We start from the raw sequence: 72,089 nt of genomic DNA, 5'->3' as shown, positions 1-72,089 counted from the left end.
ATTGAGTTTGTTTTAGTACTGGAGGAGTTTATGGGCTTCTTAGTCTTCTGGTTTCTATGTTTATTTCTTCAATATCAAGTCTGCGTTTTAAACCATGGATGTGCAAGATAAAACGAAACGATTCACTCCGTCCATCCATACATTCCTAATCAAGGTTGATTCATCAAGGTGGGACCAGGATTGGAATCACATCTTGGTCCAATGTATCACTGTCATAAATGAACGCGGAAATAATTGGACATCTTGTAATTTTATGGAGCATTTAAAGGAATCGCGGATCATTTCCTCCAGCAAATGGCAAAAAACAAGTACAAAACTATTTTTTAAAAACTAAAAACGTCACAGATTCCAGAAGAGGAAAAGGGTATGCCAAATAACATGATTCTTATTTTTTGTTACTACTCTCATTAAAGACACTTGTGACAAAATGCACTTCCTAATATATGACCATATTGTCTGCTCCTCTACTCCGTAAACCAGGCGCCCTGCGTCGACCTCCATCTCCTCATCATCCACACTTCCTTTTCGGTCGTTTTACTCATTCCGTCGAGTCTCGCACTTGGCCTCCTCCTCCTCCTCCTCCTCGTCCTCCTTCTCCCCGGGCCGTGCTTCCCGTCCTCCCTGGGGAGCGCTCCATTCATGACTTCCACTGTTGTGTCTGGAACGTTCCCTGCCCTCTTTGCACAAACATATCGATCACATCAACCTCTCTTCTTTTGTCACCTCTTCTGTCCCCGGGTCTAAAAATACGTTTTCGCAGCCAATCTGCGTCGCCGGCCTCCATCAAATCCTCCTGTCCTTGCGCCTTTGACCCTCCCTGCGCTTCGGCGTTAATGCTCTCCATACCCGCCCCCCAACCCCCTTGTGTTTGCTTCATTGAACAACGTCACCTTGTGTGACCTTCCTCTAGCGAGGTGGCTTTTGATCCGATCACTGGTGATCAGAGGTCAGATTATTTGTTGTGTGTTTAACACCCTGTTTCCTGACTTACGGCTGTTGTAAAAAGGATATATATATATATATATATATATATATAAATCCCCGGCACTCTGTCTCCAATAAATGCTGATTGCTGTATTATTAGGTCCCTTCACCTCATAAAAGCGTGATGGCTCCCAGATGTTGACTGAGCAGGACACTCCACAGAGGGGGTCAATAAAAGGGAAACGCTGGAAGAAGCTGTCGCCCGGGCGGCGGGTACGACCATCACTCGAATAATAACTCAAACCGTGACCTGCTTTAACCCAATTTCAACACAAACGTGGGACTTTACTGACAAGCTCCCATGGCATGACGGAAATGAGACGTGATGAAAGAAAGCCCGGCGTGGTGGAAGAGTCCAACATGGCGGTCAGGGTCATCCTTCTTCCACTCGAAAGGTACGCCTCAACTTTGCTCTCCCCACCGCCGCGAGTCTCAACCTGCCCCCCGCCCGTTGATAGAATCTCACCTGTGCTCCTCTTATCTCTTTGACAACATTGACAGCAACAGATAGCGGGAGAAACAAAAGTCGAAGGTCACCGGAAAGACATCGGTGACGGGTTGAAATAACACGTTTGGGCTTTCATATGGAAGTAAAAAAAAAAGGCAATAAAGTCCAGATGAGCCGCACGCCTGCCCCCCTTGGAAGAGCCGAAAAAGCACTGTCAGGAGGACGTGTTTAGGCATCTGCAGCAGGCGAGGCCTCTATTTAAGCGTCTCAATCAAGGAAAGAGCAGAACCAGGGTCAGCCAACAGTCGGCAACGTCTGCCTCTGAGGGCTTCTTAACCCTGGATGAGTGTGTAATAGAGGTAGTCTTCGAGAGCAGGCGCCTCTAACCCCCTGCAACAGACTTGCACTCATACACACAATGCAGAGTGTTTTGAGGACTACGCCGCCAAAGGTGTCAGTGCGCCGCGATTACTTCATTGTTTCAATGGATAAAAACACGCTGCTTCTTGTAAGCCATGGAATGGTGAAGAAACATTGCTGATTTCCAAAATTATTTCCGTCGAATATTCATACAATACTTGCCAATGCGTAAATACCCGAATCCATCTGTAACAGCCTCACGGATGACTGTGTTTTATAATGTTTAGGTTTGGAGCAACATTCGGCCTTGTTTGAGCACAGTGCATAAGATATCCAACCAAGAGAGAGAGGAGGAGGCCACCGTGGCTTTCCCCATCACAAGTGTGGACTTGAAACAAGTATTTCTTAAGTACTTCTTGCAGAGATAATGAAGGAATGCTCAGTGTTGCTCCTGCCGCTTCCAAAACTCCCAAAAGTGATTATTACCATCAGTTTGGTTGTATTTACTACATAGTTGTGACGCCAACGCTGCATGTCCATGAGCACTCATGCCGTTGGCCTATGTTAGAACGCATACACATGAGGCATTATAGTAAAGAAGGTCGCTGTATCAGATGCAGTCCATTTGCCAAATGCTATCGACAAGCGATCGGAGCCGGAGAACGGCCATTTCTCCATCCTTCTTCTTCTGGCACCAACGTGGTTATGGATTTATTAGACTAAGTAGACCAACACTTACTGGGCACCCACTTTACTAACAACTAGCAAGCGAAACGTCCCCCAACTTACATTCTTATAGCATCCCTGTAATTATTTTGTCGTACAGAAAAAGGTTTTTGAGGGTGTGATTTCCTCTCTCTCAAAAACCTGTTTACGTGGACAAGCGCTTTCGTTGTGAACGCCGGTCGAGCGTCGTCCTGTCTCGGGCCGTTCAGTACGACGGAGTCGGGGACGGCCCCTGCCGATCCAGAGCCGTAAGTTCCGACACAGTTCCGCTAGCGTCAGAAACGATCTCGGGCCATGATCTTGCAGTGCGGCGGCTGGTGCCACCACAACATCCAGAGTGACCAACAGAGGAGCGCAGTATGAAATGACAATGTGCCAACGTGCCGGTTGTGGCACGTCACTTGCCGCTCAAAAGAAGGCATGGCCATTGGAAGACACAGCTTAGTCTTTCAACTGACTCGCACAACAGCGGTGATCGAGACTTTACACATTTCCCATCGCTCAGTCTGGCACATAATGAACACAAAGGAGGGCCAAAATGACCCGGTGCGCGGAGGCCGTTGGTGAAGTAAATGATTCCCTTGAATGATGCCCACTCTACTTGGTGGCGAAGTGGTTTCCCAGCGCAGGCGATGCGACGGCCATGCTGCTGCATGCTGGAATAATGGAGCATGATTGCTTTCACTCGTGCACCGGGAAGAAACAAAAAGAGGAGTTTGAAAAATAAAGTAGGCGCCTGATCTTCAGTGTTTGCAGTATTTTTTACTTCACCGGCTTTAAAATGCGCTAGTTTAAAAACTGGCATTCGCACAATATTCTCGCATTAAACGACCGCTCAGTTGAAGGAGATGAAAAAAAACATGACAACATATTAAATCTGATCGCACTGTAACGAAAAGCCAGCTCTGATAATAACAAGCCTTGATGGGGTCCTCTTATGGTCCATCGATTTCCAATAGCTGAGATCATCTAAAACTAAGGCGGGGGGGGGTGCGTATGGGGGAGGGGTGGGCGGGCGGTGGGGGTAATTACACTGTGCACACAGAGGTCATTCTGAGCAAATATCATTATCATCAGATTAGAATGAAAGGCCGCTGTGGGTCGAACGTGGTTGCGGCGGCGATGGGGTGGGGTGGCGCTGAAGGGGACACAGAGGAGAAGCTCTGGGGCCGATGGCGAATGAAGGGAGTTCCAAGCGCGGTCTGTGCTTGCATCATACGCGGGCCCTCCATGGGTCAGCCATACATAAAACTGACACAAACAGGGAGGCGTAGGGCGGGTTGAGGGTGGGGGAGGCAGGTCACTGTGGTACAGCCATTCATCAGTGGGAGACAAGGCGTATGATGAGAGTGACACCTCGGAGTGGGGACCAGATCAGCGATCGACGACAACAACAAGGGCTGCCCCGGATTGAAAAAGAAAAAACAAAATGCACGCACGTCCGCACGTCCGCACGCACGCACGCACGCACGCACGCACGCACGCACGCACGCACGTGCGCGGCCGCCTTACCTCGCAAAGCCAAAGTAAAGAGTGATTCAGGGGCTGATGTATTGAATCATTTTATGAATGCATCTGCCCAGCGACGATCGATACTCAGAGTCGGTGGAGATACGATAAGTCTGTGGGGTGATATAGATAATATACAGTCGTGGAAATATTGGCGCCCTTGCACATTTAAAAAATAAATCACACCATTTTCGTCGAAAATAAGTCGAAGGTATTTGGACTCCACAATTCTTTATTTCACTGTTAATTGCACAGGAACTTTGTTTTTGGATTGAGAACTCAACATGTCGTCTTTAAAATCATAAAATAAACAAAAATTGCGTCGACAAAAATGATTGACACCCCTACATTTAGCGTTTGGTAGCACAGCCCTTGGAGAAAATAACCGTCGCGTAAGCAGCTTCCTACAGACTTCAGTGAGACTCCTCCACGTCTGCATTGGCGGTGTGGCCCACCCCTCTTTGGCAAACAGCTCCGGTTCTTCTTCCAACTGCTGTTTTCAGATCTCTCCACGGGTGTTCGATGGGATTTCGATCTGGACTCATTGCCGGCCACTTTAAAACAGTCCGGCATTATATTTCAAAGCGTTGCCGGGTACTTTTTGAGGTGTGCTCCGCGTCGTCGTCCCGCTGGAGGACCGGCGACCTTCGACGGAGACACAGCTTTTTTGGTGGAACACTGCAATCTCCCGATTTCATGAAGCCACGTGCAGATTCGGGGCACCCAGCTGCAGAGGCGGCAAAGCAACCCCAAAACATCGGTGAACCTTCTCATGTTTGGCTGTTGGGACGGTGTTATTAATATTTTTTTGGTTTTTCTGGAAACAAACAGTTTACGTGATTTACAAAAAAGCAAATTTAAGTTTAATCGTACTGAAATGAGATCATCGAAGTTCTCCCAGAAGGATTTTGGCTTGTTCAGTCATCACTTTATCACTTCCTGAGAGCAGTGCACACGGTGGCCACAGGAACCTCGAGGTCCCTGGAGATGAACTTGTAGACTTGAGATTGTCCACGGCCTTGGCTACGATCTTCCGTCTGACCTCCTCAGACAGCTCTCTGCTTTTATGGTCTCCGTGCTCAGCGTGGTACATGCCGTTACACCAAACAGCAGGATGGGAACTTTGCTCCATTTAAACTGGTCGAATGAGTGATTACTAGATTGCAGGAGCGCGTGACTCACCACCGTTGAGTTCAAGGTGAATCGCCTGCTTGAAATACAATTATTACCTGCAACTTCTCAAAGGTGCCAATAATATCCCAGGCCATTTTTTGGATTTCTGTGTGGAATAAGCCAGGATTCAGTATTTTTTTCAGCTTTTTTTCGTTTTATTTAAAAACATAAAAAATACATATGTGGATACCAAATGATGTTTTAATTTCACAATTTTCGGGAAGAAATGGTTTGAAAAGAAGTGAAAGGGTGCCAATATATTCAGTCACAATTGTACATATATATTCATAAATGGATTCATAGATTATATATTTTCTATATTTCCATTTCCAAAAAACTCCAACTTTGTGAGACTGATATTCTATTATGGGAACACATTGACAGTTTCATGTTATGTCCTTTATTTGTACTTTATAATCAGTAAATTTATCAATTTTGACCTTATAAATATTATCAGACGGTGGGGAGGTGAAGTTCCCTTTTTTTTTTTAAACCATACATATTTAGTTATTTACATTTTCACTTGACCTCAAGTTATTATTTAGGAGGGGAAAAAAAGGAAACTTTCCATATTTTGTCCCTTCATTGAATTAACTCTGAATAATAAAACTAGCACAGTAGCGACCTTGAGCTTGAGGAAGCCTTCCTGGCACTTCCATTCGGTGGCCATATGTGCAGGTCGCTTAAGTTGATTTGCACAAGCAGGATGAGCTCTGCGCGCGCACTAATTCCCAAAGAAAGCAGGTAACACTTAAAACCTCCAACCCGCAGAAAAAACATTGGACACTCATTTTCGTGAGACAGTTCTACCTTGTCGGTCCGACAATATAGTACAATTCAGAGAGAGTATTATATTATTATTTGATGCTCATTAGGTTTGGATATTTAGGATCAACCAGGTTTCCAGCACCAATTTAAAATCACTACTCTGGCAAATAGCACAAACTATAACCCAAAATCTATAGCACATCCTTGCTTCAAAATTCAGCATTGGTGTGCGGCTGCTTGCCTTGTCATTTAGATGCACGTTTCTTGTCGCACTGACTTACATGGAGAAGGGGAAGCTATTTCCATGGCTTCACTTTCTCCACATCTGGAGGTGGAGTTTCTTTTCTATGTAGCTAATTCAGATATGCTAAAGCGTCAGCGGCAAATAAGGCAAAATAAGCGGACGATGAAACTGGATGAGCAAATGTATCCCTTGGATCCTCATTATATCAGCAAAGTTTGAGCGATATTTGAGTGATGTAACAATAAAGTCAATAAAGTTGTTGTTATCGAACCAGTAATTGCATAATTATGCAAATGATGACCGTTTCACCTCCATTGTCATGTATTGGATTAATTTAGCGGGCGTGCGGATGATGAAATAGGCAACGAAACTAAGATAAATTAGCAGATAAAGCAGCGTTGATCCTGGAAAGAAAACGACAGCACTTCGCATTTCCAAACCGTGCCTCTGAGTCATCGAGAGCATTTACTTTACTCGGTTTGCTCGGATCGGTACAAAACACCACATGATAACCGCTGATTGACCGATGAGCATAGCCGTTTAAATCCCGCCAGGGCCGGCGTGTTTCCCGCCCAACACCCGGGCGCCCGCCCCTGCCCCTCCCGGCTGCGGGCGGACGCAAGGTTCCCAGGTTTCCCAGGGCGGCGGGGAGGACGTCCGGCGACTCTGACGAGCCCCCGACGTTCCTCCTCGGCGGCGCTCAGTGTGGGAGCTGGCCCGGATCGCCTACATTTACATAAACAAGCAGCGCTCGCTGCCCCCCTGTCAGGGGGCTGTCAGCGGGGAGGACAGAGGAGACACGCCTCCGCATTAACCTCACAGCTTATCTCACTTTCTGTGCCTCCCCGCAGAGAGAGAGAGAGAGAGAGAGAGAGAGAGAGAGAGAGCAAGCGAGCGAGTGAGAGAGAGAGAGGGAGAGGGAGAGAGAGAGGGAGAGAGAGAGAGAGAGGGAGAGGGGGGATTAGTGCTCAGTCAGGAATTGCTTTTAGGTGCTTGTCACATCGGGACATTTAATCACCCCCTCCCCTCCAGTCTTAGACTATTATTCTCCTCTCTTCTGCCACTTCTGCCACACCAAAAGCAAGGGAATCCCTGTCGTTTTTCCCAGTCATTCTCCTTTCATCCCTCCATCACCCCCCCCCCCCCCCCCCATTCCTCCCTCCCCACCCCGACGCTCACCTCCACCTCTGGCAAACTACTCATCCGGCAGGTTCTTGACACCTCCGCCTTAATAATTTCGACTGCTTTCCATTCCTCGGAAAGCGAGCACCTCGGTGCCACCGACGGGGATGTGTCATCAAGGAGAGGGAGCGAGAGAGCAAAGGAGGAGAGGAGGAGGAGGAGGAGGAGGAGGAGGAGGAGGCTCCCCACGCGGCGCCTCCTCCGTGCTGAGCGCGGGCGCTTGAAGGCTGCCTCCTTAACGAACGGATATTTAAAGCTGGATATCAGCGCCGCATCCCCTTCTTCATCCGTCCCATCTTCCCCCCTACGGCTGCCTGGCTCCCGGCCAGCACCCAGCCCCCCGTTCAGCTCCTGGGCCGAGGGAGACTAATCCATATCTCCAGACCTCAGCGCTAATCAAACAGACTGAACGCGGGGAAGAGAGTCAATAGCTGCTTAATTACTAACGAGAGTAATGACAATAACAATCACGTTCCTCCCCGGCTGACGTAATTAATGGAGGTGTGGAAGGCATACCGAGGGAGGGCCGTCTCCGGGAAAGGTAGCAATTAGAGCGCGAGCCCACGACAACGGCCGTTCATCAAGACCCGGGCCTCCCTGGGCCTTTGAACTCGCCCCGCGTCGTTTTCTCACAAGCCTTCTCCTGCCGCCTCGCCCGCGCTGAAAAGAAACCCGTCCTCCTAGAAGCCCTCGGTGTCGTCCCATCCGCCATGCGTGGCTGAAATCCGGCGTACCGGCGCAAGCAATCTGCCGCTCAAGCTGCCCGTACGGCGCGGCGCTCGTGGCCACTGCGGGTAATGGCCCGACGACTCCCCGGCCATTTCCGTCTCGCCCTCCTCCCGCCCCACTCGCCGGGCCCAGCGTGAGATGTGAGGAAACACTCAATTTCTGTAATAGATTGAAATGGAGTAAATATCACCCCCGCCCCCCTCCCCCCTGCATTTGTTACTCATTCAAGCCCTGTTATCTCTCGCTGCCTAATTTCCTGGTGCACTGACAAAGGCAGAGGGCGTTTCCATGGAGAGGAAACCCTCGCGTTTCCCCGTGCCGCTCTCGACTTGGCACCCTGTTCATTTCACAGCAATTATACTGAGTCATTCCACACATTCTGCCACGGAGCCTCGGGGGGGAGGGGGGGAGGGACCTCGCAGCTAATTGCTTTCAAATTGAAATAAAAAATAATAACACCGCTACTTTGTCAAAATGACTCCTGTAATGCGGGAGGGAGGGGGCCGATCGGTGCATCATCTCGCGATTTTCACACCCCCACCCGTCGCCTGAAATCACGTCGGGTGGAGACCCCGACTACCCCGGCTAGGCTTTCGGAATCGGGAGAGTTTCCAGAAAAATCTTCCAAAGGCCGGCGTCTGCAGCTACGTGCAAAGTGGAAACCTCTGCGCTCGGCCGTGGGGGCTATTTGGGTTCATTAACATTAGTCTCATACAAACTAGTCAAATATATCACAGAGCAATATCAATACATATATATTGCTACTTGCACACTAAATACCACCAAAGCGCTGAAAGCTAAATACCTTTACTTTCAGAGTTCAGTCACCTGGTCCAGGCACTGGACTGGAAGTGGACCGGACATTTCTCAGGAATTTTTTTGATTCGCAAAGCTTCAGTGTCGGCCCAGCGCCCCCTGTGACCCTTCTCACTCGGCAGGAACCATCCTACGGCAGCACATTTGAGGACATAAGGTTCACAGAGGCAAAAACTCCAGCATTCCCCACAAAGGCACGAGGGCGAGGGATGGAACGTTCTGAGCGGTGCGCGTTCCACGGGAGACGCCGAGGTCAGCCTCGACGTGCTTCTGGGGCAAAGCCGCGCACAGTCGATCACGTTCAGGTTGATCCTTTTCAGCGCGAGGCTGAGAAAGGAAGGACTCCCCGTTATTTCAGGATCCGACGGGCCTGGCATCTTAGAGCCACTGGCGTTTGCAGGTTCCCTCCTTCTTCTGTGCGCACGTTGTACAGAAGTGCCGTCTTTGAGGGGCGCAAATCTAAAAAGGACGGAGACCAGGCGGGCGCGGCTCGGCGGCGCTCCAGCGCTCGCTCCAGCGTATCTTTCCCCCCGAGAGGCAAAACATCTCGCGCGAAACGTGGACGCCATCCTACACTCGTCGGAGCTTCCCGAGTCTCGCACAAAACCCGCTATTTCAGGAGTCCACTGTGACGCGCACGCGCCAAAAGGATTTCGGAACGGCCAGCCCCGATGAAATGAGGCGCGTTGGACAGAATCGTGACCTGGCGGATTAGGATGGTACAGGAGACAGATTTGAGTCTTTCCCTCGGTCACGCGCACGTCTATGACAGCTACAGCGCCACAGCTACAGCGCCGCTGTCCCCGACTGCCGCGACTCAAATCGTCGCCAAACCGTCCTGGAAAATCACGTGATGTGGCCCGAGCTTAATTTGGGCCGGCCGCGCGTTCAGTCGTGTCATTTAGCGAGCTCTTTTAACAACCTTCCCCACGGGCGAGGGAGACGTGTATCCTTTTGTAGGCTTTGCATGTGGAGCGGCTTCATACTGTATATTGTGGAGTTTAAGGGCAGCGCTGGGAGGCTGATGTATGGTGGGAGGCTGGAAGAGGCAGCTGCTGGGCATCGCCATGCCAGAGAGAGAGAGAGAGAGAGAGAGAGAGAGAGAGAGAGAGAGAGAGAGAGAGAGAGAGAGGAGAAAGCCATTTTGAGAGGATGAGTGGAGAGGGGCATTTCACAAGATCTGACTCAGAGCGAGTGGAGGCATCAGGATATTATTAGGGAGGTGGTGCCTCCCGTCCTGCAGCTCTGGGCTGAAATAAATGATATAACCGGCGCTTCAGCCCTGTGTTCTCTTTTTAGTTTTTTTTTAGTTTTTTTTTTTCCAATGGATGTACGAGGCTTAAAAAGGGTGACGGTTATTTCAAACGAATCACGGATAAAATTGTCGGCCTGCCTCATGTCACCTCGAGTGTTTTTTTCATGACTGGATATTCAATCATTCTTTTTAAAAAAAAAAAAGGACGGTACAGGTTTCATACCCTGACCCTTTTCCTGGGGACAGCTCACATGTTTGTCTCTATTTTCTGGGTTTCAAAAAGCATACCCACAATGTGGCGGGAAACATCGATATCTTCGATTTGTTAATTCCGTTTGAAAATGTGGATTTCATCGCTTTAACATGGAGTTAACAAAAGTAAAATACGTGCTACTATAGCGGCACCAGGACATCATTTTAGGATTCAAATCAAGATCCTTGAAGTGCATTTCGGTGTGGGTGGCTTTCCAAGCGGTGGACACTCAAACCAGCGGGTGCTATTCGCTCACTAAGTTCTTGTTTGTTATTCTTTTGGTTTCTTTATAACAATTTCAAGGTGTGCACTGCAACAGCGTTTCGCTTCCGACTGGACGCCGGCTCTTTCATTGGCCCTGGACTCCCCGCCCGGCGGAACGCATTATCTGTGGTGAAACAGCCCCGGCGTATTAAATCTTAATGGTTTAAACGCACTTAAATGAACGATTGAATATACAGGGAGGGGGGCGGGGGGCGAAATGCCAAACGACAAGCTTCTTTTTGAAGCTTTGTGTAAAACATAAAAGGTGGTGGGGAGAGAAATGTTAATGAGTCGTCTGTGGAGCAGACAATCAGAGGAGCCAAAGGAATTTCATATCACACCTAAAGACCTGGCATTTAATTAAAGTGGCCTGAAAAATGGCTGCCTGCTACGCTGACAACAAATTAAAGAAATCAATTACGGCGTTACAGGGGTGCGGCATGGAGCAAGCCATGTGTGTTATACAGCATATATATATACATACATACATACATACTGTGTATATATATACATATATATACTGTGTGTATATATATATATAAATACATATACACACTGTAGGAAAAGAAACCTTAGCTGACTGTTGCTTTGCCAATTCTACTCAAAAATAAAAAGAAGTAAAAAATAAAAAGGTAAAGCCAAATTAAAGAAAAATATTGACATAACACTAGTTCGGATGTGAATAAATAGTAAACAATATTTAGACTGTGTGCAAAGAGCAAGCAGCCAATACAAGGAGGTAGAATGTGCAAACGGCAATTTCAGATAAATAAATATTGAGTTATTATAGAGTGGGTGAATTCATTAATGTACAGGTACATTAAGGTACATAGTCCGACATGCCAAAGAGTAAGTGGAGCACTCGTCAGATTCTCCTAAAAATGTCCCTACAGCAGATGACGTGCACTCTGACGTTTACTCTGGCGCGCAGGCGTGGCCAGGTGCCCCCTGCTGTGTATGTTAATGTGGTTGTTATCAAATCATCGTCAGCAGACATCCACAGCGTGCGCTGTGCACCGCGACCTCATGCAAGGGCGCAGCCCAGACACTGAAGGTCAATGTTGTCTTTTGCTATGAGTGTGAAGTCAGATTGATGAAGCAACGACATGCAAATAGCCTCAGATATCCATCCCCAGCCCCTCATCCACCTCCCTGGGCACGCATGAGAGAATAATGTGAATCCCTGCAGAGGGTGTTTTGAAAAAAGGCTGTAGCGTTACCTGGAATAAAGACTGCATTTCCGCGTGATTGCAAGAGCTACTTAGAATACGGTGACGAATCGATAAATGAATCTGACAGCTGGTTCTGGAAAAAATGTGCAAGGTGTATAGTGGCTTGATAATGAACCAGTAATTGTGCTTGTAGTTATGGCTCTTTCAGTCTATATGTTGTGAACTGCTTCATCAGTATCGTGGGGAACACTCCCCGGTGAAAGCGTTGAATTAATTTATCTAAACTTCCCGTCTTCTCACCGATGGCCTCATATGCTATTGTCAGCTCTTGGGGCTGGGTTAAAAAGAAAATGTATACTCTGATTTGAATTCTATTGTTTCCGTTTCTGAATTATTCTACAATTACTAATATCACTAATATGGTAGTTATGCGACCATTTTGGATGTGGCCCCAGGCCTGTAGTTCTGGACCCCTATTCTATAACATCAGTGAACTTGCGTATTCATCATACCATTGACCAAATAATTATAAAATAAAAAGCACTTTACAGTTGGGGGATTGTTACAAAGTGGTGAAGTTCATTCTGAAGCTTAAAAACAGACCAAAACAATGAGGGAAATGTTTCCCTTTAACCTAGAGGGCGATTATATATATATATAACACTGATCAACCACAACTAATAACATTACATTTAGCAGACACTTTTATCCAAAGTGACTTACAATTATTCAAACACTGAGGGATGCAGCCATCAGGAGCAATTAGGGGTTAAGTGTCTTGCTCAAGGACACTACAGCATGCTAGCAGGAGGAGCCTGGGATCGAACCAGCGACCATAAGATTACTAGATGACCAGTAATATTGTGTAGCTTCGCCTCGTGCCCCCAAAACAGCTCTGATCTGTTGAGGCACAAGACCTCTGAAGGTGTCCTGTGGTATCTGGCACCAAGACGTTAGCAGGAGATTCTTCCTGTAAGTTCTGTAAGTTGTGAGGCAGGGCCCACATGGACTGGGTTTGTTGTTCCAGCACCCCACAGCTGCTTGATCGGATGGAACCCTAACCCGGCCATCCACATGATTCAAGATTCAAGATTTTTATTCGTCACTTACATATACATACTTTCATACATATATGCAGTGAAATGTAATGCCACGCACCCGGTGATAACACACAATATGTCCTAGGAAAAATTTCTAATAGCCCAACTAACTGACTCCTAAAACGTAATACAGTCGAAGTCGAATACTTATAGAATAAAATAAAATACAATAAAAATAAAATGAAATAAAATGGAATAGATAGAGGGAATATGCTTGTGTATATGGAATAGGCAATTATGTATATACAGATATGTGCATTAAAGTGGCATGTGAATAAAGTGAGGTAGTGTTTGGGATAATACAGCACAGTATACAACAGTACGGCGCAGCGATACGGCATCACGAACAACCCTGAGCAGTGACACAGTATGCGGTACAGTGTGCTACATACAGTACAGAAGGTAGTGGAGCCTATGTGTGTGGCTCAGTGAGGACCCCTGGTGAGGTCAGCATTGACAGTTCTAATTGCTTGCAGGCAAAAACTCCATCTCAGTCACTCTGTTCTCGCTGTGTGACTGCGGAGGCTCTTGTCCTGGCACCAGAGTGACAGGTCAGCCACCTCCTCGCGGTAGGCCTTCTCGTCGCAGTCGGTGATCAGGCCCACGACCACGGTGTCGTCAGCAAACTTTATGATGGTGTTGGAGCTCGACCTGGCCACACAGTCATGTGTGTACAGGGAGTACAGTAGGGGGCTGAGGACGCAGCCCTGGGGGGATCCTGTATTCAGGGTGAGGGGGCTTGACATGTGCTTTCCCACCCTGACCACCTGGGGCCGGGCTGTGAGGAAGTCCAGGATCCAGGCGCACAGCGGAGCATTCAGTCCGAGCTCCTTCAGCTTGACAGCCAGTCTGGTGGGGACTATGGTGTTGAAAGCTGAACTATAATCGATGAACAGCATTCTCACATAGGCCCCCTTCTGGCCATCCAGTTGCGTGAGCGTGGTGTGCAGTACCTCACAGGCCGCGTCATCCGTGGATCTGTTTTGCCGGTAAAATGTAGTAAAATGTAGTGTGATGTAGTAGAAAACATGATTCATCACACCAGGCCACTGTGGGGTGGAGATGCCGTGGTTTGAGCAGTCGCTTGCCCATGACATGCTGTCCATCTGCTTTGGGGCTTGTTCCACCTAGCCCCCTCTCTACAATAAACTGGTATGTTCTCAACCCCATCATCTGTATCTCTGTGATGGAGGGCCCTGAAAACGCCACTCGGTTAGCGTGTGGCAGGCGAAACTGCCGCAATGGCACCTGAAAAGGGACTCTCCGGCACATGGAAGGGACACCGAAATACCGTCTCAAAATGCCCTGGAGACACCAGCGGATCAACGGACGGCCCCGCACCAACCCTCTACAGACAGGCAGCAGCAGCACCCAGTGTGTGCCCAGTGGAGCACTGGAGGAGAAGCAGCTGCAGCAACCACTACAGGTTAACCCCCTGCAGCTAGCTGCTCCACCCAGCAGCCACCACCGGGACCATCCAGCAGCCCAGCAGCCAAGCCATCCCTCCAAGCAGTTCCCCGCAACAGACAAGCCTGCCTACGCCGCCACCTGCAAGCACAGCAGCCCAAGGCCCCACGCTCCAGAAGAAAGGAGAGGTAGTCAGCTTCGTCGCCCTGGTGAAGTTTTGCTGGTGGACCATGCTGGCTTCTGGTGATCGGATGCAAACCCAACAGTCATGGTCCCAGAAGTTGTTTTGCAGAAATACACAAAACTACGAGTCACATAGTCACGAGATCACGGTACAAATTGATGTTCTCACCTCTTGGTTGTGTGTTATTGACTCACTCAACCAGACTCAAGTCATCATAAATCAAAGCGACACAGGCAATAAGGCATTGGTTGGAGCTTTGAATCTAATATTAACATTGAGCAAGAAAAGTGCAAACACTAGCCTACTTCAGTTCATTTTAGGCAGGAAATTGAAAAATATTTCCGGTTCCGGGTAACCAGGTCCCCTTGAAGGGGACCAGTTCTGTTTTGTTTTACTTTTTTGTGGGTGTGAGGTATGGAAATCCTGTTTCAGAGTCCAGGCATTTTTATATTACTATTCTTATTTTTTTTACTTGTGTGTATCCTACCCCATCGTCTGTGTCTCTGTGCCGGAGGGCCCTGAAAACCCCACTTGGCTGGCATGTGGCCACAAGCCAGTGGAAGGCCTGCCTCTCGGAAGTCGCCGGGGCATTGGACCATTCCAACAGCATGGAGGAGGGGGGCTGGGGCTAGTGACTGTTGTATCCCGATCATGCGAGTTATCAAACCCACCGGTGCGTTCCAGTTTTTGTGTATACAAGGTGCCCCCTTCTGGTAGTCTTGATGTGTACCCAATGCCCCGGGTCGACGAGCTACTTGACCGGTTAGGCACGGCTCAATTTTTTACGGCAGTGGATCTAACCAAAGGCTAGTGGCAGATTCCCTTATCTCCAGAGTCCAGGGAAAAATAGGTTTTCTCCACTCCGCAGGGGTTATACCAATTTGTTACGCTTCAGTTCGGTTTGTTTGGGGCCCCAGCCACCCTTCAGAGTCATGGACCTGGTTCTGCGCTGGGGGCAGTGTTGTGCCAGCAGAAGGAGGGGGTCGACCGCCCGGTCCTTTTACATAAGCAGGAAACTTGCGGAACGGGAGACAAAAAAACAGCACTGTGGAGAAAGAGTGCCTGGCCATCAGGTGGGCGCTCGACACCCTCCGCTACTACCTCCTGGGGTGCACTTTCACCCTCTTTTCGGACCAGGCCCCACTGCATGAAAGTGGCTCCACTGCATGAAAGACACCAATGTGCGGATCACCCGTTGGTACCTTGCTTTTCAGCCCTTTAACTTTAAGGTGATCAGAGGCGAGAGGTGGCCGCGGGAAAAGGGAACCGTGCTGTCCACAGCCGGTGCTTGACCACGCCCCTTTGTCCGCCAGAAATACATGTATATATATATATATATACACACACACACACACACACACACACTTCACAGTCTGTATGTTTTTAATGAATGGGATGGAACTATAAACCGCCCAAAACAATGGGGAAAACGTTTCCCATTTACCACTTGGAGCAACCTGCAAATCCATCACTGGAGATTATACGACTATGTGTATCTTTTAGACCACGGTATTCAGCGGTGAAGGTACTTTGCAGGTAAACGGGGGGTAGATGCTACCGAGTAAACCTTCCTAGATACAAATAAAATAAATAAAAGACAAGCTTAGGTTGTGTGGTGTGAGTGCCTCCTGATAAACTCTGTGCCCCCAGCGGCGGCCTGTCAGCTTCGGTTTGCGGGGACGCCGCAGCTCCGCATTGTCACCCCCTACGACACACATCCGTAAAAACCCTCCTCACTGGGGGCTACAGCATCCGTGTGTTCCAGCATGGAGTGTTTGACAGGTGTGAAAGACTCTGCTACCCCCCTGCCCCGCACACACACACACACACACACACACACACACACACACACACACACACACACACACACACACACACACACACACACACACACACACACACACACACACACACACACACACACACACACACACACACGTACCTCAACACCACATCCATTACTCTGCTGTAACAGACCTCTCCTCCCATCCTCCTCTCATCTCTCCCATCGCCTCCTCAACTCACCTCCACCTCCTCTCTAGTGAAATTTGGTCCATTTCCCTGACAAGACGACCTCCATGAGAGAGGCTGTCAGCGGCCCCGGGCCCCACTTCACCGCAGATGACCCCCCATTACCGCATGGAAATACCTGGGGAGAGGGAGGGAGGGAGAGAATATTTTGTGGGGTGGGACATGAAACATTTACATTCATTGGGAGGTTCATTGTCCAATTAATAAATACTTCTGTTTTCACTGATTCAGAATCTGTTTATTTGGCAAAGTTCATTTTTATCTATCAGGAATTTGTTGTGGTAAATATTGGTGAATTGGCGTACAGACAATAAGCCTGGAAACAGCTTAATAGTCTGATAACAGAGCCAAATATACAAAATGATATACTGTATATCTGATGTGACATATATAAACATAATGTGACATTTCCCATATATTCTGCTCAATATCAGCCTCAATGGTAGCAGTGAAGTAGTATCTTAGATACAGCACATAGTCATCTAGTAGTATTAGAATTGTGTAGAGGGGGATTATGTCTTATGATTACAGTAATCCTCCTCATACATGAGCTAATTTGAGTCATTTTAGTCAAGATCAAAAACTGACCAAATATGGTAATGACCAAAACTGAGTCCGCCGGCTTTGACTGGGTGCCGGTCCCGGGGTCTAGACAGTCCAGAACCAGGGCAGATGGTGGCGCGGGTCCCCTATGGGATCCATGCAAAGTTTGGGGCGGCTGGGCCCAGCGGTGACAGGTGCGAGATGGAGGCGGCGCCGGCGTGGGCCCTGGGCCGAACCACCTCCCCCACCGAGGGGCGTGAGCCTGCGGAGGCTCCCCTTACGCGGCGTCAGTCCACCCAAACACGGAAAGGGGCTATCTGACTGGAACCGGGCGTGGGCGGCCCAGGTGATCGGATGCAAACCCAACCGTCAAGGTCCCAGAAGTTGTTTTGCAGAAATACACAAAACTACGAGTCACGTAGTCACGAGATCGCGATACAAATTGATGTTCTCACCTCTTGGTTGTGTGTTATTGACTCACTCAACCAGACTCAAGTCATCATAAATCAAAGCGACACAGGCCATAAGGCAATTGGTTGGAGCTTTGAATCTAATATTAACATTGAGCAAGAAAAGTGCAAACACTAGCCTACTTCAGTTCATTTTAGGCAGGAAATTGAAAAATATTTGTGCTTTGCCCCTGTAATAATCACGAGGAGCGGCCCACATAATTACATATTTGAAACAACCTAATGTAAGGGAACCGTGGCTGTTCACATATTTTAAAATAGAGAGGTATGAAGAGTAAACACACTTATATGTTATCGCCCACACACTGGCCACACTTATTTAAAAAGCTGACAGGTCTAATGTCAGCCAGAAATAGGCTCTGAGAAAGTTCTGGAGAACCGAAATGATTGGCATGCATGTGAGAATAGATGGATGTTTATTACATTGTATTTAATGGTTCCAAATCACCCAGCCAAAACGCAGGATGTGTTTTATTTAATACACACACAGACACACACACACACACACACACACACATATATATATATATATATATATATCCATTACCATGGACCACCAAAATATATTGTCAGTGAATTATGCATCCTGTATTCAAGATACAGTATGTCGAGGAGATAGTCAGGTTGCCAGTTTGTTGTAATTCCCTCCTTTCCATACCATGTTGATGTGACCTAGAGTGGGGGATAAGTCACTTTCGCTGATTATCTACACCACCCCCAATGGCCTGGGAAGGAGGGAAAGGATTACTCAGGTAGACTTCAATAATGAAGCACGGTCAGTCAGTGGGAGTCAAATTTTATTCAAAATGTTTCATAAGGAAAAAATTAAAAAGGCAGTAATATAAAACTCTATAAACTATAAAATTGCCTGAGTAGAGAATTACAGAAAGAGAGCCCTGTTAGAGCAGGGCAACCGCCAGAACCCCATTTAGAAGTGTTAGGAGTACGCAGCGGATGCACAAATTATAAGATAAAGCGGTGATGGTAAAGACACCAACAGCAATACAAATGTGCCGCCTGCTGCTGTGAATCCGCTGTGCCAAGTCATTTACATTTCCATGTTTTGTTCCTTGTGTCCAGGAACCCAACGCCGTCTCCCGTCGCCGCGGTGAGACAGCCCTAAGAGTAAAACATAGGAAGGCAGAGCCAGTAATTGGACAGGATAAAGAGATGTTCTACGCTAAAAAATAAAAAACAATAATAATAATAATAATTCACACGCTCAGGATTTTATCATCAAGTTTGAAACTTGAAACTGAAAAACATGACTCACGGGACGAGTACGAGTTGTTGACACGAAGGGGAATCGAACCTCTCTGCTGTGCAGGACGGCAAAATCGTACTCGCCGCACTATACGCGCCACACATCAGTTAGTGCGCGTTCATACATGCGGTACTGAATACTATTATGGTATAGCATAATACTCGGCCGTCGTCGGGTTTGTTGAGTGTTTCACCGGCAGGGGGGGATGTTCAGTCCCTCAAACGAAGCCGTGAGGGCTCAAGCCATTTTCCACGCGGCGTCGGTAAACGGCGAAAGCTGCTGAAGCGCCGCGTCGCCGTCCCTGAATGGCTCGTGACCAACTGTCGACGAGCGCTTTCCTTTCTGGGACAACGCCCTGTCGGAAGGTAGAACGAATCACAACAACGTCTTTCACCCCGTGTATGAAATGGATTCCTGTACGGAAAATATTTTACTGCAATCAATGGGCAAAAAAATAAACAAATAAATAAATAAAAGAATTTAAATACAGTCTGACCGCGTGGGAGTTGAGACAAACTCATTTAGATTAATACCACAAGCTCCGAGACGTTCATGCTAGCGTAGATGTTTTTTACTTTTTACAACTCCGCTTATTTTCGGTGTGTGTTCGCAGGTCTGTACTTCCCACATGCGTCAAGGTATTCACATCCGATTTGTTCTGTTAGGTTAAGCAACTTTCCGACTGCATGTCAAGTTTGAAAACTCTTAGAAATTGTATTGTTAGCCCACATCAGTTGATACAGTATGTCTCCCATACAGCCAGGCTTTATATATATATATATATATATATATATATATATATATATATATATATATATATATATATATATATATATATATATATAGGTTTTGGGGGTGCATAACAATATATATCAATTTAATCATTTTTGCAGTAAAATATTTCCCATATAAGAATCCATTTAAAATATGGGACACCTTCGAGATGAGGGAAAACATAGTTGTGATTTGTTCTACCACCGATGGGGTTATCTCAAATTTTGGGCGAGGCATCGTCACTAGCCTATCGGGATAAACGATAAAATAACAAAAAAATAAAGACAAATTAAATTAACAATGCACCTCTTCAACGATATAACATCCGTAAGGATATTTCCAGGGTTGTTTGTGGAACCGGCTCAGGAGGGGCTGGTCCGTGCTCTGCTCACCTGCCTGTTATGGTCCCTCTTATCTGCTCCCACCCTGTCAATCTGCACCTTCTGGGTCCTAGTGCCCCGCCACTCGACTGATGAAGGTCAGGCCGCCTCATACCTCCGCCCTCCCCCTTCCTGATTGGTCACTGGCAGTTTTTGACGCCTCCCATACCCACTCTTGAAAAAAACAATAAGAAAAGAAAAAACCCAACCATTGAAAAAAGTGTTCTGAACTTGAGATTAAGAAATGGGGAAAAAGATTTTTCAAATGAATGACCTCGATCCATTCATTTTTTCTTTTTCAAAGTGTGTTCTGGATCTGTGATATTTGATGGACAGGGGAGGTGGAACGGCAGCGATGCGCCGCAGTGTGGAAGGGGCGTTATTAAGTCAGGTGCTTTAAAGACCTGTCTGGGCTGGAATGGAAACAGCTTACGACGCAAAACGCGTTTGCAATGCAAAGGCGCACAAAAGCAGGTTTAAATATCTCCCGGACGTTTGGAAAAAGTGAGGGCAATAACAGTTTTCATTTTACAAGTTTCAATTTGTCAATCCGATTCGGTAGTTTACATAAAGTAATTGCCTGCGAAAACCCTGTTTCCACACGGTTCGGAGATATAGAAATTTGCCATACTAAATATAATTATAGAAAACTTAGCTTCACTTGAGCAAAGCATATTACATAGCACCGTGTTTGACAAAATGATTCTCAATATCCCGACTAAACAACGGAAAAAATTAAAAAGCTAATACTGAGAATTAGTTATGGCTTTTCACACACCGTGCCCACCTCGGGGGGGAATCGGGGGGCTCCCATTAGCCTCACCTGCGGTGCTCCTCTTCGCCCGAGACGGGAATCAAACACGCTGCACAGCCGGCTGCGCGGGCCCCGCCAAAACTTCGTGCGGAAACTTAATGGACTTTTCCAACTGGTGTACGGGAAAATCAAGTGGGAGTGGAAGCCATTATTTTACAGAGGCTTCAGTCTGGGGAACGCGCAGTGCCGTGGAAGAGTGCGGGGGGAGGAAAAAAAAAAAGACTTATTTTTCTTCTTGAAGATAATGTGAGATTCCCAATGGAAAATATGTACTGAACGGAGAGGGTCAGATAAAGTTTGTATCCCTCGTTAGGTTGTGTGTGTGTGTGTGTGTGTGTGTATGTGTGTGTGTGTGTGTGTGTGTGTGTGTGTGTGTGTGTGTGTGTGTGTGTGTGTGTGTGTGTGTGTGTGTGTGTGTGTGTGTGTGTGTGTGTGTGTGTGTGTGCGTGCATTTTTGATAAAGTTCTCACAGCGGAGATCTGAGACTCCCGTTCGGTCCCGACAGTCCAAAAATGCGCCTCTAAATCTTGCTGACACCGGGCGGCCAGATTGAGTTAATATGAGAAAGCTAATGAATATGAATGAGGTAAATGAAAGGTGATGAATGTTATCCCTTATCTCCGGGAAGATTAGACATTTCCCTTGAACCACCGCCAAGGACACAGACAAAAAAAAAAAAAGAGCAAATTTGAAGTGTTGGCTTGTCAAGCAATTTGATGGACGTCGATAAGATTTCCTCATAACAAAGTGATATCGAGTCTCCGGCTGAGTACAACGGTGCATGATCCGGGGCTGGGAGACTAAGACTATACAGAGGCTAATGTGGAATGACCCGTCCCTCTCGCCGTCTGTCAAGGTAACCATAAAGCAAAAAAGAAAATCAATGTAGATTCTTGATATTTAAAACAATAGCCCCAGGCCCTTTAAGACACATTAAGAGTGATTAAAATGAATACATCCATTAGGGCATTTTGCTTCCCCCGTGAGACCGACGCTCCCCTGATGAAGAGACATGTGCTCTCATTTTCTCTCCCATTTTCCAGGTGTCAGATCGATCGCCGGCCATCCGAGCTCAAGGTGAAACCCCGGTGAGGTGTCTTTCCCCTTTTTCGTCACCGATTCACAGAGCTAAACGAGAAACGGACGGCTCTTAGACGGCGTGAACAGAACAGCGTCAAACCAGACTCCAGACTTCAGAATGGAAGGAGGCTCAGCGAGACACGCTCTCCAGTGAAAGACGGCGTTCTATGGTGGGTGGTTTCTGGCCTGCGGCGAGCCGGCGGGGCTGCACGGAGCACCGCTGGGTGCTTTCCAGGGCCCCTTGGAGGCTGCTCGCCATCGTGGATGTGGGTCGGGGAGCGGGAGGCAGCTGTTGGCCTGGCTACCGCTGTGTGGCGTCTCTGCATCGGGTGCCCCCGGTTGCCGGGGGTGGTGGAGGGCCAACATATCTCGCTGTCTGCAGGGCATCAGTGGGGGTCAGGGGCGCTGTCATCCGGGTGTCCCGCGCCGAGCACACTCGGCTATATGGGTGGGCGCTCGGGTTTGTGGCTGAGCGAGCCATAGCCAGGTGCGGTGTTGCGGGCCTTACCTTTGCGTGGGGCGTGGGGGGGGGCATTGGGGCAGACCTGCGGGACGGGCGGTCCTGGCGGGGTGGGACCTGGCTCTGGGCTTGTGGTCCGTGCCTGGTGTTTGCAGCCCGGGTTCTGCACCTGCAGGTGCGTCTTACGCCGGCACATGGGGGTGGGCTGTCCCATGGTCGTGGAGAGGGGCTACGATATAATTCTGACCTCATACACCAAAAGTGATGCAGACAAGTCCTGTGTACTCACTGGTGGATGCATGCCAGCACACACACACACACACACACACACACACACACACACACACACACACACACACACACGCACGCACACACCCACCCACGGACTCATCCCAGGCACACACACACACCACCATCACCTGCTTTGAACACCCCTCTGATTAAATCCCTCTCCTTTTCTCACTGATTTACTTTGTTTCTATGTTTACGTTTTTCCATGTACATGTACATGCTGTTTGGTTCTATGTTTATTTGTCTCACCCGTGGTGGCTCCACCCTCTTGGAGTAGTAATGATGATTAGTTGAACATGGTAAGATCGTTCTCCAAAGAGGGGGATCGGTGGCGGTTTTGTCGAACAAAAAAAAAAAACTGTGCTCTTGTCGTCCCACAGGTCGTCCACAGGACAGAGTTACTGCAGCAGTTCTCTGATGACGAAAGAATGAATAAAGAGTTGCATTGCCGGTTGAGGAGTTGAACTCCACTTGCAGGCTAACTCTGCGCTCGACGCAACGGCACAAATACTCTGCGTCGTATGCCCAGCATGCTGGCAGCACAAGAAAAAGAAAGAAAAAGAAAACAACATACTTGTGTTGACAATCTTCAGCCGTAAAAACAAGTCCAGTTACTGTAGAGAGCAACTAATAAAGAAGATTGGGAAACGCGTGAGATGTGCTGAGAATACGTCTACCCAACACAAGGAGATAAGATAAGCTTAAACTTTGATCAGGGTCTTGTTTTACAGCGGCGGATCAGGTGTGATGCGAGGGATCTGGGTCAATGAAGGAATAGACGCGACACACGGGGGAATACTCACAATCCCGCTCGCTCGCCTCTCGGTGAAGTTACCCGCCACGCCGCGCTATGCTGTGGCCCGCTGCGACCCTCTGCGTCCTCTCCACCTCACTGACGCTGGCCGTGCCGCTGGGCGAACCCGCCGCGCCCGGACAGAAGGTGCTGCTGGTCTCTTTCGACGGCTTCAGGTGGGACTACGACCGCGATGTGGACACGCCGAACCTGGACGCCATGGCCGAGGACGGGGTCAAAGCCTGCTACGTCACGCCGCCATACCTGACCATAACCAGCCCTTCACACTTCACGCTGCTGACAGGTAAAGCCTCGGTGTCCATGAGTATCTACGGCGAAAGATGAGATTGCGGTGGACGTCTATATTGCTATCCGACAGGAGAGTCTTAAGTTTTCCTTTTGATCTATTTTTTTTTACAAGAATTGAAAAGGCTACAGGAAGAGGAATTCGTCGTAATTGAATGGCCCACGGTCCAACAGCTTTATGGCAACCTAAGATGATTATGCTTGGACGACTGAGGAAAGAAATTGCCCCATTTCTTTTTTCTTTTCCTTATTTTGCCTTTCAAATCATCAGCACTACTTAAAAGAGAATTTAACTTCCTTGAAATTAAATTGCTCTAATCTCCTGTGTTGGTCTTAAGACCTCGTGCGGGAGCGACACGCCACTCAGCCTGTGAAGTTGATTGAATTTTCAATAAGAACGTGTCGCCCTATGAATAACGCCAGCGTGCAGATTGACGGCAATTCTCCCTTTTTTTTCTCTCTCTCTCTCTGTCTCTCTCACTCTTCCACAGGCCGCTACATCGAGAACCACGGCGTGATCCACAACATGTGGTTCAACACGACCACTTTCCAAAAGAAGCCATACTACCAGACGCAGTTAGTCAATGAGTGGTGGGACAACGGCTCGCTGCCGATCTGGATCACGGCTCAGAAGCAGGTGTGTACCGCCGCGTCTGACGGTGAAGCCAAAGACCAGTTTCTGAGTAAATAGCCAAATGTTCGTGACAACAGCCACTTACTTTCATGTGAAGGTCTGTCCTTATCCTTATCACCCGTATAGATTTTCTAGAGATCACCCTCCTTCACATACCTGTTCTATTTCAAGGATCCCTTGTTTCCAGACACCAAATGATCTGTTATCAAAGCCATTTTTCAGTGTAACACTGTGAGGGGAAACTACATTCAGACGACAGCAGAGCGAGGACATTACTACATTGATGTTTGCGTGAACATTTTCACCCACCGCCTGTGCTCTCACAACTGAGAATGTGACACACAACAGCTGCAGCCGGTTCAATGAAATTAATTAACTACTTGCAGCTAGTTATTTTTTTTGCATGTGAGTTGACTAACTTAAGAAGGAAAGCTTGTCAGTGCGTGGGCTGGTGTATTGTGTGATTAATGTGTGTGTGTGTGTGTGTGTGTGTGTGTGTGTGTGTGTGTGTGTGGTGGGTGTAAATGCAAGCATGTAAGCATGGTATATATATATATATATATATATATATATATATATATATATATATATATATATATAATTTTTATTTTTTTTTAACCTTGCAGGGCCTAAAAGCCGGCTCTCTCCACTTCCCCGGCACCGCTTCCAGTTACCAGGGGGAGAAGGCCCTGGAGAGGGAGGTGGAGCCGCCGTTCTACAACTACAAAAACGAGACGGCATGGCGCGAGAACACCGACAAGGTGATGGACTGGTTCCGAGACAAGGATCTAGACTTTGTGTCCATGTACTTCGGCGAGCCCGACAGCACGGGCCACAGGTACGGGCCCGACTCGCCGGAGCGGCGGGAGATGGTCCGGCAGGTGGACAGAACGGTGGGCTACATCCGGAGCGCGGCAGAGCGTCGCTCCCTGACGGCCGCCCTGAACATCATCATCACGTCCGACCACGGCATGAGCAACGTGTACCGCAACGGCCTGGTGAAGGAGATCACGCTGTCACGGATCCCCGGCTTCTCATTCCGTGACCTGTCCTTCCACTTGGTGGACTTCGGGCCCTCGGGGATGCTGCTGCCCAAGCCCGGCCGGCTTGACAAGGTATACAAGGCCCTGAAGGGTGCACACCCCAACCTCCATGTCTACAAGAAGGAGGAGATGCCCGAGCACCTCCACTTCGCCAACAACGCCCGCATTCTCCCCATCGTCTTGTGGGCGGACCCCGGCTATGTGATCAACGGGGTGAGTAAAGTAGAGCAATATAATGTAGAACAATCTATTGGTTGAGTTTGTGTAGATCTAATTACATTCAATTTCTCAATTGATTTTAAATTGTCATATCAATAATTTGTTGGGAAGCTATGGAGCAATTTTCCAGTTAAATGAAATACCACCACAATCAGATATTAATTGAAATATTACATTTTATGTACCACTTAACGCGATGGAAAATTGGAAGCAATTTTCATGATGTCTAAAATTTATATTGATGTAGAATCACATCGTGAGCCGTCTCATCAGTGTCAGATTGAATCAACATTGAATGGACTATCTAGCTGTAACAGACAGACAGACAGATAGACGGATAGATAGATAGATAAACGGATAGATAGATAGATAGATAAACAGATAGATAGATAGATAGATAGATAGATAGATAGATAGATAGATAGATAGATAGATAGATAGATAGATAGATAGATAGATAGACAGATGGACAGGTAGACAGGTAGATAGGTAGATAGGTAGATGGACAAATGGACAGATGGACAGATGGACAGATGGATAGATGGATAGATGGATAGATAGATAGATAGATAGATAGGTAGATAGGTAGATCAAACGAGGCTTGCCTAATGCCTATGTGTCACAAGAATTCATTTTACTTGTCACGATTGCCAAAATGGAATCTTTTAGAGCGGAAACAAGGACTACATTCTTAGAGCATTGAATTTTAATCAAAGTGCATTTGCACGTCCCCAGGATGATCCTGGCATGGCTGATGACATGCAGAGCTCTCAAATGCTTCATAAAGCTAGTCATGCCTCAAAATCCAAAATTAGCATTTACATTTGGCTCCGCTCCTTCATTCATTTGGCGCCGCGGTAACTGTGCAACTGAAAAGCAGCTGCAGCACTCAATATTGTCAGCCATCAAATCCTAACGTGGTTTGAGGGATAAATTAAAGAAATGATGGAATGCGTTATGTAAAAAACCCAAAATAAACTCCAAAACAAGCCCTAATCATGCCCACAATAACCTGTATCGCTCATCGCCGCTTTATGACCACTCTGAAACTGCTCTCAGTTTGATCAAAGTTGAGGTCAGCCCTGTTAATAAAGTTACGTAACAGGGAGAGACTGACAACATAAAACAAAGAGTCATGATATGATGTTCGACCTTTGAGTGCGAGACTCTATGGAATCTGTGTAACTTGCATTACAGTGTGTGACGTACATTTAGAGGCATTTATGAGATATAGATGTAGCCTAATTTAAAAAAGAAATCACATTTTTAGCCGATGGCTGTCTTTTTTTTTTTTTTTTTTTTCCTCTCGATGATATGGATAGTTTCACCTTGGCGGCCTCATTCTTCCACATGAAAACCACACAATAGTAAAAGAGAAAGAAAAGGCGCCATTGTTCAGCGCCGTGAAATATCACTTGGCCAATATCGCCCTCTGTCGTCTGAAACAAAGCACTCCAGGACAACTCCTGTGGCCGGGACGCCTCTCCACCGTCGCCTGTGTTCCCGCGAGATTTGACCCTAATTTACCCTGGATTCCGGGGTCACCGTGAAACTGGTTCACGAAAGTGGCCTTTCCCTCTTGTCGCCCACCCCTGCAGTACCTGCCGGTTCAGTTCCACAAGGGAGAGCACGGCTACGACAACCAGGAGATGGACATGAAGCCCTTCTTCCGGGCGGTGGGTCCGGCCTTCAGGAGGAACCTGGAGGTGGGGCCCTTCGAGACCGTCAACATCTACCCGCTGATGTGTCACATCCTGGGCATCCGGCCCGAGGTCAACGACGGCGACCTGAGCGCCACCGAACACATGCTGGCCTCGGCCGCGCCCGGCCAGGGTGAGTCCGCGTCGGCCCTAATGGCTCGGCGCGCTCCCTCGCGGCCCTGAAAGTGTGTCACGCTAACACCTGCTCCTCCTTCATTACGGGGGCCCTCCATCCATCATCCCCCAACTTTGCGTACGTCCAGCGATGCCGCGGGAAGCTCTGACACGGGCGTTAATATAGGTTAATGGTACGACGCAGGCAAGGACGTTCTGTTCTGTTCATTTGTTAGGATGATTGAGGAGGGAAGGTTTTTAAGATTGTTGTTGGCATTTTGTAATTTAATGCAATAAGTGAATGGTTCCGTGCGTATGGACCCATCGTGATATTTTTGGGAGTGGTGAAGTTTAAATCACACAACGTCCCCTAAAAATATAAATCAAGTGGATGAAGCGCCCTACCTGAATACACTGTTGAATTTTGATTTGCAATATTTCATTATTTGTTTTCCATTCGTCCATTTCACCACATCGAAAGCGTGCCCCAACCCGCTCATTTTCACCCTTAAAACGACACGCCCCCTGTACAGCCTGACGAATAGTCTCTTTATATCTTGAAGAAAGAACGTCTTGCAAACCGAGTTTCGGTTTCATTGTTCCAGACTCCTTTTGTTTCTTCGACCACAATTATTACCAGGCTTATAAAAACAACTAAAAGGGGCGTCGGAGAACTAAAACTCTGCGTGAGCCACTCTGGGTTTTTTCTTCCCTCTTTTAAATTATAAATTCGTGCCCCCCCCTCCCTCCTACACTAAAACCACATTTACAAAGTACTCGTAAAAAAAAAAAAAATGAAAAAGTCGCACAGCGCTCCCCCTTGCTTTCTGTGTGTGTAAGAAAAAGAAAAAAAAGCTGTTTCTTTTACAAGTCAAAGAAAATAATTCCTCCAGTACAGTGAGATATGTTGTATAAATACTCATCCTGGATGCAATCCATTATTCAACCCTTAAATGCTATCGGGATTATCTGACTTTGCCTGCCTTATTGGCTGTTAAAGAGTATCGTCTATCAATGGTGATGCAATATTTCAGCTTCGGCTTTGTCGCCCCAGACAATGAAAATTATTTCGATTAAAACATTTGAGTAAAATGCTTGTTGTGTGTTAAAGTGTATGTTGTTGTTGTTGTTTTTTTAATTGATAACTCGCCACAATGATATTTCAGGCCACGTGAGCCTCGGGCACAAGGCTGTCACCGGACTGACTGCACTGGTTGGATTCCTGATTTTGGCCTTTTTAGCGGCGGTGTCTGTCAGCGCATACGAGAAGAGCAAGCGGCAGAGAGGGTGAGCATGGCCCCGCGCTGCACGCCCATTAAATGAATTACACTTCAGCGCACGGAAATCCTAACAAGAACCGAAAACTGTTCGACTCCAAATTGGCCATTTCAAAAATTAGACCTTTTATTTTTATTTTTTTTATTTTTCATCCCCGAGGGGGAAACTCAATCGTTGCGGCAGCATGAGTCAGTGCGTACAGTGCAAGAAGTCAAAGTCAAAGTCAAAATACTTCACGGTACAGAATATATATATATATATATATATATATATATATATATATATATATATATATATATATATATATATAGAAGAGAGAGAGAGAGAGAGAGAGAGAGAGAGAGAGAGAGAGAGAGAGAGAGAGAGAGAGAGAGAGAGAGAGAGAGAGAGAGAGAGAGTAATAATAACCGAATACGTACAAGGAATATGTGAAGCACAATAAGTTAACCCAGTGGTACATGGTATATAGAAGTATATCAACAGAACAAGATATGTGTGACAAGCAATAATGTACAGTCAGTCAGTCATTATCACAAAATAACCCCCAGCAGGGTGATCAAAACTTGTATCACTCTGTGCGGGATTTTTTTTATTTATTTTTATTACACAGCTACTTCCCAAATAAAAGGATGCATTGAGACGGAATATTGATTTGAAATGATTTTATAACTAGTATGCCTAGTGTAGGAGCTTCTGCTAAGAAAAACAGTCCGCAATAACGCAGTTAACACCACAACAAAATGGCAAAATAAGCCACATCAAAAAAAAAAAAAAAAAAAACCTTCACCCTACATATGACGAAGCTATTTACTGTTGTTAATGTGGAACTGGACTTTTCCATATTGATCTCTTCCAAGTCTTCCATTGAAGTTGAACGGACAGCGGCCGTTATTGAGAAATAACTGATTGTTCTCGCCGACCAATCGGAATGGGGTAACGCCAGCAGTGTTTTTCTTTACCGTTTGGAGTTAGACATGAAATATTGCATTGTTTTGTGTGTGTGTGTGTGTGTGTGTGTGTGTGTGTTTCTTTCAGATCGGGGCGCTCGCCACATCAAATCGATCATATTGACAAAGAAGAGATGAAGCAATGCACTTTTTGAGCATCAATCAAAAAAAGATTCCGGGGAATGGAGTAACTGCAGCCACCGCCTCCCTTCTGGCGTGGCGGGAGACTCTTCTTTTCATTTCAGCAGTTTCTCTGTATTCTGTGTTTTCACACAACATATGGATCCCACCAGGAGATGCGGGCAGATTAGAATCAGGAGACAACGATAAAAATGAATAACAAGACCATAAAGTGAGTGAGCGAGCGGTTAAAGGCCTATTATGTCTAGATTTGTACGTATTTATGCAAAACATGAAACTGAAACATTGCAATTTGAAATAAATGAAATTATTTATGTTATGACTGGTGTCCATCATTTTGTCTTGCGCAATATTATTTATTCTCTTTTGCACAATCCATATGTTTTATGCATCTTGCAGGATTTCCCACTTTGACTGTGTGAATTGTAGATTCGGATGTTTCTTGTTTATGTTCATTTTTGTCTTTTTTGGGGGGTGGGGAAAGGGTTTATAGTTCAAAGATGTTGTTTTTTTTGGTTGATTATGAGAATTTTTTTTTTTTTTATCGCATTCATTATTGTTTTATACTTTATTATTACCTATTGTTTTTTGTTGTGTTCCCTAACTATCCATCCATCAATCTCTAGATTCGTCCTTTTACAAAATCACCTTTTTTAGGCCTCACGTTTGCAGTATTCGTACTTGGAGGGCGCGTCGCTCCGCGTCGCTCTGCCCTGTTGACAAACTTCCCCGCGGGACAACAACAGGAAAAGCGGTTGGCCGTTGATTGGGGGGGGGGGGGGACGGTGGCCGCCGAGGGACAAGCCCCCCCCCCCTCGGCCCGCCTCCCTCCAGCCTCCCTCTCGCAGACCTCTCAGTCCGGGACGCGGAGCCAACATGGAAGAGCTGAGCGCCGTGGGGGAACAGGTCTTCGACGCCGAATGCATCCTCAACAAGCGGCTGAGGAAGGTCAGACAGCTGGGGCTTTTTTTGGGGGGGGGGGGGTCGTTGTTGCTGGTTTGTGGGGTTTGTTTTGTCGTTATCGTGCCTGCCTGCCAGTGTGTGTGTGTGTGTGTGTAAACGGTGCGTTTTATCGACTGCCGGTGAACCGTTTCCCACCCCCGTCCCCACGATTTCCGCAGGGAAAGTTGGAGTTCCTGGTGAAGTGGAGGGGATGGTCGTCCAAGTAAGTGGCGCCCGAACAATGAGGACCACCGCGGCGGCGGGCGGCGGGCGGCACGGCTAGCTTGTTGCTCCGCTTTTCCTTTTTGTTTTCCACCTCTTTTTTCCTCCCGGTTGTACACACGTCGTGAACACGACCGCCCGTGAGGACGACGCACTTTTTTTTTTTTCTTAACCGCGCCGGGCTTCGGGAAGCGCGGCCCCCGTTTAAACAAAGTGGAGCCGTGCTACGCGTCCTTTCTGCCGTTAGCCCCGGCGTTCTTTTGTTCGTATTTGGAAGTTGGCTCCATCAACTAACTGCCCCTTTCCGCCATTCTATTCGATACAACGTTTAGATGTTTCACATGATAAACTCCACATAGCTTATGGTTCACCGAGCCTACTCTGTTCCATATGTTCGCATATAAACTAGGTTTAGTAGCGTAAAGAATTGAATCACGACATTTCCGTCATTTATATGGTGTTAAATCTCTATACACTGCCTGTGTTGTAATAATTTAATTTGCGTAATTGTAGATGGATCTATTCGTCCCCTCAGAGTGAGACAGCGGTGTTTACAGCAGCACACATCAAAACACAACAAGAATTACAAAAAATATATATAACAATACATATATATATATATATATATATATATAGAAAACAGTTGTATGTGTATGTATATCAATCCTAAAAACGAGCAATACACCAAAGCTGGCCGTCAGAAATAAGCAGCCCGGCGTGTTTGCATACATATAAAACACATTCTGCTTCCCCTCTTTGAGTTCTGTGCTCCTCAGCTGCTTCCCCTCCCTGGAGGCTTTTCTTTTTTCTCTTTCTGTCAGTTGCCCTTTCTCTTACCCCACATTGTTGTTGTTGTAATCCCTCCGTCAGTGCCGCTGCTGCCAGACCAACAGTTGTGCAGCAAGCCGGGGCCTCCACCCTTTTGTGTGTGGAGTGGGGGGGGGGGGGATTCAATAATGCATTAGCGATCGCCGAGCAGGACCCACGCTGCTTATTATATTAGGAGTATAATTACCACAGACAGTTGTATTTAAATCTCAGATAAGGTTGCTGTTGTTGGTTTTTTTCCCGCCTCTGGCAAAAGAACAAATGCCCCCCAACAACAACAACAACAACAACAAAAATGGGTGTTGCCGTTGCCAAATTTCAGATCACATTATGGGTGGATATTGGCAAAACAAAACAGGGTATTCTCGAAATATTTTAAAACAAATCAAATCAATTTTTTTTTCTTTGTCTCTTTGGCATTTGCTGGCAAGAATTGTTATATTTGATCGCCGGTGGAGCATATAGGTCCTTGACTTTGTAAAGTGATAAAGGATAGGATAAAAACCTAATTAAACCCTGGGGAAATTTGAAAGAGATTTCAATAGATATTTATAGTTTAGAATTGGTAGTCCTTGGGTCCTCAGAATTAGTATAATGGACTAATTTGGAGGGCTGACAAAAAAAATGTAGATGTCAACAAAATGCATATTGCTTTTAAATGATAAAATTGAAAAAAAAGACATTGTTTTTCTGTCAGCGTGAGACGCTCAGGCAGGGGGAAATATAACTTTCACCCCCGGTCAACGCAAGCTATGTCTGCCTTGGTGGCCGGCCATGTTCCTTCTAATTAATACTGATTAAAGAGTCTGTTTTTTCAATTAAGAGCCTGTTCCCCTTTCTTTGTGTGTGTTGATTTTTCTTGAATTAATTTCCGACCTTTTTAATGCCAATTTATTTTAGACACAACAGCTGGGAGCCCCAGGAAAACATTCTTGACCCAAGGCTGCTGGCCGCCTTCAACAAGAAGTGAGCATTTCTTTGTTTACCCATTCACACCCAACCCTAACCCAGAAAACACTTGAACAGATGCAAATTAGTGACATTCAGCCCAGTGAGGAGTGTGTATGCCGCCACTTCATTCTTATGCTAAAACAGTATAATGTGCCCATTGTTAATAGGTTTTATTATATTTTTTGTGTGTAAATGTGTTATCTATAGTGTACAGTGTTTCTCCTAAAAATGTTCTATTAGAGGGCGGGGTGGTGTAGGAATGTTGTCAAGGAGGGGAGGGGCGTCTTGTCGTAAAAACCGAGGAATTCTTTCCTGGCTCACTCCCCTTTACTTTGTTTTTTCAACATACCAAGACTACCATTACATGTTTGTTTTATAAACTATCCGACGGGCCAATGAACACCAACCGCGCGTTACAACAGCGCTGTCGTCAGGGGCTGCAGCTCTCCCGGATGGATTTATTATGATGTATAGTTGAGTTTAATGGACAAAATAATAAATAACCAGGGGGTTAGAGATTATTCTCGTGAAAACATGTAATTCCATGCTACAGTTCACTTTTGATTAGCTTGTCCAATAATGACACACTTATTTATTTTTTTTAAGAAATATGTGTACTAAGCTCATTAAGTGCACCACTAATCTCCCTTTTACCATATATTTTGGACTAATTCATAAAATGGTCAATAATGGCAATTAACTAGAATTTTTCCATTTCCAGGAGTTTGCATATCTTTTAATTTGTGTATTGTATGTGTTTTTTTATTATTATTTGTATTATCATTTTATTTGTTGATTTTACAGAGAGCAGGAAAAGGAGCTTCTAATCCGTAAGAGAGGGAAGAGACCAAGAGGAAGACCACGGAAAGTTGTTGTAAGTGCAATTCAGAATAGAGAAAACCCTCAATGAGTTTTCATTCAATTATTGCAATAGTATAGTTTATGTAATTTTGTGTTATTTTCTTCTATTATTCAGGAGAATGCACCCGAAGCTTCAAAGTCAGCGAGCTCTTCCTCTGGCTCATCGTCCTCTTCATCCTCTGACTCGTCTTCTTCGTGCTCGTCGACTTCCTCCTCGTCCGACGACGACGACAATGACGAAGACGATGTGAAACAGTCAAACCTAAGCATCAGAACACGGGAGCTTCACCCGGTCCCGCAGAAGAAGGCCCAGATCGTTGTGGCCAAACAGGAGCCCCCCAAGAAACGAGGCAGGAAACCTCTGGCCCCTGAGCTGAAGCCCTTTCTGCCCAGCAAGGGCCAGCGCAAAACGGGCATCAAAGACATCTCCACGGAGGCACACGGCGCGATCAAGAAACCCGCTCACACCGCCAGCTTCTCATACATGGGCTACCCGCGGGGTTCTGCGAGAGATTCATTGAGCAATCAGAGTAGGAGTCCTCTCACTCAGGCCGGGACTGTTAAAAACCCTGCGAGCCCGGCGGGATCTGGCAGGGCGGTTCCGCCTGCCTCTCCATCCCTGAACAAATCCAGCCAAAGCAGGAGTGCCTCGGAGAGTAAAATGTCCATCGCCAATATAAGCAGTGGGCCAGGTCCGGGTTTGAAGGCGGCCGCTGGTAAATCGAAAGGGGTGGCCTCGTTGAATTTGAATACCTCCAAGCACTCGCCCCAAGGGGCCGCCCAGCATACACTCAGCTCACCCAATGGACCCAAGAAACCAGAGGCTCCTTTACAGCGGATACAAAGTGGCAAAGCGGCTTCCTCGCTGAGCCTCCCGAACCGCGCCGGCAGCCCGGCCGCCGGCCTCCAGCCCTTAAATCTCCAGAGCGTCAGAAAGACAGCGCAGGGCAACAATGCCTCAGAAAAAGGGACCGTTCCCGCGTCAGGCCTGCGAAGCGCCTCAAACCCAGCGCGGAAAGCTGCCGTCGGGCAGTGTCAGGAGCGTAACCCCGCTCAGAGTCCAGTCACCCCCGGAGGACAGCAGATCCGAAAGAGCCTCTCCGGAGCCGAGAAGGTCAAAGAGAAAAGTGAAATGTGCGCCAACGGGGACAAGCAGACCCTCAGGGCCCACGGCAGGCTGGATAAGAGCAGCACGCAAAAGCCTAACACTGAGGTCCAGGGCAAGCTTGAGAGGTCCGCCTCCAAAGAGGGCGCCAAGCAGAGTAAAATGATCGAGATGAGCACCGGGGAAGAGGAGAGCACCTCGGACTCGGACCAGGACGCTTCTTATCCCGGCAGCAGACAGGACGTCTCCATCTCGGTCCAAACCAACCAGGAATGGAAGCCCACGCGGAGTCTGATCGAGCACGTGTTTGTCACGGACGTCACCGCCAACCTGGTCACCGTCACTGTCAAGGAGTCTCCGACCAGCGTGGGCTTCTTCAGCATCCGCAACTACTGACCAGAGGCGGCAAGCAAGCCATCGGTTGGTGTTTTGGGAACTGAAAGACAATCAAGCCAAGCGTGAAAAGACAAAACGAGGTCTGTGTGGTGTGAAAATGCCTTTTTTTTTTTTTTTTTTTTTTCTTTTCCTTTTGCTGCAAAGATAAATCTTAGATTCAAGATAAAACACAAGCAGCGAGATGGTATTTCTTCTCTTTGTTTTTTAGGTCATAAATGTATGAGAATTGGTTATTCCACCAGAGTGTATATAAATACAGGAATCCCACATTCCAAGCAAATTGAAAGCTGGCATTCTAGGACCATGCATGTATACATACAATGGCTACCTGAGGTTAACCCATATAAGCTAAATCATTTTGCTGGTATTATAATCACATGAATCCTACTGAATAAGTTCAGCTTCCTGGGTGTTTATCTGGAAATCGTTATGTTATTCAAGCACCAGATTATATCGGCTCCACCCTCAAAAGTGACTGAGGAACGCTATCTCCACAGATTGAACCATAAGCCCTTTAGTTTTAAGAGTTACTAAACAAACTCAAGAGACTGGTATGAATGTCACAAACTAGTTGTGTTTAAACAACAAGCTCTTTTTGAGGGATAATTTATTAAAGTGAAAAGAGCAGTGGCCAAAACTGCCTCCACATGAATGTTTCAATCAGTAGCGGATAGTTTACTTTGCCTTGTCTACTGCAGACACATTTATTTCAGTGAACCAGTGTGTTGCGATTGTCCCTTACTGTACAGGTTAACATTCTGCATTAACTCTCAAGATCAGAGGTCAATGACGAGGGAGAAAATCAAAGTGAATATTCCAGGGTAGGTGAGAAAACGGTAGTTTGTTTATTTGTAGGCAAATGGATCATATGGCTGTAGGTAAGTCATTAGCTAATGTAAACAGCTGTTGGTGTGTTTCAGTAGTACTGAATATCTAGTCATCTAGTTTGCTTTTCAAATGTTGGTTTGTACGTTGGCTGCCTCCGTTGTATCAAGCGTCTGCTGCACATTTGCTATTCCTCCTCCTTTAAAGCAGCTTGAAATGTCTGACTCGATAATACCAACATTATACCCATGCAACTGTTTGCTTTGCTTCCATTGCTTTGTTTATTTAACTTTTTTTGATACATAAATGTAATTCTGTCAGATAGCTTGAGCAGCAGACGGTTTTTTTTTTTTTTTGTTTGTTTTTTTCTTTCTTTCTTGATAAGAAAACACTTATTACAAAAAAAACCTCACCATGACCTGAGCCTCTTGCAGTTGAGCACAGTGCATCGCATTATCTCAAGCCTCCCAAGTCTCATTCCTCTGTGCATGCAGTCTATCAGCGGCAGGTTCTTTTTTTTTTTTTTTTTTTTTTTTAACAACGGACTTGAGCATGGGGGAGTAAGATACGCTATCTTTAGTTCTTCCCTAGTGCCCAGATAAGAGCGGCTGGGTACCGGCTGAGGTTGGCTCTTCCACCCTCCCATCAGTCCACCCCCTCCCCCCAATCCCCCTGTCAGCACAACTCTGCTCTCCTCTGCAGGACATTCACCGTTGACTGGATTCTCGTCAAACTGGTAATTTTCTTGGACAAAAAACTGAAGAAGAGTCGGTGTGGACATGGCAGAACCGGAGGATGATGAGGAGCCCATCTTGATTTGGCCTCTTTTTTTTTTGTTGTTGTTGTTTTCGTCCATGAACAGAGTCCCTTTGTGCCTTTTAGTGGGAAATGAAGGCCGATACTCTCAATTTCACCACCCTGGTAGGGTATTGGGTGCACAGGAAGTTGGGCAGAAAACTATTTGGCATTTTCGGCTGTCCCGAAGCCACCACACCACACACAAACATTGTAATCTCACCTCGGATACCGGTTTTCAACATCGTAATCAGGAAGTAGCTACCGGTGTGCTTGTTTTCTTCTGGGAGACTTTTATAATTTTGTATTTAATGTTTTCCGTTTTCACTTGCAGCTGTAGACATTTTTTTGTAGACACCACTTTCCTTTTCCACTGAGTTCAGAAGCCATACCTTCCCCAGAAAGAGGAGAGCAAGTCTTTAACTGACGTAACAACACGTGTGCTACTTCTGACTCCCCGGAGAGGAGTTCCGCAACAAAGACCATTCCCTCAACTCCTGTGTCTAACCCTGACGTCTCTGTGCCTTTCTTTTTGACTCAAAGACCCGGTACAAAGGCCTTACCCCCAAAGAAAGCTCAAATTCCACTTTTGGTAGAGTCCTCTGCGCCGGCGAATCGCACAGACAGACACGGCAACGTCTTCTCCTCAGGGGTGTTGTTTGGAAGACATAGGAATTAAAACTGTCTGTAAATGGGAAACGACCAACTCGGGATGTGATATACAAATACTCCAGACTTGCTGAATATTTTGGGGTGATTTGCATTCAAGTCCAGAAGCTGATGGGCGAAAGCACCGAAAATGGCATGATTTATTCATGTTTTGACAGTTTAAAGTTGTCAATGGTGGTTTGGTTTCATGGTTGGCAAGGTGCAACCGTTTTCTTTTCCCCACAGTAAAAATTAATGAGTACCATTTCCCAAATGAGAAATAATGCGTTTTAACAAATTTGTCATGCTGAAGTGCCCTTGGTCAGCAAACCTGCTAGAATGTTAAAGGTATTTTTTTCTTTCAATGAAGACACTGGATAGATTTGTTACAGGCGGTTCTAAAACCATCTGGTTGAAGTTATAGGTATTAAATTGTCATTTGTATTGATGCAGGAAAACCACTTTTCTGCTGCCAAAAACACTAATTTCACTAAACAAGTTTGTTTTGCATCAGTTGAACATAAGTAATGTGTAATATTTGCATTAGAGGCGTCCACCATGTTCCTATAGGGTTAAAAACGGCAGAAAATGATGTCAACGTTCTTTAATGTGGGACGTGTTTGAAGTAGCTTTGATATCTCATTTTTGTTTTGGGCTTATTCTCTGGTGCCTTTTTATTTTCCTTGGTACCGGACTGATACAAGAGCAGTTTCTATATCGTTGCTTTTCAAATATTTTTCTATCATCTCTAAGGGCTATGTGGCGATACAGAATGTTGTTATGAAAACATTGGTGCTTTCACTGTATTCCTCAACTGAAAATGAAAAGTGAATTGTTTGTTTCAACAGTTGTTTTTTTTACCTACTAACCATCCTAAATTGTTTGTTTTCATTCCAGTCTTATTTATTTTTCAAATGAAGAGTCTGTCTGGGTAGAACATTGTCCTTTATATCTGTACCGTGCCTCTTGTCACATAATTTACTATAATAAAAAGTACTACCGTGTGTGTGTGTGTGTGTGAGAATCAATTAAAAACTGAAATGAGATGAGAATCTACCAACCGAAGTAGAATAAGGGCTGATTTTTTAGAAATATCTGGAAAATCTCTCATTATGTGTTGTGTGTGTGTGTATATATACACTGATCAGCCTCACCATTAGAACCACCATCAATAACCATATACCGAATATTGTGTAGCCCCCCCCGTGCCGCCAAAACAGCTGTTACCTGTCGAGGCTGGGACTCCACAAGACCTCTGAAGGTGTCCTGTGGTATCTGGCACCAAGCAGCAGCAGATCCTTTAAGTCCTGGAAGTTGTGAGGTGGGGCCCCCATGGATCAGGCTTGTTGTTCCAGCACATCCCACAGATGCTCCATCGGATCCGACCCTAATCCCGACCATCCACATGATGTAGAAGAAAACGTGATTCATCAAACCAGGACACCTTCTTCCATTGCTCCATGGTCCAGTTCTGACGCCCACGTGTCCATTGTAGGTGCTTTCAGTGGTGGACAGGGTTCAACATGGACACTGACCGGTCTGTGGCTACACAGCCCCATACGCAGCAAGCTGTGATGCACTGTGTGTTCTGACACCTTTCTGTCATAGCAGCATCAACTTTTTCAGCAAATTGTGCTACAGTAGTTCTTCTGTGGGATCGAACCAGACGCGCTGAACTTCACTCCCCATGTGCATCAGTGAAAACCATGGGCGTCCATGACCCTGTCCCGGTTCACCTGTTGTCCTTCCTTGGACCACTCTTGGTAGGTACTAACCACTGCATACCAGGAACACCCCACAAGACCTGCTGTTTTGGAGATGCTCTGACGCAGTCGTCTAGCCATCACAATTTAGTCCTTGTCAAAGTGGCTCAGATCCTTACGCTTGACCATTTTTTCTGCTTCCAACACATCAACTTCAAGAACTGACTGTTCACTTGCTGTGCAATATATCCCACCCCTTGACAGGTGCCACTGGAACAAGATGATCAATGTTATTTACTTCACCTGTCAGTGGTTTTAATGTTGTGGCTGATCAGTGTATACATACGTTCAAAATACTATGTTAGAGAATGCAAGTAAAACCTATATTTTACAGTCAATATTGTGATAAATGTAAAAAAAGTGTATCATAATAAGACTGCCTTAATTTCATGACAACACAATACCATTAACAGACAATAAATTACAATATTTGACCATTTATAACTTAAAATCAATCCAATCAATATCGACCACCTAGAAGGTAGTTGTTTCTCAGCCACTAGAGGGGGATGTTGTATTAATAATGTGATATTTAGCCTGAGTCCCTCTCACATCCTTTATGTCAGGGGTCTCAAACTCAAAGTACCTGGGGGCCAGGTTGAACATTAAGGGAAAACATAAACTGTCCCATTCAAACTTTTTTTTTTCAGCGCATACATTATTTTCCTTAATAATATGTCTCATAATATGAAAACATATACAAAGAGTTTAATAAAGCGTTGTGATTTTAAAATTAATTTGAGGGCCAGATTTAATAATATATTATTAAATTGTCTCTTGGGCCAGATGTGGCCCCCAGGCATGTAGTTTGAGATGCCTGCTTTATGTTAAAATTAATGTCTGAGTGTGTGTGTGTGTGTGTGTGTGTGTGTGTGTTTACACACATTAAAATGCTAAACTTACAACGATCAACGCTTCTGCAATGGAGAAAAAATAAGGAGAAACTTATTCTTAAAATCCTTTTCTCAGGCGGCAAAGAGAATAAAAAAAAGAATCTGCAAACAATATTCAAGCATGACTGACATCTACGGAGAAGGAGTTTTCTCCCGACGTGGTCTGTCCTTCACCAATTGCCAAAAACCAAATTGTTGCATTTCATTCATACAGTATATGACAAGAATTGTCAAAATATCTCCTGTTGCACTTTCACAATCACGCTCACATCCATCCCACATGGGACGGTCTTAAAAATACCGAAAAAACAAACAAAATATAATAATACCTCACACGCATTCTTTTCCCCTTTCCCAGAAATCAGACCGTCTCATTGGGTTGCCAGGGACCAAATCTCAACTATTTCAACAATCCCGCTCCATTTTCAATCGACTCACCCTCGAGATCCGTGTCGACGCGCGGGTACGCTCGACTCTGCCGTGTATTCTTTTTTTTTTTTCTTTTTTTTTCCGACCGTTTTTCTTGCGGTTAAGTCGAGCATTTGCGTCGAGAAATAGATAAGTCTCTGGATAAGGAGGAAGCCGCGGAATGATCTAACTTCAGCATTGTGCACTTAACCTCGCTAATCAAATAAATACTGCTTCAATAACATCGGCGTGGATTTCCTGACAGGACACTGAACTGCGGCCAGCACGGCCCCGGCGTTCCGCCATCTTCCTTCTATTTCTATACGCCTGTTTTTCACTCTTCACCTATTCATCTGTTTCATTGTTTTTTTTTCTTTTTCTGAGCCATACATTCGCCCACACTTTCCCTCTGTCGCAGACCAAGCGAAAAAAAAAAAGAAAAATGTTTATGATGCCATTAAAGTAATACTTAAACACAACTGGTATTTTTACTTACAACCGCCGACCTTTCTCCTCACCACCGGCTAATTCTGGTCGCTACCAGGGTGTCGTTGCGGGTCTCTCTGCGGAAATACCTCAGGCCCGGGTGTCTACATCGAGTCAGCGGAACCGGGCGCCGACCTCTGAAGTGTTCTTTCGGATGCGATTCTTCGGCGACGACAATCGCCTCTTTCCAGCGCGTGACCGTTTCAAGATGTTTGGATATGTAGAGTAGCGTGAAGATATCTTACCCATAGCAGCCGCCGCGGACCTGTAGGGAACCCTCCACATATTGAGTTAACGCAGCACAGGCTTCGGCTGCAACATTTGCAGATGCTAAATCTTTTACAGTCATTATGCATACAGTATATACAGATATTAAACCGTCTTCCCCCCCTCGCTCCCTCTCTCTCTCTCTCTCTCTCTCTCTAACTGGCGGATCAGCCCCTCTTCCGAATTGACCCTCGGCTGCCGCTTCCACGCTGAACGGGGGGGCCGCGGCCCATCCATCCGGCGGTGGCCGTCCCCCGATCGACACTCTGCTACGCGTCGGTTTACGTGGGCCTATGCGGTGCGGCGTCGCACAAGCGGGGTTACGGTGGTGACGGCCCGTCTGCATGTCAATGACCGGACAGTACGGAACCATAGAGGTGTCATATATATATATATATATATATATATATATATATGATGTAAATGTAAAGAAGGTATCATAAATGAAACTGTAGACTTTTTTCTCAAATAAAAGTGCCAACTCTTCTTTTGCGAACTCCTCAGTATCCACTGAGTGACTTATACAATACCAGTAAAAGACAATAAACAATACCTTCGATTTATTGTCCGACCCTATGTGTGTGCGTGCGTGTGTTTGTGTCAGTGTAAGTGTATGTGGGTCCGAGTGTGTCCGAGTGTGTGTGTGTGTGTGTGTGTGTGTGTGTGTGTTTGTGTGTGTGTGTGTGTAAGTGTATGTGTGTCCGAGTGTGTGTGTGTCTGTGTGTGTCTGTGTGTGTGCGTGCGTGCGTGCGTGCGTGCAAGTGTATGTGTCCAAGTGTGTCCGTGTGTGTGTGTGTGTGTCTGCATGTTTTGGGGGTGGGAGGGGAAGGGGGGGCGGGTTACATAAAAGTTGGCTAGTCTTTCAGTCTCCAGGACCTCAGCAGTGGTCAAGTCTCCTACCGCTGCCCACACCCTCCTCCCCACTGCCCTTTTTGGGGCGAGAGAGAGCTGCTGACTCTCTCTCTGCTCCTCTTCTCTCTCTCTCTTTTTTTTTTTGGGGGGGGGGACTCAGACTTAAAGGCATACCGTGAGCATTTTCGCCCCGTTTTCCCAAACGTCCTTCGATATCCGCTCTGAACCGTTACGACACCCCGGAGGCCGTCGGCACCGGCCTACCTGCTCCCCTGCCTCCACAGCCAACCGCACTCATTTGGCGGGCGCTGCGGCGGTGCCGCTTGGTCCGAAGGCGGAAGAAAAAGCAGGCCCCCGCCATCGGTGTCGTCTTTGTTTGAAAGACGGCGCGAAAAACCCAGACGTCTACGGCGAGTCGCCTTGGCGATGGTGGACTTTGGTTAAAAAAACAAACAAACAAAAAAAAAAACCATTTACTGGGGGGCCAAAAAAGATGCAGAAGGGGCTCAAACCTCGAGCGCCGCTGATTATTGCTTATCAGTGTCTGGGACAACCTCAAGAGGGAATGTAAAGCAATGCGCAGTTGGCGTGTTTTCTGAGAGGGGTGAGGCCGGGGCTCGTTTTGAAGCGCGCACACAATATTTCGAGGTACAAACAAGATGCAGTTTGCCTCTCACCACCGTGACCTTCCTACAACCCGTAAACAGACCGCCGGAAAAGCCACGGCTTTGACATTTTTTAACTGGATATCAGTCTCACATCGGCGCCGGAACCGCGGCCCGAGAGCGCGTCAGACGTGCCGGACAGCCAGGAGGAGGGACGCCGCTTTCAGCTTTTTCGACGCGGCCTTCGACGTTTCCAACGGAGACGCGCGGACCCTCCCGCGCGCCGAGCGCCGCGGCCGGCGGCCCCGCGATCGGCCGAGACGCGGCCCGGCGCGACGATCCTTGGCCCCCCCGGGGGTCAAGATAACAGCGGGTATTATTAGAAAAGTGCACTCGCCACATTGTTATTCTGGTGGAGAAAAGGCGCTAAATAAGTCTTGGCCAACCCCCCCCGCCACCTACACAGAGACACACACACACACACCTTTCAGCACCCCCCCAACCCCCCTTTCACTCAGCAGCCCTCTATTTACACACTCTTAAAAACACTGTCAAGGAAAAATGACTAAGTGACAGAAGTTATCATTACACAAAGCACTAGATTCCATAATTTATAGACGTCGCTGTCCTGGTCGTGTGGAATTCTCCCAAAATAAACCCGAGTAAACACTTACGCGACAAAGAGGCCCTCACAGTGGCCTGGTATGCATAAACAGTAAGAACAGTGTGACAGTGTAAATCCCCAACCCCGCCACCCCAACACACACACACACACACACACACACACGCACGCACGCACGCACGCACGCACGCACGCACGCACGCACGCACACACGCACACACGCACACACACACACACACACACAAACCACACCACACCACACCTTCAACCCCAACCCCCCCCGGCCCCCTTCCCTTTCCCCCCCAAAACCCGACTTCAGGCCGAGCTGGAAATACAGAGCGTAACCCCACGTCAGCGGCTGAAAACAGGACCCCCCCCCCCCTCCCGCTCCCCACTCCCCGCCGCCCCAGTGCCGCCGTAACCCCCCCCCCCCCCCCCCCCCCGTACCCCCCACAGCACACCTGACTCCCGGCTAAATAATCCAGACGCCGATCCGTCTCAGGTCGCAATAACACCGTTCCCAAATCGTCTCGTTTTGGAGACTCTCGCGAGGAGCTTCCCCGTCTCCGGGGGGCCCTCTTCTTATTTATTTATTTTGATTTTTTTCCCCCCCTAAAAGTCGAGTAATTGTTGGGGTTTCGAGCAGATCCCGGTAAATCACTCGTTTCTGGCCCTCCTTCAGTGTCTTTGCGTCAACGGTTTATTCAACCAAAGATGCGAGAGATTTGCTTTTCCACGAGGTGTTTGTGTTGATGGCCACGCCGGCCTTAACTTGAGGATGACAACCAACGAGACTGCGCGAGGTTTGTTTTTTGTTCCTCTTTTCTCTATTTGGTTTAAAAAAAAACAAACAAAAAAAACAAAACAACACAGAAACCGCTCGGGATGGGTCGGCAGGCGATTTCAAAGGACTGTTTAGAAACCCGACACGGCCCCTTCGGCCAAACTCCACCTCGGCCGGCCTCATCTCCACTCGGGGTCCCGGGGTCCTAAATCACTCCGCCGAGGCAGGGTAAACAAACTTGGGTTTGCCCTCTGATACTGAGAGGCGAGACGAGCGGCGGCCCTCCTCTAAGGACAACACGGCCCCTCAGACAGGCGATGTCATCCGTCTTACCCCCGCTCTCCATCCATCACAGCGCCGGAGTCGACATGTCTGACACCAAACCACTCTCGCTTTTCTAACTGGCACGGGCCTCGGCATCTGTCACATTTTCCTCCAGGGTTTACTTTATTATGCCAGATGAGCCGCCCCCCGCCCGCCCGCCGCCCGCCACCCCCCCCCCCACACCCCACACCCCACACCCACCCCCAACACCACCACCCCCCCCCACCCACCTTCCCCACGCGCAGCTCTTTACAGACACCTGAGGGGCGAGCGGGCGGAGAGAAACAACATATTGATTAGTCACAGTATCTGATGTCATCACGGTTCCATAAACACCCTTTTTTTTTTTTTTTTTCAATTGCTGCTTGGCTGCCTGTATCACATGAGAGACAGACAGACAGACAGACAGACAGACAGACAGACAAACAGAGAGAGAGAGAGAGAGAGAGAGAGAGAGAGAGAGAGACATCTGAACTATAGCATCTTACCATTTGGATGCATCTTGCCCCTTCCCCCCCAAACACAAGCTCAGCGCTTTCAAAAAAGGACTTTATATCAATACTTTTACTTAATTCTTCATTGTGTACGGGTTATGTGTGATTGTTTTTGTGTCTTTTCTACACAGTACGTCTTCATAATATAGAGAGGCACCCATTCTGAAGCGTCCATAAACAGTTACAGCTGCATTTTTTGCCTTAACGACCAGTTAATAAATGTCCGCCTCAAAAAGGGCTTTTTAATGAAAACGTTGACATGATGAGTTTATTCAATATTATTACCCTAATAAAAGTGCATTAAAAGTTCCACTAGCAGCAATAGGGCGGCATGGTGTGGACACAAGCTACTGTATAAAAAAAAAAAAAAAGTCTGAGGGGAAAAAGTGAAACCCGGCAACATTTTCATGCAAAAGCTAAAAGAGTGTATTGTACATCCACACATTCGTTTCATGTTTGCATTTGTGTTTTAGGGCGATGCAGTGTTCGTTTTAGAATGAAATCACATTCATGCCACTTATGGCGGCGGATGACGAAGACGACAAACAATCACAGAATTTCCCTAAAATCCAATGTGTGGGTGTCATGTGAAATAATAAGAGACAAAGAAGAAGGGAAGCGCTGGGCGCGCGCGCGCACGCACGCACGCACGCACGCACGCACGCACGCACGCACGCACGCACGCACGCACGCACGCACGCACGCACGCACGCACGCACGCACGCACGCACACACACACACACACACACACACACACACACACACACACACACACACACACACACACACACACACACACACACACACACACACACACACACACACACAGACGAGTGAGAACCCGGGGAGCGATCTGTGTCCGCTGTGAAACCGAGTTGACAAAGTCAAACTGTATCTAATTAAAGCGCAGACAGAAGGTGCCAGTGGGATGTTTGGCCTTCAGATCTGTCTGTAATCTGCTCCCAGGGAAGACCAAACTACTCTTCTTACCACCTTCAAAGCGCTCTCCCTCTGTCTCCCTCTGTCTCCCTCTGTCTCCCTCTCTCTGTCTCCCTCTCTCCTCGCTCCGGGTCTCAGTCTCACATCCCTTAATCAGATTGAGGGAGAGGAGAGAAAATACCGACCACTTCCCAGCACACCGCCGCCAAAATATCTGAAAGGTGTTGTCGTGAAAAAGCATCTCGCGAAAAGGACACACTCGCTGCTCATTTGTTTTGCGGAAACGCTCGATGTGGAGTCACGCACGACCGCGCGGGACTCGGGGGGGGGGGGAATAAAAAATAAAAAAATCGAAGTCCAGGAGTTGGAACGACTTCAGAAAGCCAGGTAAAACCAAGCGAACCCGAAGGGCTGACATTCCTACTAAGCTGTCCATGCTCGGATGGAGAACAAATTCCGAATTACGGAATTAACTGACGTCCCTTGGCAAATACACATCATCCCACACCCACCCACCTCCACCCCCACACCCACACCCACAACCCCCCAGCCCCGACAAAGCCGGGCCGATAAATCAGCGATGAGCCGAGAACACGGGGCGGTGCCGGCGGACCTGTGTGCAACAGGACATCTCTATCTGTGAATTTCACAGGTCATTACTCTGGCTCCAGCCATCGAAGCCTCCGCCGGCTCTGGAGACGGCCGGCTCCTTTTTTTTTTTCCCCCTCCGAGACAACAGCTTACTGGGCTTTGTGCTGGCTAAACAAGCGTGCCTGTCTCACAGCGGTAGATTAATGTGTAGATAGAGGCTCCGGTCCTCAGGGAGAGACCTGTGGAGCAACCATCCATCAAACTTTTTGGAGGCTGTTACGAAAATAACGAAAAAACAGAGGGAAAAAAAAAATCCCGGCCCCTGCTCTTTGGTGCTGGTATATATATATATATATATATATATATATATATACACACACACACACACACACACACACACACACACACACACACACACACACACACACACACACACACACACACACACACACACACACACACACACACACACACACACACACACACACACACACAGAGAGTCAATAGGTTTCAGGTTTGGCCGATTCTCCCAAATAACTAATGAGCACAAAGCATCGCCTACAATCCCTTGGTTGGAGGATTTGATATATGGGCTTTGGGAGTTGTGAAAAAGATTGGCACCAATCTGGCGCAGGGACGTGAGAAAAGGGCGGACGTGGACGCACCGTTCATCACGTCGGTTGTATAGTGCAAGGGTGCGAGAGCAAAACCGCAAAAAAAATATAAAAAATAATAATAATAAAAAATAAAAATAAAAAAGATAAAAAGCTGAGCCGGGGCGGACGACAGATAATTCAAGACAGGTGGCTGCGTTGTGTTGCCGCCTTAAACCCCGGTTTGTCGGTCATCTCAGGGGTGTATTTGAAACAGCCGTCACCGACTTTTCCGGCTCTTTTCCACCGAGTCGCCTCTCAGGGAAGTCGTGTCCAACCCCAGCACCTCTTCAATGGATAACAGTAAACAACACCACCCCCGCCCCCCGGTATCCACACCCCTACACCACCACCAAGGGAGGACGGGGGCAACACGAGCACAGCATCCGGCTCGGCCTTAATTTGTCTCGAGCGGCTCTTCCAAGCGGGATCCCCCGGAGGAGAGAAAACCCCGTTTCCGAAGCCGCCGCCGCCGTGTCCCTCGCTGGGCTCCGGCCGTTCCCCAGCCTGAGAATTCCGACGCTTTCGAAAATGAATACAAATACCCGTCTGAGGGAAGCGAGATTGTTTCAATTTATGTGTCGCCCCACCCCGCCCCCCCTTCCCTTTATCTTATCTCGAAACGACCGCGGATCGTTGATCAACGTCGTCACCCGATCCGGGTTCACGGACGGGATAAAGAAAGGAAACGGCGCGGCGGGGGCGGATTTACTATTCACAACTTGTTAAGGTCGGTTTTTCAAGACTCGATAATGAGTAAATAACTCATCGTGATGAATTTATTTTCGTTTCAGCTCCTCGTTCGCGGCAAAAAAAAACAAAAAAACAAAAAAAACAAGAAAAAAAACAGCCCCCGAGACCCGTAAAGGGAGCTGGACACCGGCGGCCGCTCGGCCAATTTCCAGCCCCAAACGGCTTCGCGGAGGCGCCAGGTTGTAATTAACACTTTGCAGATTACATTTACAGGACCAACGAGGTCTGCCCTGCTTTTATTACCCCCTGAGTTTTTACTTCTGCCCCTCGGAAGACGGGGGCGGGGGGTGGGTGGGTGGGGGGGGGGGGGGGTGGGGCTGGCAACAGAACATTCTCTGTTTGATGGGGTCCTGTCATGGGTGAAAACATTTGACAGCTCTGACGGCCGCTCTGGCTCGGACTCAGCGGGCCGCTCTGCGCCGTTCTTTTGGGGGGTAAGAAAATAAGATTCTCCCTGTGCTCCTGCCAGGTTCACTCACTATAATTGGACAAAGGGAGGATCTCCTCACACGCAGATGGGACCCAGTGTAGTTTTGACAACATTTATCTATTTCTACCCCCCCCCCCAATCTGCAGTTTCTATTGGTTTATTTGGCTTCATGCTGTCAGTCTAACAGCTTGTTAGAGCAGCAGTGAAACCAATCCATTTCTTGGCAGCTGGCGCCCGGGGCAGCTGGGATACCTCACGGACATGGCTGATATGATTTGCGGGGTCATCGTTTTGATGCAGTTCGTGGTTTTGATCTCCCAAAGCGAGCCGCGCGTCGGGGGTTAACGTCGCGGGCGCTGTGCGGGCGTCATCAATCTGCGTAAAAAAAAAAAAGAACAAAAAAAAAAAAAAAAAACGCTCCGGACGACGCGCCGCCCGAAAGCGTCGGCGGCCAACTTGTCCGGCGTTAAAAACAAACAGGCCGTGACGTCGGGGGTTTATTTCAATTAAAACGAAAACGCATAAAAAAAAAGACCAGAAAAGTTCTGGAACATCGAGTGCTTTGTCCAAAGAGGTTGTTTCTTCAAAGCTTGGAAAAACAAACTCGCTGTGAAGTTGTGTTCTTGGGTCGTTTATCCGACCGTCATATACATCAAACGACTATCGCACCCTTCACAGCACAGAGTTCACAAGCGTAGGCAGCAAATCACACAAATCAAGGTATAGCCTCCGCATCTGCTTGGTGTCTTGTCCACTAGGGTTAGGGCGCGTACACCCTGTCTCCTGATGCTGTTGATTACGAATATCTTCATATCTGTTCCAAGCAGAGTGGGAGCTTGTATTATTGCTTCATTTCCAATGCAAAACGGATCAGTTACGTTCTTGATGAGGGTCCAAAATCTGGTCCCCAAATGGCGAGCCATAACCAATAACATGAGGGAAAAAGCCCACTTGCAGAGCCCTCATGCGCTCTACAGGCTATCAGTGACTTGCAATCGATGACAAATACACCAATAAGCGAGTGTCTATCTATACCTGAAGAACCAAAAGGCTCGATTTTCCCCCAGCGCGCCCCCATTTCAGTGGATTGAAGACTCCGCGGTGGATTGAATTAAATCGACAAATCCACGATTCAGCCTCCTCAGATGAATACTCTGGTGCGGGGGGATAAATCTGAAGCCTCCCCCCCCCCCCCCCCCCCCCCTCCGCGTTTCACATCAGCACGCTGTCTTCTTCCCTCCGTCAGACTCGAGTAAATGACGGAACGGACTGAACCGATCGGAGAGGGGGAGGGACGAACCAGCGCAGACGGTTGCTCGCTCGCACCTCGAGCGCAGCCGGCGAGGCCGCGAAAGCCTCGGGACAAACGGTACCGAGCACCGGTATTACCTCTCGGCCATAAGACGGCGCTCTGAGCAGGAAGGCTGAGGCTGAGGGATTGACCAAACCCTGAAAGCACATCAAAGCCTTCGTCAGACTGGTGGAAAATAGAATCAAATTATGCCGTTTGCCGAGTTCTCAGAAAAATTTTAAAGGGAGTCGAAACGAGCGCTTCCTGACTGCTTGCCTCTGATGTATTTCGGATTTAGCAAACAGACAATGTGAGACTACGGTATAAAAATGGAACTTGTTAAAAGGGTGAGGGCGTCTCATATTTCGATGCAAAGGCACATTCCCTCATGTGTTATTCATTACTGGTTTCTTTTAAAGAATGATGATGATGATGATGATGATGACGATGCAGTTTTTGTGGTATACATTTCTTTCATGAAGATAGTCCTTAGAGGTGTTACAGATAAATTTAGTGCTGTAAAACATAAGTTGGTTTCTCTTTAATAATAATAATAATAATAATAATAATGGAGAAAAAGCATGGCTTTCCCTAAAATGGAAGTAAAGAAATAAAAATGCCTCAGGATAGTAGTTTTTAAGTGCAGTATTTGAGCTAAATTATGAAATGACTTCCCTGGCCCGCAAATTGGATTGAAATTCTGTTTCACGACTTGGAATGCATTGTTGGACAATACGTTGGTGGGGAAAAGAGGAAGCCTTCTGAAATTACATCCATAAAATCAATTGCAGCCGATTTATTTATTCAGAGTTGTGCAGGGTGTTCGTGGACGGGCCGACGTGTCACGCCCACTTACAAATTGGAACTAGTTCAAGAGCGAGTGGCGGGACAACGTCATTTCTACAGTTTACTTCTACTTCGCAATATCCACAGGCTCTTGGTCGTTGCAGGGCTTGGGTGTGAAAAATTTGGGTGCCAGGATCCTGTTAATCAAAGCTCACACGGTTGTTACCTTTGGTACCCGGGAAATCCTGTTTGGTGGAAAATATGTTCCAGATAAAGGTATTCAGCTATGAATTCTGATAGAAACCTTTTTTTTTTGTTGTTGCTTTTCCGATTGAAGGTGATTGATTTGATTTGAAGTACAAGGCGGCTTTTTCTGTCACAAAAAAAAACATAAAAAACAAAACACATCCATAGACACTGGATTTTATGAGGGTGTCTGCTGGTGAAATCTGATGAATGTGGACGGGCCGTGAGATTAAACAGTTTATTACACTCGACCACCACAGCCATGAAAAATGCATCTACGGTATGTGTAAATTTCAAAAGTATCAAAGACAAAATGTCAATGTACTTGGTCTTGAAGAAAAAAGGTGTGTTTACTAGAAAATAATGGCGTAGTTGCTTCATGATATTGAGTTAAATTAAATATTTAGCCTACGGTATCAGCAGTATTGTAGTAGTGTAAAAAAAACAACAAAAAAAAAAAAAGCAGATGTTATTTGTTATAGGTCTTAAATTACACAAACAGTTTGCTTGGGATTTTCCCAACACAACGGAGCATCAACTCAACTCAACTCTGGAATAAATACTTCACATTTGATCTAAGGACCGCTGTTGGCAAAACCACAGTATAAAAAAAAAAAAAAACAACAGAGTCGTTAAACATCTTTTAGAGGTTTGCGCGGCGGTGGCAGCTCGCTCCCTGCAGGAACCTGGCGTGCGAGCAGGGGCGGATAAACTTGAACATGCTTGGAGCTCGAGAGGTGCCGGGCGGTGGTGGGGGGGGGGGGGGGGGCGGAAGACGGGGAGATAGTGGAGGGGGGCGCGGGGGTGGGGGGTTGGATGGATGGGATGGGCAGCTCACACGCCAACCATTGTGAGAATATTATAGCGAGGTGCCGCCAAGTGAGGCGGAGTGGCGGCCGGCCAAACGCAGAGGAGAACAAAGGGCCAGAAACCCAGTGTGTGAGTGAGCGCTGGGCTGCCCACAGAGACCGCAAACGTTCATATTTACATGCGACGCTGAAGAGTTAATTGCAGCGAATTCCTGCGCTGGGTGCAAACTGGGGGTTGTTGTTACCCTTCTTTTTTTCTTTTTTACCAAACACACTGTTTCCAACCGCCCCCCTCTGCTCCTGAGGAACTTTAAATCAAACACACAGCCTTGGAAAAAAAAAAAAAAAAAAAAAAAAGAAAGAAAAGGGCTTAAGCACTTGCCAGTAAATAGGGCTCAACATCAAATGGAATTCAGTGTTCATACGATAAAACCCCTATTGTCAAAACCATTCGTCAATCAATGCGCGATCTGCACACTGCACACAATTATTGCAAAGGAACACTTTGGAAACATTTTCACAGACAAAATTACAGGAAATAAAAACATTGCAGGCCCTAACTTCCAAGAAAATAAGAGGGTAATAGGCAATCTATTTATCTCTATTGCCAATCTAGTTGGTTTGATTGGGGAGCATTTATCTAAACCATTGGATCGGCGTCTCCCCGAGGGGAAAACATCAATCTTCCTCAGATTATTGTAGTTATGTTATGGTTATACAGAAAAGAAAGAAAAAAAAAACAACAACCTTGATTCAGAGGTTCTCAGGAGTTCATTTGCTTGAGAGCCAGGGGCCTCTTTGTCAGCCCAAACCTCATCCTCACAGTAGTCGATGGACAAAAGCCAAAATTGGTCAGGGTTGCTACGGTTCCTGATCTTCGGTAAACGAACAGCGCCCTCGCGACTCGACACTTGGCATGGCCGCCCCGCGCACATCAAAGCCGGGCTGACCTTGCATACCAGATGAGGTTTGGATTAATGAGCTTTGGATATCACCCCTCTGGATCATCCCCCCGCAGGCCATCAAACCCGATTCGGTGGAATTTACAGTGGATGAAAAATGGTAAATAAAAAAAAATATATATATAAAATAAATCAGTATTGGCCTTCCACGCATATCATGCTGAGCACCGTGACCAGGATGAGCAGAGGCAGCCTGAGAGGATATTTCAAAAGCCTCCAATTATCTGATGTGTGGGAGAACACAATGTACCGGGCACGACGCCAAACAGCATCCTTTACCAAGCAAATAAAACTTTTGACAGGACATCGCCCGCCTTTCAAAAAAAACCCGCGGCAACACGCCGCGGGAACCGGAAACTTTCCCCCGTGCCCTCCGTCCTGTAAAACAGCGATTAATTAGACGTCGTGAGAAATCAAAAAAAATAACTTCCATCCACAGGGGCGACGGCGGCTCAGGAGGTAGAGCTGGTCGTGCGGTAATCAGAGGGTTCCCGTTTTCGATCCCCGGCTCACAGTTGCCGTCGCCATCGATGTATGAATGTGTGTGTGTGTGTGTGTGTGTGTGTGTGAATGGGTGAACGTGAGGCACGTGTTGTAAAGCCATTTGTGTAGTCGCAGGACGAGAAAAGCGCTTTGTAAATGCAGTCCCATTTCAAAATAACACAGAATCTTGCGTTTACCTTTTGTAATTATATCTATGAGCAGGAGCCAATCATTTAAGAAGTTTCCTGTTGACGGGTGAAATCCAATTAAATGTGTCTATCTAAAAACAATATGTGCCGAGACACCAACGTTATCAGGTGGGAAACCTCTTTCTCGGCGGCTGCTTCTCCGTTCCCACCGCCGCGGCGACCGTACGAAAGCTGCCTCGTGGCCGATTCCTCCGCCGCGTGCTTGGTGCCACCCCGTTCCGCACGGGCCCGTTTGATGGCCGACATCCAACCTCATCCAATCCTAATGGTTCTCAGAGCCACCTCCCCCAAACTGCTCCGCTTCCAGCTCAATAGCTGACGTGTGAGGCGGACAGAAGTGTAATATCTCGGTCTCAAAGGCCTTTTAGTTCATTCAGTAGTGGCGGTGGCGCGCAGTCTAGTTGAGTCAACTAAACCACACCGCATTTCCTGCAGACGTGCACTATAAATACGGTCTCTGGAGATACAGAAATCGAAAAAAAAAAAAAGGCGAACCAAAATAGGGAATACTAAAATTAATCTAACACGTCCTCACCCCTTGAAAAAAAAAAAAAAATTGACGGGGAAAACCTCCACTAAGTTCCGAGGCTGAATCCTAAGACCCAGCACCACCGCGCCGTTATCATTCATTTGAGGACCCGGGTCTGGAACCACTGGAGGAATCTGGAGGTCTTGCACCCGGAGGACCTGGAGGTCTTGCATCCAGTGAACACACCCAGGGTGCGTTCACTGGATGCAAACATCACTTGCATATTGTTTTCCACGTGTCCATCCACAAACAATCAAACATATTTTTAGACTTATTTTAACGGTGCATATTTAGATTGCAATTGGGGCTGATTTGAAGACCCAATCTTATCGGATCACGAGCGCGGTGGCCCTGAGAGGTTCAACCACATTAAAAACACGGCATCATTCAACTCTCATTCGAGGATGAATGACGTGTATGAGAGAAAAAAAAAAAAAAAGAGAAAAATAAGACTTGTAGTAGGCTACAATGGTGTTGTATGATGTCATTTTTTCCTTCTGTACCTGCGCCAAACAACGCAACATAAAAAAGCCTTCAATCCAACACATGATTTACACCAAAGTCATTACAATTGATTGTGTTGGATATGTAATTGTATGAATATTTTAATTTCCTTTTAGTTCGTTTTTTCAAGTTGTCGTGGCTACAGACGGTGCAAGCTGCTGGACACCTGCGAGAACCCGTACACAATATCAAAAGGGTTTTGCTGCTTTTGAAGAGCGGTTCACGTGTGTATTCCGCAGGTCGTGACTTTGATCGCGGCCCAAATATTTTGGAAATGTGGAACACCTTTGAAGATCACCCCTGACCGGACCGTACACTCTCCTCCTCAGCTCCACAACGTTCTCACCCGACTCGGTAGATCTCTGAATCGTGGCATCCGTCTGATACCTGCCTGCGTTGGAAGAGCGGGCTCCGCCAACCGCCAACCCAAATATTGTGAAATCAAAGCGGTTTCGACTCCTTTCCCTCCGAGGAGGAGGCCGTCCCGCCGACCATCCTTTGAACTTCAAGATCATTAAGTGCAAGGGAAAAAAAAACGTTTTAATATAGTCTCAGAAAAAAACAACAACGAAAAAAAAAAAGCCCACAAAACTACTTGACAGCAGCTAGTAGCAGCCACAGCCCGAGAGGAGGATGAAGTATGATTCGATCCCTCAGCACGACCCGGAAAAATGTGTCGAGGTGTCCTCGCACTAAATATAGTGAATGGGGAAATGGGGGTTGGTTGGCACACGTTTCACCCTCCGCCGTGTTTCTCTGCCGTCATTTCTGTTTGAATATTCAAACCAGCAGCAAATGAAACGCCGTCTCAGCCGTCAATACGTGTGTTTTAATGCACACAAATGTGTCCTAAAGTGAGTTGATGCGTCGTTAAAGTCATGTCGGGCCAACCGGCCCCTCCATGGGCTGGTGTTAAAATGCTATAGTTACAAAAAAAAAAAAAAAAAAAAGATGAAGCAATGACGAGAAACTATTTGAACATGTCATTCAAACAAGAACCAGAAAACGTGAGCATTTATTAGAATACCTGCCCATTTTTAAAACCAAACAACATTTTTAATAAATTCCCCAGCAGGAATGTCTAATTACTTTTGCCACTGACCATTCAAAATAATAACAATTAACTAAAAATATAAACCGTGGTTCTAATCTTTCAAAATAGTTTTTAATCTCTGAAAACACCCCCGCAAAACAATACATTTACAGTGACAAGTTCATGAACAAGAAAACTTAAAACATTTGTTGTTAAAAACATTTGTGGTTAAAAACCATATTTTGTTAAAAAATAATAGTATTTGACTAAAAATATTTGAACGTTACACAAATGAAGTGAATAAAAACCCATCACAACGTAGTTTGTACAACGCACATTGTCCCCATAATGTGAAGACGTGCATTTAGTTTTCAAATGCACAGGCATGAACCTACAGTATAATAGACCTACTGTTATTTCTCCTTGTCTCTCTCCGCTTCTGTTTCTGTCTGTCTGTCTGTCTGTCTGTGTGTGTGAAAGCATGTGCTTGTGTAGTTATATGAATATAGATGAAACAAACACACACTATTAATGCTGTGCATTAATATTATTATTGCATGCTTGCTTGCACGCACACACACACACACACACACACACACACACACACACACACACACACACACACACACACACACACACACACACACACACACACACACACACACACACACACACACACACACACACCTTACCATATGCTTTACTAAATGTCTACCGGGGTTGACCAGCTAACCTTCACTCATCACAGACTTTCACACCGCTTTTTTACTTTCGAAACTATAAAACTAAAATGTTACCCTCAACCGAGCCCTGTTGCCAACCAAGCCTGGTCTCCTCCAGTGCATTGTATTTAAAATGTACATCTATCATTAATGTAAGCATGCAGTATGTATTCAGTTCACTACATCCGTGCCAAGCATTCAACAGGTATCACATGGCCTGAATAGCAATTACTACCATTTGCTTTTACATTTTTGCTGAACGTGCCTCACAACGTCACGCAAAAAAGGTTGTTTTAGGAACTAAATTGTCTAGATCAGGGCCGCTCAACAAATTCAACGAGCACGTTTTCACTGTTGTGATTGTAGCTGCACTTGTAAAACAAAGAAAATGCTAAATCACCTTCATATTCGTCAAATGATCTTGTCTCTTATTTCGGTTTACACAAATAGGCTTAAAATCAACTAAAGCTCCCTTCTATCCTTTGCTGGATAAAAAATATCCAGCCATGGCAGTAGGGAGTCTTTCCCACATTGGCCCTATGTAATGGGCGGGGTTAGTACGTTATGTCCGGTGTAGATGGGATCGCTTGGACAATCTTTCGGCAATGGACGTACAAGCCCGATCCCTCTCCGGCTCCGCGCTCCGGTTTCAGGGGGGGAAACGAAGCCTTTGTGCCCGATGTCCCCGCGCCGCAACCCTAACTCTGAGAGACACTTCCAGGGTCTGAGTGGCATTTTTAAGAAGAAAAACAACACGTTTTAAGAATACAAAGACCTGTCTCCGTAGGAACCGGACGCGCTTCGATTTCTGGTCTTTGCAGCCGAGCGCTACGGTCCGGCTCGGGCTCGGCACTTTTCCAAATGTTGGGGGGTTTTTTTCATCCCGAAAACAAATAACTTTGGAAATATTTGTACGAAATTAATATTTGTAAAAACCCACTATTTGTGCTTCGCCGGTGTTTGGATTCGGCTCCCCCCCCCCTACTTTACGTGCTTGCCCCGGCAATGTTACTGCTTCCATTCACACACACTTCCATTCGCCGCCGAACCGGCATTTCCCCGGAAACGATACCAGGCAGAGAGTGGGGAGATTTACGGAACGACTTTCACGGAAAGGGGAGACCGGCTCAGGTTTCGTATTCTTAAATACACAATGCTCCTGCATACACATATGGTTGTTGGTATTTTAAACGCTACAGATATTTCTAACTACAGTTCATTGTTAACCTTGACTTTTTGCATTATTAGCGCATGGCCCACGGGCTGCAAGTTGAACAGGCCGAGTGCAATGGCTGCCTGGCAGAACTGATGTACTAGTCCGTACAAATTACTGAAAACCATTAACTACTCAATCCTGACGCACAACTTTTACGGCCTAGGAATGAAAAATGAAAAATGAATGAGCAGCTGTATGTTGTTGTTGGCAAAACTAACAAGGAGAGTTTTTCTTTGATCAGGAAAATACCTAAAAAGCCCTGAAGGAGAATTTAATCAGCAACAAGTTTTTGGCATCAGCATATCTCTGTGAAGGGAAAAGAAAGTTGATTAAGCAAAAGCAGGAGGCTGGGGCTGGTGGTTTTGGCGGGGGGGTTGGATGGGGGCGAGGGGGGTGATTTGGAAAGCTATAAAAATAACCTATACCTAAAGAGCTCATTAAGTTAATGGAGTGCTAGTGGTGATGAGGATTACATTCTCCCTTATCTGAGTCTTCAGAGCTCTGTGTGGACAGGAGGGTCGACCACGCTGTGGGAAGTGGGACTATAAAGTACAAATGGGCAATATATCTATTTAATATTGATAGCTTAATAACGAGACTCGACTTGTTTCAGACTTTGATGATGGCAACTTTGCGATACATCTCACGTTATCTATTCCCCTGGTCGTAAAGGCCATATTACAGTAACAGTGATCCTGTTTCCATACTTTTTTGAACAAAACCGATGCACTGTTCCAGCTAGGCGAAAGGAAGAATGGAGACATCTACCAGTTTGGTTATTGTATCCCCATAAATCCATGTGTATTTGTGTATATATTGTATTAAAGCACCAATAGTCATTAAAGAAATTGTTGCTTTAGCAATACCAAGGTATTGGTAAAAATAATGAGACATGAGATTGATTTAGCCACCATGCAGTAAGAGCATAGACTGTCTGTGGCCTGTGATGTCACCCGTTGGTTTCTAAAAGCCTGGAGTTTGGGTTCACGCTCGCCACCGTCTTGGCAGGAAACGGAGGCAGAACCTTTTTAATTCGGTCAGTGGGGCGGAGGGTTGGTGTGCTGAGGTGGGAAGTGAAACCACCGGACAGTCGGGGGACGGAAGAGACACGCCCACCCTGCTAGACCGCAAGCGAGGGACCTGTCAATCAGGGCACCAAATATACCTCTCTATAAGCCTTAAAATCCTCTTTTTGGGACAGTCGTTTTCAAAATCACACCCAAGACACCCGTCGGCAGACATGAACGCAGCTATTGAGAACCTAAAGTCTTATGGAAAAAAAAACAAAAAACGATTGACTGCATTTCTAGCGAGAAGTTGCAGATTATTTTTCCATTGTCTTCCATTCAGTCGAGGAATTTGTGAGGCCAGACACCGAGACCCTTGAGTATTCATTCTAGTGAGATTTATTATTATTTGATTTTTTTCCATTGACCTCCGCTCAGCCCGAGGGCCTGGCGACAAATAGCCAAACTGCAGTTTGAGGCACTTGTGAGTTGGCTTCAACACTCGGCATTGATGGTGGCTTGGGTAAGACTCTGCTCCAGAGCGATGAGGCATATTGGCAGCGCCTGTGCATCCCCTCGGCCCACAGCTGGTATTAGCAGGCGTGCACCAAGCACCCTGTCAACATCCATTACTCCACATACAAATCATCTGACCAGCGTCAGCGCTTTCTCCGCTGCTCTGGCACAAAATGCAGAGAAGACAGAGGTACACGGGGCCGAGCGGGAAGAGCCTGCGAGTCAATTATAGTGAGAAGCATCAGCCATACTGTGCAAAGGAACACTTCCGAATGACATTTGTTTGGCTATCTAAAAATGATCACCAGTGATGAATTAGGTAATAAATATAAATTAGCATCGCTGTTTGTACCTGAGTAGTACACCATTAGTTATCATTACTGCATAAATAAATTAAATCTGTGTCAGTGAAGTAATTAAAACGGGCAGCAAGTGCTTGACAGTTATTAATGGAAAAGGTTGTGATCTAACTGGTGATTTGTTTAAAGTTGAGGAAATACATTATTCTACAGAGTGACCACATGTTCACTAAAACATTTGGGCTTCGCAATCTATTACATGGTTACAGGATTGACATGCCGTTGCCATCTATGCTTCCAAAACATACACAAGGTTGAGAGAGAAGGGACTTACAACTGCTTTATTCACGGCTGACAGGCCATCCCTTGAAATCATTTGAATGCCTAATACGAATTATTATCAGGAGATGAAATTGGAAAGTAACAATATCTGCATTTATTTATAGTTCTCAAAGTAGGTTATAGCTTATCATTAAGTTGCGGGTTTCCCAAGCCAGACACCGTATCATTAGTTGCTTGTTGCTTTTACACCAATAGTATCATGCTCAGACAGCCTGTAAACATGAATGGAATGCATAGCTGATAATCAATCTATTACGATTTTTGGTGTCTAAAGCTATTGAGGAAATGTCTGCAATTCAATTCAGGAATTGATTAATTATTAGTACTTTTCCAATTTCCTCACTTTATGATGACTTTTTGTGTTTTTGTTTTTTTTTCCTTTTTATTTTATTCCGTTTATTTCAATAAAGCACATTGCATGGCACTACAACAGCACTTGACATGCTGTATAAATAAGATTTTACTTGATACATATATAAAATAATAATAACAATAATAATAAAAATGATTATTGTTATTATTACAGTATACAGTTCTGTATGTAATTGCAAGGGCCAATCCATACAACTCCTCTCATTACATCCTATACAGTGCTTCTGTATCTATACAGTGTTATATATAGTGTTAAAGTGTTATTTTATCTTTTTATGTAGGGCTGTAGCAGCATAGTCGGTACTCTCTGTAGTTGGTACTCGGAGTTGGTACTCTCTGTATGTCAGCTTGAACCGGCCATTTTCCCCAACTTCATTGTATATGTGATTTTGATTTAAAATCAATAAAAGTTGCAGTGTATCAAGATTTTAAATCGTATGGCCGATTCCGATCTTCTTCGCTGAATGCGATACAATTTGCGATTTCCCCGCGGGGACGCGAGAAGCGGCATCTTAAGCTAACCTGACACACAACCATCCTTGACAGTGTTACCGTTCTCTGACAAATGAAGTAAATACGCAAATTATAATCCGTGTCGAAAAAGAGAACAGCTCTAAAGTCCATGTGGCATCATTACGGCCTTGACACGGCCAAAGCAAAAACGCGAGGCCCTTCGGTGCCCCACAGTCTAACTGGAGGTGGGGGTGGGGGACGTGGATGTGGATGAGGGACTGCTCCTTTGTCCTGCAGAGGCGTGGACTCCTACTGAGTTGGTTCAGCTCTGGTTCAGACACCACACAAACCTGAGAGACGATACTGGGATAAATCAATCGTTGGACTGGCCTCATAGTGTGCTCACAGCAGACAGGTTATGGCTCTTGTGGTTAAAATGAAATAAAGAGTATAGTTGAAGTGAAACACATCGCTCTGGATGACAAGACAGTATGACGTGTGTGAGCCCCCCGGCTTTCCTACATGTCAAACAGGTATAATGTTTTCCACTCGTTCACGGAGGTTATCAATAACCTCGAGGCCTATGTCTTAGGTTGGCTATTGAAGCACATAGCCAACGTGACACACACACACACACACACACACACACACACACACACACACACACACACACACTGTATATCCAGTTGCTGCTGGTGTAGACTGCAGGATCATCTCAGCTCACCCCTGCTGAGATGTAAATACAGAGGTGGGCTCTGGAGATGAAAGACTGTGGGAACCGTTAGCAGCTGCTGAGCACTTAGATCAATAAATCACAGTCCCTTCCTTTATCAGCATTAACTACATTTGTAATGGGTTTGTAAGAGGCAGGAGATCTTAACTGTTTTTACGGATGACTGGCAGTTTTACACGTAGGGTTTTGGCACTCGCTAGAAGGCCAAAAAAGCTACTTATCCACGTATTTCAACATTAGAAACGTTGTATATCCTGAAATACACAACACATGGTGAAACCCAAGAAGATTTGTACAGACATGTCATTGTGAATAAAATGATGTGTAAATGTGTTGAGTATTTACAGGTTAATTCTAATGGGGACTGAACAAAAAGGAAGTGATGACCTCGATGCACGGCAGCAGGATACAGCCGATGAAGACCACACAGATGACTTGGACTCTTGTTGTAAAGAAAAAACAAGGCATGCCGTTTAAAATCATTTCAGTGTCATTTTTATTATAAGAATATAAAGAATAAATAGCAGTACTCTTAATTTACATGATAAAACAATTTGCCTGCGTGATAAAATAGTCCACTTGAACTTTGAGGTTGATCTGCATTCATAGGGGACACAAGTCCTTATAATATCCCAAGTGAAAAAAAAGTATATTTTTCCATACTGAAAGTACATGTTTAGTATATAACGTGTGTTTATCCAAGTTTATACAAGTATATTGCTACCCATTTTTACCCAGTTTTAGTACATCCAGGTCTTAATATGCTGGAAATTCAGTGTAACTTATAAAAAGTCAACTGAAACATATGAAAAATAGCCTAACTTAAGCTGTACTTTAGTATACTTGTATAATATTTTACCAAAAGTACATGAAAAATATATATTTATTATATATTTAAGTACACACTCAGTACAACTTAAGTGGTTTCAATTTAACACAGCAATGGTATTGATTGATTGAAACGAAATACTACTTCCAAATAACACACTTAAGTATACTTTTTTTCACTTGGGATCACGATGCGCCATGTCCATAAATACAAACATATAACCAATACACTCCACAAATATGGTAAAGACTCTCTGGTTACACATAATACTGACTTTGTACAGGAAGATATATATATATATATATATATATATATATATATATATATATATATATATATATATATATATATATATATATATATATATACACACACACTGTATATACACATATATAACTGTATGGCACCTCATATACATAAAATACATTCCTTACACTTGGTAGTGCATATGAATAAAAAAAAAAAAACCACAAAAAATAATTAGCTTAATTTATTCTGGATGGAGAGGGGACATTCAGTTCGAGCAGGAGCACTTGCACTCCGTGATGACCGGGTACTGCACCGGGATCCAGGCGCACTTGAGCGCCGCTTTGCGCGGCACACACCTCCACCTCAGCACCGTCAGGTGCGCGGAGTTCGCGGGCTTGCAGTGCATGCCCTCCGGTACCGAGCAGGACCTCTTACCGAGGCAGCTACCCGCCCGCACGAACCGGGGCCAGAACCGGCTCCCGAGGTCGGTCCAGGTGTAGACCACCGGGCAGAAGGAGTAAGCCCACAGCCACTGCTGCAGCCTCCGCCGCAGCTTCTTGCCGGGCTTGTGCTTCTTCCCCAGCTGGACCTCGAAGTCCATGGCCTTGATCTCCTTGGGCATCTGGAGCTTCTGGATCTCCGAGTCATCCAGCTCCTCGTTGTTGTTGTTGTTGTGGCCGGTGAATTTGTCCTCCGGCGGCGAAACGGACAAAAAGCGACCGTCGAAGTCCCCGAGCAGGCTCCTGAGCTCGGTCTCGTTGAGGTCCTTGTCCCTGGGGTCCAACACCGGGTCCGGGTCCTCCTTGAGCTCCACCAGGGGAAGGGTGTCGCTGGGGATGGGGCGGAGGAGGTAGTAGTGCTGGCAGACGCCCTTCTCCGCCATCAGTCCCAGAGACAGCAGCAGCACGTACAAGGTGACCGGGTTGGGCGACCGCTCCATGGCTGGCTCCGAGCGCAATCCAACCGCTCGACGTGACCAGGGAGGAAAGGCTGCTGGGCGTCCCTCGGGTTTGCGGCCGGACGCTTCTTGCCTGGCGCGCGTCACTACAAGGCGACAAAACGGGCCAAATGGTCCATGGTTCTCACGCGTGATCCGACCACTTCGACGCACCCGCGGCGGGTGCAGGGGAGAAGCGGCGTCCGGGCGCGTCGCGCTTGGCGTGCGCAATTACGCGTGGACCTCTATCCGCCGCGCTCGTGTCCAGGAGAAGAAAAAAAAAAAGCCCCCCCCCCCCCCAAAAAAAAAAAACCCGTCCCTCGGCGTCGGGGAGGGACGCGGGTGACATGTGTCGTTGGGACGACGCCTAAAACGGGCTCGAGCGTCTTCTTTTGCAGGGGGGGGGGGGATTGGGGGTGGGGGGTGGGGAGGGGGGGGGTTGGCCGCCACCCGGGGATCACTGTGCCCGTGCGTGCGCTCCGAAGGTCTCCGGGGAATGAGCTGATCGTCTCGAGTTCCCCGCGCGTAGAAGAACCGGCATGGTGCCTCGCTGTCTCCCGCACGAAAAGCGAAGGAGAAACGACCCGCAACCTCCGTTTTATCCCCACGGATCGTGATGTAATTCGTGTGCCCCCCTTGATTGCGCCCGCGCGTGTGTGCGTGTGTGTGTGTGTGTGCGTGTGTGTGTGTGTGTGTGCGTGTGTGTGCGTGCGTGTGCGTGCGTGCTGGTTTGCAGGAGATTCCCCAACACCTCCCCCCTCCACCGAAGGGGGCGGAGATGTGAGAGGTCGGTTCCTTTTGGAATTGGTTCGCCCTCTGTTGGTATTTCAGTCTCTCCCTGTCCACTGACTTAGCATGATGACCATCAGTCATTATTTATTTATTTGTTTGTTTGTTTGTTTATTAGTTTATTAATTTATTAAATAAAAAAAATAAAAAAATTGGGGGGGGCGTCGAAATGATCACTGATCAAAATGAGCTCATCAACAAAATGTTGAGCCAACATTAAACCGAGAGTCAGGCTCTGGTCTGATACTTTTACAATTTCAACAAAAGAGGACGCGTCCTTCTCTTTCCAAATGTTTGTGTCAAAAAAAAAAAAAAAGAACAACATTCAACGCATGTGTCCAGCTGTAGTAGCGGGGCAATATTTTAGTCTAAGTCTGCCACAAAAAAAAAAAAAAAGAGTCAATAAACCCGGCCAAATTAACTCCCAAATAAACAGCGCTCACTAGCAGCGGCCATGGAAAGTATCACAATTTGCAAACCTGTCTAAACTCAAACGCCGAGAGAATCACTCTTTGAAAATTTTTAATGGAAGAACTTAGCCAGCTGCTACATCAGCCATAAGCCATCCATTTCGATAAATGCATCTCTGTTTCATTTTGAATGAGCTAATTCATCCGAGCACTTCAGCACACGACTCATTTCGCTTACAGTCAGATGATGGTGAGAAGTCTGGAAAATGTCAGCGTTATATTTTTTCATCTGAGCGGCACATATCATAAACTATCGCTCATAAGCGCATGACAGTTTGACCTGCATGTTCCAACCCTCTGCATGCACACACTGGATGCTATGGGCCTGTCTGTCCTGTCTGCCACACGGCAGACAGTCACGCACCGCGCGCGCACACGCACACACACACACACACAGCATGCAAATACAAACGTATAAACATGCACACCACAGAAAAATACACTCTTAGACGCACAATATTCGAGTATTCGCACCTTCGATCGATATAAGTTACCGTTATATATTCAAGACTTCCCATTGAAACATCAAATGTGATAGTCATGCATGCAAGTGTGTGTGAGACAGTGAGTAAAACGATATCATGTGAGTAATTCTTTAACTCAGTTTGGCATCCATGAGTAGATAAGTTAAAAGTAAAAGAAACCCTTTTGAAATGCGGTTGGGATGGATTTTCCCCTAATAGGTCCACGGTGTATTCAGATATGTCTCCTCTCTCATGTGGCTCTACGGGACGGAATCCAAATATGGTTCCCATTAAGTGGCGCTGGGATCGCCAGGCTCATTTAACGGTAAGTTGTTTTTGTTTCCTCTAATCCTCTCCTACTGTTTTACCACAGGAACATTCTGATAGTGAAATATTCACCTTAAAAAAAAAAAATAAATAAAAAAAAAGCCAGAGTGCTGGAGACAGACGCCTGCCTAATTGAAGACTTTTCACTCTGAGGTAAAAACCAAAGACAATTTCCTTTGCTAATAAACCAGTCGACATAATGACCTTCTCTCCGGGGTCTGGTCCTTGGGAAGTACAAAGGGGTTTTTTGGGGTTGTTTTTTTTCTTGAGGGGGCGGGGAGGGGGGGGGGGGTTGGTGTGCTTTTAGATATGCATTGACAATGAATATGTTTGAGTCGCGCTCCGCCGCGCTCGTTGAAGCCTTCCATGCCGGTTTCTCATTTTGTGAGTAGAAGCAGACCGCTCTCTCTTGGCGGATACCTTCAACATGGCGACCAAGAAAAGCCTCGCTCAGGTAGCCCAGAGATACTTACAGTAGAATGGGGGCCTTCCACCCCTGTGGAGGGAACAATGCAAATATTATGTAGCTGGGTCTAAGGTCAGGTATTCCACTTACTGTATGACACAAAAGCCCCTTTCACCCTATCCACCTAACCCCGTCACTGTCATATTACACCAGTGGTGTGAAAGGGTCTACCCAGTAAACGGTTACTGCTTTCTGGCAATCCCGTGGATCTGCTAGGGCCGGTAAACCGTTTCACATCCGTCCGACCCGTGTCCAAAAAAACCCTGCCGCGAAGAGGAAAGCTACAGGCACGGGGGGAGGCGCAGTCCGCCGGCAGTGTGCGGTCCTACACCCCAAAGATGCCGACTTCCGAAGTTATGCCAACCGAAAAAAATATATATGTATCAAAAACGTGGGTTTTACGGCGTCCGACTGGTCCGGTCAACCGGCAGTCAGGTGGTGTGAACATCAGATGGCTCCTGCTTGGGAAAATGTTCTTTGAGATCAGGGCACGGAATGCTGGGACTATCGTAGCGGGGTGTATGTAGGGAAAGAGCATAATTACAATGGTACACAGGCCGCGACCACGAATATAAACGAGCGCGGCGGAGAGCAGACGGCCTCGCATGGTAAAAGAACACCTTTCACACATTTTTATCAGCCTCAATACGTTTTTCACACCTCCCGCTAATTGGGGGCCGCATTGCCAAGCTGAATACACACAGACATGAGAGGGGAGCAGCCATTTCAGTTTATCCTGCCACCCGGGAGGTTTGCAGTTGGGGTAATTTGTTTAGCACTTTTCCATTCTGCTGTCAACCAGGAGCACACAATCAGAACAATTATTCTCACTGTGAGCCTAATTTCAATTAACTGCTACTTTTGACTCCTGCAAGGCAATATTTGCTTGATTCAAATAGCAGATGTCACTCTCGCATGTTATATGTTTTGGCTCTGTTTGAGTATAGCAGGCCTGTGTCACCCGCTGTTTCTGGGGATTGGCAAAATCGTATCTTTTCAATCAATCCGCAATTTTCTAACTCGCCTTGTTTTGTATGATGTGGGATTTTTTTTTATTTTTTAATAGTTTCGACGATGAAATCATGGCACATAACGCAATCCGGGGCAATTCCAGGTCAATTACAAAAATGCGTTTGAAATTAATTCAAATAAATCCTATTTCTATCCGATATTCTGTCATCTTGGCGGCGTGTGTGATCACCCGCTTGTAAATATTTGTGGTGTTTAATGAGCTATTTAATTAGCGCCTTAGCTTGTTCTTTTTCCCCAAAGGTTGCAGATTTGAGGCATCACAAATTCTCAGAGTACCAAAGCACGGTGTGTGTGTGTGTGTGTGTGTGTGTGTGTGTATATGTGTGTGTGTGTGTGTGTGTGTGTGTGTGTGTATATGTGTGTGTGTGTGTGTGTGTGTGTGGATTTGTTCCATTCTTGTTCACTCTCATAAAGTTTTCATAGACTATAGCCTCGCATCCAAACAAAGTAATTAAACCGGTGGTGTAATGTGCCATTTAAAAACAGTGAACCTCCGAAACGCCGACACTGCTTCTTATTCCCAAGTCATCACAAATGTGTATTTGGATTAACAGCAAATAACATCAGATTTGATGAAAAAACAAAAAAATAAAATCCGCCCAGTTCATTTGTAAGAGAGTGTCATAGTGAAAGACTGAAACTTCACTGAAAGCTCCTTTGTGAGCACCGCGACATGCGGAACGTCAGACAAAATGTCAGAGCAAAATTAAATTAAGCAGTCTGTGAGGTGTAGCGAAGTGTAGGTCGTCCAGGCTGAAAAGTGGCTTGGTTTAAGCCAAGATAGTAATATCCATGACGTCAGAGGGCGATGGACGTCTCGGGCTTCAGGCGCCACATGGCGAGGGGGCCGCCACAAGAAAAATCCAATGTTCTGATTCAAGAGGTTTATTTGTCACAGACATATACATACGGTCATACAGTGCATATATGCAGTGAAATGTCATGAGACCCGGTGATTACGCACAATAAGCTCTAAAAATACTAATATGTGCGCAATCGTCCCGAGGGACTCGCGCCGGGGGAGGCTTGCGCCACAATCGTGATTCTGGGTTGTACAACTATATAATAGTATTAATTGTGCAGTGGCGCATAAACAAAATAGACAAAACGCCTCGCAGAACGATACACACAGTATGAGGACGCACACTCGCTCCCATCACAACTTGCGCTCATGTGGGATTTTGGCTGCGGTAAATGTTGTGATACAGCTTAAGAGTTTGTGTTTTTCTGGTCCTAAAAAGTTTGCACTACAGTGACTTATCAACGCATACCTCTACCTGCTTTGCTCATCCCCATTCATCAGTTCTCAATTTTCTAATCACGGCGAGCGGATTGGCCATCTGACCGACCAGTAGTTTACGTGGTTCATACACGTTAGGGACGGCTTCCAACATTTCAACTTCTGAACCAAATGGTAATATCGCTAGTTTCCATGGTGGTTGTGCAGCTCTTTCCCGCTTAACTTACATCGCACAAGGAACGGAAATATTACATTTCTGTATTAAATGCATATTTTGGGGTATACTGGAAAGTTGGTGCCACTTCTCGTTATGCACGTCGTGTCCACATGGCGACATGTGAATATTAAATCGTGTTGTGATAAATCGTTTTAATATCGGAACAAATTGAATCCAAACACGAGATCCTGCCAAACACCCAGCGCTATCACACACTGTAAAAGGCATCCCTGGTTATCCTCAACATATCCTGATCAAGTATTAGGTCAAAGATATTGCAATATTTGGCTGCGTCAGCATTGTCCCGCTCTACGGAGACGCAATCCTCGGACGCGATGCGCACACAAGCGCAAGCCGGTTTGACATTCAAATACACACAAACACGCACCACCAAAGCCCCTTCATTCACTTCGCCGTACCGCGCCAAGAGAGAGAATGGAGCTCATCAGTTACAGATCGCATTTTGCAAACTGTAACTAATGGAAGTAAACACCGCCGCTCGTGATTGATTATTAGGCACTTCATCAGTCTGGCGCGCGATGTGAATTAAATATGGTCGACAGCCGGGGGAGACGGCAGGCATCCACACTCGGGGTGGGGGGGGGGGTGGGGGTGGGGGCGGTGGGGTGGCGGGAGGTCAGCCGAGCCTTTAAGCGCACGTCAAGGGAGGCTTTTCATCGCCTGCCGAGCCGACGTGCCGCCGCTGCCGCCGCCGCCGCGTGCAGCTTTCGGGGGGCTGCGTTTCCAACGGATCATGTGAGCCCAGTCGCCGGCTCCCGCGCCGAGCCGTCCAGGTCACTCGCGTCTCCGGCCCCCGGGCAACACAGGCGGCTGTGTGTGTGTGTGTGTGTGTGTGTGTGTGTGTGTGCGCCGCCGCCCACCCAGCGCACGCCTCCTAGACTCTCGGCGACTAATTCACACTTCATGAATCAACACGGGCCTGTCCGCTTTTGGATTCATCCCTCTCACACTCTGTCATTTCGTTTAAGTGTCAAACACAACTGTAGCCCGGCGGACTGCCCGAATAGTTCTGAGATGACAGTTATTTCGCCGCCCGTCCAAATCTGACAGTCGGAGCCGTAGTGAACTTCAATTCTAATTCTCGGCATCGGGCGGGTTTCTGTTTTAGTAATATTTTCAACTTACTTCAACTGGTAGTTCCAAAAATAAGGCCGCTAATTGGCATGTGTTTATTTCTGTAGTGGAGAAATATTTAAGTGTTTTATAGCAGGTTGTTTTGGATGTGATTCTCTCTCTCTCTCTCTCGCTCTCTCTCTCTCTCTCTCTGGGAGGTACCTTTCAGTCCAGTGCACGGAAAAAGAGCCGTCTCCCCTCGTTTTTTTTTTTTTTCTTTTAATAAATAAGGCCTTTTATACAAAAAGCTGGTAAAACAGAATAGTTGTGTGTGAGGCTGGCAGGGCACCCGGTGACATCATGCGTGTTGACTCGGGAGCAGATGAGTGATGCACATGTTTTTTTGTTGTGTTATTTTAACATGTCTACTCTAAAGCTCAGAGCAACAGGAGCTCTCTCTGTCGCTCGCTCTCGCTCGATCCCATTCAGCGGGGATTGGGGGGCGTCTGGTAATGAAACAAGTGTTTGCTATGCTTGGAGACTGTCACCTGCCGCTGTCCCCTCCACTGAGTGTTGTGGGGGCAGGACAGCGGGCAGGGAGCCAAACCTGGATGCCAGTAGCGGGCCCCTGGCTCCACCTATAGACAGGTGATTTATACTGCCTGCTTGAGAGGGGACGCACGGGCCGCTGCTGAACAGCGGAGTTAGGACCGCCTTCCTACTGAATCTGACAAGAGCGCATCAAGTCTCGTTTATTACTATGGAGAGTCTGAGGCCGCATCGATAAAGCTCCGACACACTAAATTTTGGTTCCGACACCATGACCAGAAGCCACTGTTGCTGAGCAACTGGCATGTAACTAATATTCATAAAATAATTAATCAACAAATACATTTTTATATGAATCAATAATTTTGTGCACTCTTATGAACACTGTATGATTGAGAATGGTGAAAGTCCAGCTGAGGAAGGTACTCGCTATTGTACTACAGAAGATGCCGGAGAGACCAAACAGAAAAGGCCTCATTAAACCAACAGAATCAGAGCCAAAACCATCGATACACAGCACATATCAGCATACATGTAGCACCCAGTCCTGATTTGTGGTGGATTTCGAGTGTAGTTTTTTTCATGATATCATCTTCAGCACCAGATTTACAGAGAAAGAAAAGAAAAGAAATAAAATAAATGGATGCTTTTGGTTCAAAGCTCTGCTGGACAAAAGTAAACTATGTACCGCTATCTGACAGCCCGGGAAACCAGACAAATCCGCAGCTCATGTTTAATTTGCTCTGCAGAATACGTCTGGCCACCCTCCCATTCAAACAGATTTCCACCCGACCTTGCAAAGGTCAATCACAACGGTTCATCCCATATGGGGCGGGTTCGATACGATAACGATACAGAGGAGCGCCGTTGAGGGACCTTACCAAGATGGCTGCCGCTGCTGTGGAACGGTCTGATCAATCCACTATCGCGACAGTAATAAACAAACTGGAGGGGATGTTTTCCCTCTAAACAGCTTTAGTTGATAAGAAAGACGTGTTTGCCGTCCTTCCGACGGGATTTGGTTAAAGTTTAATTTACCAACTCACTCACTCAGTGCTACGTGACACGTTTCTGTTCTGTCATTGGTTGTAGGTCTATCTATATCCAGAGACATTTTGGTCTATGCCCGTTGGTAAAGCCCCTTGGAAAACAAAAATGAACTGAGAGATTCCAGACTAATACGCATTTGCAAATCGGTCGGGCGATGTAAGGCTAGCTATCTGAGCCTCTTTCATATTGAGGGCCCTCAATATGATATGTCTCTAGGACCACAAAGAACATTCAAATTGTTGATTCAGTCCAAACTTCCGCATGCGTCTTTATTATAGTTAGGGAGATAACAGTGAAACTATGATCAAAAGTCATTATTATACATCCTGTAATGGTGGTCATCATTACACCCTCAGTCTGAAAATGTATACTGTATATACACAGTATATATAAAGAGAGAGGGAGAGATTGAAATAGATATTACGGAGCGAGGAGAAAGTACCAGGTTAAATATAATAATTTTCCAGACAAATCTTTATATAAATCATCTCCCTCTTATTCAAGAAGCTATATACAGAGCCATACATTGATCACAATTTTCAGGCAATGCTGCGGTCAGCCGGCTTTCTACCGAGGCTCTAAAAGGTAACTGTTGCAGCGGTCAGAGGAATAAAGACGGACAGCCAAGGAGGGAAACTGAAAAAACAGGAGCAGGGGGGAGATGGGTTGGCTGGGACTGGCCCGGCTGAGGAAGCCACAGCGGCGGCGGCAGCAACAACCCAAAGCGCTGTGGCAGAAGTGGAAGGGGTTAACGTGGGACAGTAAAGTGAATCCAGATGTGCTGTTATTATTAATATCTCCGGCTGATGAATGGGAAGGTAAAATTACAGGCGCCAGCCAGGGAGGCCCCGTGCGTTTCCCTGCCACCCAGGAGCTTCCCCGTGCACCTCCAGAGCCCACGGTAGCAGCTGGAGGACGAACCCTGATCCACCAGGACACACAACCACCAGTGTCTACTGACAGACAGACAGACAGACAGATTTAGTCTGGTGGACAAGAATATAGACAACTGGATGTAGACAGACAAAGTTTAGAGGGAGGCAGACCTGCAGGGAATGCAGACTGCCAAGCAGATCGGCGGACAGACAGAGTTTGGGTCCAGACATTTTTAGCCTGATTACAGCACAGGTGTATCTATGGAAAGACATTTCAACAATCCCTTCATCCTCAGGATCATTTGTTTGAGTTTCAACAGTGGTTTTGGGATCTTTCTGGGGCCCAAGTGGCCACCATGGACAAATGGGGTAGCATTTCAAGCTCCCCACCATCGCATTTTGAGTGGCAATAGCTTTGGCGTGATTCATCATGTTAAAAGCACTCGGAGAAGTTTTGGACGTGAGAAGACTCATTAGCAGCAGTGTTTCCATCTCCAATTACCGGGACTATCCAATGGTGTGGGCGGTTTTACTTTAAGTGGATCTTAGAATTGTATACCGCAGAGCACAAAAGATGAAATGACAATATTTTATATGAGTATGTTATTTGCACTGGAATGTCCGAATACAGTAGCGTACCGTCTTAGCCTGAAAACAAAATGGATGTGATATTTTGGCCATTATTGCGAAGCCCTATGACACAGGCTCAACTTTAT

The 72,089-nt window shown here is 46.5% G+C and overlaps 3 protein-coding genes across 3 annotated transcripts; 2 read left to right on the top strand and 1 right to left on the bottom strand.

Annotated features, from left to right (window-relative positions):
- Positions 1 to 23,612: 23,612 nt before the first annotated feature.
- Positions 23,613 to 28,781, top strand: LOC307237344 (ectonucleotide pyrophosphatase/phosphodiesterase family member 7-like; the record flags this gene model as incomplete). The annotated part of the gene is made up of 5 exons (XM_080010057.1): positions 23,613 to 23,778; positions 24,272 to 24,417; positions 25,041 to 25,670; positions 27,275 to 27,509; positions 28,657 to 28,781. The coding sequence occupies exons 1-5, from the start codon at positions 23,694 to 23,696 to the stop codon at positions 28,779 to 28,781; spliced, it is 1,221 nt and encodes a 406-aa protein (XP_079866183.1). The 5' UTR covers positions 23,613 to 23,693.
- A 1,945-nt stretch (positions 28,782 to 30,726) lies between these two features.
- cbx2 (chromobox homolog 2 (Drosophila Pc class)) lies at positions 30,727 to 35,578 on the top strand. The gene is made up of 5 exons (XM_080010056.1): positions 30,727 to 30,804; positions 30,978 to 31,021; positions 32,749 to 32,814; positions 33,604 to 33,673; positions 33,776 to 35,578. The coding sequence occupies exons 1-5, from the start codon at positions 30,733 to 30,735 to the stop codon at positions 35,159 to 35,161; spliced, it is 1,638 nt and encodes a 545-aa protein (XP_079866182.1). The 5' UTR covers positions 30,727 to 30,732; the 3' UTR covers positions 35,162 to 35,578.
- A 26,569-nt stretch (positions 35,579 to 62,147) lies between these two features.
- Positions 62,148 to 62,943, bottom strand: nog1 (noggin 1). The gene has a single exon (XM_080008963.1). It carries the CDS (start codon positions 62,821 to 62,823, stop codon positions 62,149 to 62,151), a length of 675 nt encoding a protein of 224 aa, XP_079865089.1. The 5' UTR covers positions 62,824 to 62,943; the 3' UTR covers position 62,148.
- Positions 62,944 to 72,089: the final 9,146 nt, after the last annotated feature.

Source organism: Zeus faber, assembly GCF_960531495.2.
Source record: "Zeus faber genome assembly, chromosome: 11".
In the NCBI taxonomy this organism is placed as follows: Eukaryota; Metazoa; Chordata; class Actinopteri; order Zeiformes; family Zeidae; genus Zeus; species Zeus faber.
This window is presented reverse-complemented; position numbering and strand designations above follow the sequence as displayed.

Bases quoted from the DNA above. Each gene is read 5' to 3' on its own strand.
- cbx2 (XM_080010056.1), top strand. From the start codon at position 30,733: ATGGAAGAGCTGAGCGCCGTGGGGGAACAGGTCTTCGACGCCGAATGC. The intron at 32,815-33,603 runs GTGAGCATTTCT...TTGATTTTACAG, and splicing joins CTGGCCGCCTTCAACAAGAA to AGAGCAGGAAAAGGAGCTTC. The intron at 33,674-33,775 runs GTAAGTGCAATT...TCTATTATTCAG, and splicing joins GAAGACCACGGAAAGTTGTT to GAGAATGCACCCGAAGCTTC.
- nog1 (XM_080008963.1), bottom strand. From the start codon at position 62,823: ATGGAGCGGTCGCCCAACCCGGTCACCTTGTACGTGCTGCTGCTGTCT.